The sequence below is a fragment of the Hordeum vulgare genome, chromosome 2H, assembly GCF_904849725.1.
Source record: "Hordeum vulgare subsp. vulgare chromosome 2H, MorexV3_pseudomolecules_assembly, whole genome shotgun sequence".
Classification (NCBI taxonomy): domain Eukaryota; kingdom Viridiplantae; phylum Streptophyta; class Magnoliopsida; order Poales; family Poaceae; genus Hordeum; species Hordeum vulgare.
The window spans coordinates 174622033-174694121 of record NC_058519.1 but is presented as its reverse complement, the minus strand read 5'-3'; the positions used below and the strand labels follow the sequence as shown (position 1 = coordinate 174694121).

Genomic DNA, 72089 nt, shown 5'->3' with positions numbered 1-72089 from the left:
TCAACACAAAGGATGACAATCAATAGATCAATTATGCTCCAACTTCCTAACATAGCGGTTCACATACGTGCATGCTACGGGAATCACTAACTTCAACACAAGTATTTCTAGATTCACAACACCCTACTAACATAGCTCTTAATATTACCAAATCCACATCTCAAAACTAATTGAGAGGAATCAAAACTTCTCTTTCTACTCAATGCACATGAAGATGGAGGTTTTTGCATATTCTTTGAGTACCTATCACATGTGGGACTACTTTCATAGCATAAGCCAACTACCAAGTCACGCACCGTCGTGCTCCAAAAGATATAAGTGAAGCACATAGAGCAAAAGTATCTAGCTCAAAAGATATAAGTGAAGCACTATGGGCATTCTAGCAAAATCATGATGAGTGCATGTCTCTCTCTCAAAAAGGTGTGCAGCAAGGATGATTGTGACACACACAGAAAAAGACTCCTACGATACAAGACGCTCCAAGCAAAACACATATCATGTGGTGAATAAAAATATAGCTCCAAATAATGTTACCGATGGATTGAAGATGAAAGAGGGCATGCCTTCCCGGGGCATCCCCAAGCTTAGGCTTTTTGGTGTCCTTGAATTTGGCTTGGGATGCCTTGGGAATCCCCAAGCTTGAGCTCTTTCCACTCCTTATCTCATCATCCATGAGAACATCACCCAAAACTTGAAAACTTCACAACACAAAACTTAAACAGAAACTCGTGACAACATTAGCACAAGAAAACAAACTACCACTTCTTTTGGTACTGTATCAATCTTGAATTCCATCTATATTGGTGTTGGGCTACTGTATTATCACTTTTCCATGGCTATTACATCCGATACTAACCATAGTTTCATCAAAACAAGCAACCAACTCAACAAAAATAGAATATGTCAAAAACCGACCAGTCTGTAGCAATCTGTATACTTCGTATACTTCCGGTACCTCAAAAAATCTGAACAATTATGACTGCCTGGGCAAAAGTCATATAAACCAACAGCAAAAAGAATCAACTCAAAAGCTCTTTCTGAAAAAAATGAAAAATCATGTCGTGGGTGTAAAGTTTCTGTCTTTTTCCAGCAGGATCAAACAACCATTACCAAGACTAGTCATAAAGGTTTTGCTTGGCTCAAACACAAAAATAAACACAAAAAACACAATCACAACAGAATTTTGATGGTGTGGACGCAAAAAACAGAAAGAGAAGGATAAATTCATTGGGTTGCCTCCCAACAAGCGCTATTGTTTAACGCCCTTAGCTAGGCATAAGAGCGATAAAATCACGTATCGTCGTCTTTGGTGCTCAAACCATAAGTGGCCCTCATCATGGATTCATAAGGAAATCTTATTTTCCTTCTAGGAAAGTGTTCCATGCCCTTCCTTAAAGGAAATTGAAATCTAATATTCCCTTCCTTCATATCGATTTCGCAACGAGATAGGAAAAAGCTTCAATTTAATCACGTCATTATCCACATCTTTCTTATTTTGCATATCGCAAAGCTCAATGAAGGTATTGAGATGGTATGCGGCATCTTCACTAGGAAGGCCAGAGAATTGCTATTTCATAACAAGATTCAGCAAAGCGGCATTGATTTCGTATGACTCTGCACTAGTGGCGGGAGCAATCGGAGTACTAATAAAATCATTATTATTAGTATTCGAGAAGTCACAAAGTTTGGTGTTTTCATTCATGGTGACTTCAACAAGCTAGCAAGCACACAAGCAAACAAAGAGCAAGCGAGAAAAGGCGAACGAAAAGGCAAACGGAAAAAGGCAAACGAAAAAGGCAAATTGGTGAAGTGGGGGAGAGGAAAACGAGAGGCAACTGGCAAACAAAGTAAATGCAAGAGATGAGTTTGTGACACCTACTTGGATGAGTTCTTGACTTGATCTTCCTCCTCGGCAACGGCACCAAAATTCTTCTGCTACGGCAACAAAAGTCCTTCCCAAGCAATGCCAGGAATTCTTCTTGCTACTTCTCTTGTTTGCATCGGTTTTTCCCTTGAAGAGGAAAGGGTGATGCAGCACAGGAGCAGTAAGTATTTCCCTCAGTTTCCAAACCAAGGTATCGATCCAAAAGGAGGGTCTCATCATGTCTAGAGTACTTGCGCAAACACAAATGAGCTTGCACCCAACGCTTCAAAGGGGTTGTCAATCCCTTCAAGATTGTTTGCAAAGTGAGATCTGAAAGCGGAAAGTGCAACGAAGTAAAAGTTTAAGGCTGAAAATATGGTGTGGAGTAGACCCGGAGGCCATAGTGTTCACTAGAGGCTTCTCTCAAAATAGCAAATATCACGGTGGGTAAACAAATTACTGTCGAGCAATTGATAGAACCGCGCAAGGTCATGACGATATCTAAGGCAATGATCATACATATAGGCATCACGTCCGAGACAAGTAGACCGATACTTTCTGCATCTACTACTATTACTCCACACATCGACCGCTATCCAGCATGCATCTAGTGTATTGAGTTCATGACGAACAGAGTAACGCCTTAAGCAAGATGACATGATGTAGAGGGATAATCTCAAACCAATGATGAAAACCCCATCTTTTTACCCTTGATGGCAACAACATGATGCGTGCCTCGCTACCGCTTCTGTCACTGGGTGAGGTCACCGCACGGTATGAACCCAAAACCAAGCACTTCTCCCATTGTAAGAATCATAGATCTAGTTGGCCAAACAAAACCTACAACTTGAAGAGAATTACAAAGATATGAAATCATGCATAAGAGAGATCAAAAGAAACTCAAATAAGATTCTTAGATAATCTGATCATAAATCCACAATTCATTGGATCTCGACAAACACACCGCAAAAGAAGATTACATCGGATAGATCTCCATGAAGATCATGGAGAACTTTGTATTGAAGATCCAAGAGAGAGAAGAAGCCATCTAGTTACTAGCTATGGACTCGTAGGTCTATGGTGAACTACTCACGCATCATCGGAGAGGTCATGGTGTTGATGAAGAAGCCCTCCGTGTTCGAATCCCCCTTCGGCAGGGCACCAGAACGTGCCCCAGATGGGATCTTGCGGAGATAGAAGCTTGCGGCGGCGGAAAAGTACTTTCGATGATCTCCTGATTTTTTGGGATTTTTAGGGAATATATAGGCGCAACCCCTAGGGCAGAGGGCGTCCAGGGGGCCCACAAGCCTGTGGGCCGCGGCCTCCCCCCTGGTCGCGGGGTGGGAGCTTGTGGGGCCCTTGGGGCCCCCCTACCTTGGCTCTCAAGCTTCCCGATCTTCTTCCGTTACGGAAAAAATCTTTTCGGGGATTTTCTTCCGTTTGGACTCTGTTTCAAAATCTCCTCTGAAAGGGGTCAAAAACATGGAAAAAACAGGAACTGGCACTTGGCACTGAGTTAATAAGTTAGTCCCAAAAAATATATAAAAGGCATGCATAACATCCAAAGTTTGACATGATAATAGCATGAAACCATAAAAAATTATAGATACGTTGGAGACATATCACTTCTCTACGGCGCCAGGCCAGATCAGGGTTGGGACGTGCTTGCTGAACTCGGCCGTGGTCCATGGAAGCACGGGGACGAGATCCAGGGCGCACTCCAGGAGCGGAGAAGCCGGGGCCAAACCATGCCCCTCTGGCTTTTGCTTGCCGGTGGGCGCCATTGCTGAACTGGCAAGGAACGATGCGGCGCTGGATCTGGGGGACGCCGGTTGGAGTCAGATACCAAAGAGAAAGGGCAAGTGGGGAAGAAGGAAAGCAATAAGGCACCAAAGCTACAAGCAGGGCACCTAATAATGGGGGCAGAGATAGAGGACAAGGAGGACCCGACACCAGCCGCGTGACGCGTGTCGGCCTGGACCACACGCATTTGAGGGCCCACGACGCCTCATGCTGCCCCCCGAGGCTCCGCCCCGAAGCCAACCCAACCATTCCGCAGGCCTGGGGGCTACTATCGGTGTTCTGGGAATGGGGCTGCCCAGACCTGCGTGCATGTGGCCCAGGGCAGGCTCGCCTCACCGAAATAAACCGACGGCCCCGACACCATTCAAAGTAAGGCCCTGATACGTCCATTTTGCATCATGTTTTCATGTTGATATTTATCGCTTCTTTGGCTGTTATTTCACTTCACGGTACAATTCTTATGCCTTTTCTCTCTTATTTTGCAAGGTTTACATGAAGAGGGAGAATGCCGACAACTGGAATTCTGGCCTGAAAGTGGAGAAAAGTTGAGATACCTATTCTGCGCAACTCCAAACGCCGTAAAAATCAACGAGGATTTTTTTTCGCGATTTATCAAAAATACTAGGCCAAAGAAGTGCCAGAGGGGCGCCAGGGGGTGGCCACAAGCCTGCACGGCGCGGCCACCCCCCCCCCCCCCAGGCCGCGCCATGGGGGCTTGTGGGCACCCTGCTAGCCCACTTGCCCCCCTCTTTTGCTATGTGGAGGGTTTCGTCCAAGAAAAATCAGGGAGGAGCTTTTTCGTGGATTCGCTGCCGCCACAAGGCGGAACTTGAGCAGAACCAATCTAGAGCTCCAACTAGACGATCCTGCCGGGGAAACTTTCCTCCCGGAGGGGGAAATCGTCGCCATCGTCATCACTAACACTCCTCTCATCGGAGGGGACTCGTCACCATCAACATCTTCATCAGCACCATCTCATCTCCAAACCCTAGTTCATCACTTGTAACCAATCTCCGTCTCTCGACTCCGATTGGTACTTGTAAGGTTGCTAGTAGTGTTGATTAATCTTTGTAGTTGATGCTAGTTGGATTATTTGGTGGAAGAGTTTATGGTCAGATCCTTCATGCTACTCATTACCTCTCTGGTCATGAATATGATTATGCTTTGTGAGTAGTTACTTTTGTTCCTGACGACATGGCATAACTCATGCTAATAGTAGTCATGTGAATTTGGTATTCGTTCGGTAATTTGATATGTTGTATGTTGTGTTTCCTCTAGTGGTGTTATGTGAACGTCGACTACATAACACTTCACCATTATTTGGGCCTAGAGGAAGGCATTGGGAAGTAGTAAGGGGATGATGGGTTGCTAGAGTGACAGAAGCTTAAACCCTAGTTTATGTGTTGCTTCGTAAGGGGCTGATTTGGATCCACTAGTTTAATGTTATGGTTAGACTTTGTCTTAATTCTTCTTTCGTAGTTGCGGATTCTTGCGAGAGGGGTTAATCATAAGTGGGATGCTTGTCCAAGTAAGGGCAGTACCCAAGTTCCGGTCCACCCACATATCAAACTATCAAAGTAACGAACGTGAATCATATGAACTTGATGAAACTAGCATGACAGAAATTCCCGTGTGTCCCCGGGAGCGTTTTTCCTCCTATAAGACTTTGTCTAGGATTGTCCCTTGCTACAAAAGGGATTGGGACACTTTGCTGCATTGTTGCTACTTTTGTTACTTGTTGCTTGCTACAAATCATCCCACTACACAATCACTTGTTATCGACAATTTCAGTGCGTGCAGATTTTACCTTGCTGAAAACCACTTGTCAGATCCTTCTGCTCCTCATTGGGTTTGACACTCTTACTTATCGAAAGGACTACAATTGATCCCCTATACTTGTGGGTCATCAAGACTCTTTTCTGGCGCCGTTGCCAGGGAGTGAAGCGCCTTTGGTAAGTGGAACTTGGTAAGGAAACATTCATATAGTGTGCTGAAATTTATTGTCACTTGTCACTATGGATACTAATCCTTTGAGGGGCTTGTTCGGGGTATCTTCACCTCGAACGGAAGCACAAGAGTTTCTCCTCAACCTTCCCTACCTACTGAAAATATCTTCTATGAAATTCCTTCGGGTATGCTTGAGAAACTCCTGGCTAATCCTTTTACAGGAGATGGAACATCACATCCAGACTTGCATCTAATCTATGTAGATGAAGTTTGTGGTTTATTTAAGCTTGCAAGTGTGCCCGAGGATGAGGTCAAGAAGAATGTATTTCCTTTATCTTTGAAGGATAAGGCGTTGACATGGTATAGGCTATGTGATGATACTCGATCATGGGACTACAATCGGTTGAAATTGGAATTTCATCAAAAGTTTTATCTTATGCATTTAGTACATCGTGATCGGAATTATATTTACAATTTTTGGCCTTGTGACAAAGAAAGCATTGCTCAAGCTTGGGGGAGGCTTAAATCAATGCTATATTCATGCCCTAATCATGAGCTCTCGAGAGCAATTATCATTCAGAACTTCTATGCTCGGCTTTCTCATGATGATCGCGCCATGCTTGACACTTATTGCACCGATTCTTTTATGAAGAGAGATATTGACTTATGGGATTTATTGGAGATAATTAAACGCAACTCTGAAGATTGGGAGCTTGAAGAAGGTAAGGAGTCAGGTATGAATTTCACTTTTGATTGTGTTAAATCCTTTGTTGAGACAAATATTTTTGTGACTTTAGCGCTAAGTATGGACTTGACTCTAAGATAGTAGCTTTACTTTGTGAATCCTTTGCTGCTCATATTGATGTCCCCAAAGAGAAGTGGTTTAAATATCATCCTCCTTTAGAAGTCAATGTAGTTAAACCCACTCCAGTTGAAGAGAAAATCATTGCCTATAATGATCCTGTGGTTCCGAGTGCTTACATTGAGAAACCAACTTTCCCTGTTAGGATAAAGGATCATTCTAAAGCTTCAACTGTGACACGTAGAGGCTATATTAGAACACCTACACCCCCTGAGCAAATTAGAGTTGAACCTAGCATTGCTATTATCAAAGATCTTCTGTCTGAAGAAGTTGAGGGACATAATATTCACTTCTGTGAAGATGTTGCTAGAATTGCTAAACCTCACGTTAGAGACAAACATAGGCTTGTTGTTGGCATGCATGTGGTTTCTGTTAAGATAGGAGGTCATTGTTACCATGGTTTATGTGACGTGGGTGCTAGTGTTAGTGCAATACCTCAATCCTTATACGATGAAATCAAAGACGAGATTCACCTGTTGAGATAGAACCTATTGATGTCACTATTCAGCTTGCCAATAGAGATATTATCTGCCCTGTGGGAATTGTTAGGGATGTTGAAGTCTTGTGTGGTAAAACGAAGTATCCTGCTGATTTCCTCGTTCTTGCTACCGCTCAAGATAGCTTTTGTCCCATCATATTTGGCAGACCCTTCCTCAATACCGTCAATGCTCATATTGATTGTGAGAAGCATACTGTCACTGTTGGCTTTGAAGGTGTGTCACATGAGTTCAATTTCTCCAAGTTTGGTAGACAACCTCATGAAAAAGAGCTGCCTAGTAAGGATGAAACTATTGCCTTAGCTTCTATTTTCGTGCCTCCTACTGATCCCTTAGAGCAATACTTGCTTGAGCATGAAAATGATATGCATATGGATGAAAGGGATGAGATAGATAGAGTTGTCTTAGAGCAATATCCTATCCTTAAGAATAATCTGCGTGTTGAACTGCTTGGGGATCCACCCCCACCAAAGGGTGATCCTGTGTTCGAGCTTAAACAGTTGCCTGATACTCTTAAGCATGCCTATCTTGATGAAAAAGAGATATATCCTGTCATTATTAGTGCTAGCCTCTCAGAGCATGAAGAAAAGAAGTTACTAAAAACTCTGAGGAAGCACCTTGCTGCTATTGGATATACTCTTGATGATCTTAAGGGCATTCGTCCCACTCTATGCCAGCACAACATCAAAACTGATCCTGATTTCAAACCAGTTGCTGATCATCAAAGGAGATTGAATCCTAAGATGAAAGAAGTAGTGAGAAAAGAAGTACTAAAGCTCCTGGAAGCAGGTATCATCTATCATGTTCCTCATAGTGATTGGGTGAGTCCGGTGCACTTCATCCCTAAGAAGGGAGGCATTATCATTGTCCCTAATGATAAGGATGAATTGATCCCATAGAGGATTATTACTGGCTATAGGATGGTGATTGATTTTAGGAAATGAATAAAGCCACTAGGAAAGATCATTACCCTCTGCCTTTTATCGACCAAATGCTAGAAAGGTTGTCCAAACACACACACTTCTGCTTTCTAGACGGTTATTCTGGTTTCTCCCAAATACCAGTTGCACAATCTGATCACGAGAAAACCACTTTCACCTGCCCTTTCGGTACCTTTGCTTATAGACGTATGCCTTTTGGCTTATGTAATGCACCTGCCACCTTTCAAAGATGTATGATGGCTATATTCTCTGACTTTTGTGAAAAGATTGTTGAGGTTTTCATGGATGACTTCTCTGTTTATGGGTCTTCTTTTGATGACTGCCTCAGCAACCTCGATCGAGTCTTGCAGAGATGTAAAGACACCAATCTTGTCTTGAATTGGGAGAAGTGCCACTTTATGGTTAATGAAGGCGATATAAAATTTCTGAAAGAGGTATTGAAGTCGATAAGGCTAAGGTTGATGCAATCGAGAAAATGCCATACCCCACAGATATCAAAGGTATAAGAAGTTTCCTTGGTCATGCTGGTTTCTATAGAAGGTTCATTAAAGACTTCTCTAAGATTTCTAGGCCTCTTACCAATCTCTTGCAAAAAGATATCCCTTTTGTTTTTGACGATGATTGTGAGGAAGCCTTCGAAATACTTAAGAGGGCTTTGATAACTGCACCTATTGTTCAACCACCTGATTGGAACATGCCTTTTGAAATCATGTGTGACGCTAGTGATTATGTTGTTGGTGTTGTTCTAGGGCAAAGAGTCGATAAGAAGTTGAATGATATTCACTATGCTAGTAAAACTCTAGACACTGCCCAAAGAAACTATGCTACTACAGAGAAGGAGTTTTTAGCAGTTGTGTTTGCATGTGAAAAGTTCAAGTCTTACATAGTTGATTCCAAAGTCACTATTCACACTGATCATGCTGCTATTAAGTACCTCATGGAGAAGAAAGACGCTAAACCTAGACTTATCAGATGGGTTCTCTTGCTACAAGAATTTGATTTGCACGTTGTCGACAGAAAGGGTGCTGATAACCCCGTAGCAGATAACTTGTCTAGGTTGGAGAACGTTCTTGATGACCCACAACTTATTGATGATAGCTTTCCCGATGAGCAACTGGATTTCATCAAAGCTTCATGTAGTGCACCGTGGTATGCTGATTATGCAAACTATATTGTTGCCAAATATATACCACCTAGTTTCACGTACCAGCAAAAGAAGAAATTCTTCTTTGACTTGAGACACTACTTTTGGGATGATCCTCACCTTTATAAGGAAGGATTAGATGGTGTTATTAGACGTTGTGTACCTGAACATGAATAGGGACAGATCCTACAGAAGTGTCACTCCGAGGCCTACGGAGGACACCATGCGGGATATAGAACTGCACACAAGGTATTGCAATCAGGTTTCTATTGGCCCACTCTCTTCAAGGATGCCCGTAAGTTTGTCTTGTCTTGTGACGAATGTCAAAGAATAGGTAATATTAGCAAAAGTCAGGAAATGTCCATGAACTATTCGCTTGTCATTGAACCATTTGATGTCTGGGGCTTTGATTATATGGGACCTTTTCCAAAATCCAACGGGTATACTCATATCCTAGTTGCTGTTGATTACGTCACTAAGTGGGTAGAAGCTATCCCCACTAGTAGTGTCGATCACAACACTTCTATCAGGATGCTTAAAGAGGTTATCTTCCCTAGATTTGGAGTCCCTAGATATCTAATGATCGACGGTGGTTCACATTTCATTCATGGTGATTTCCGTAAAACGCTTTCTAAGTACGATGTCAACCATAGAATTGCGTCTCCCTATCACCCTCGGTCCAGTGGTCAAGTAGAGATAAGTAATAGAGAGACTAAACTGATTCTGCAAAAGACTGTCAACAGGTCTAGAAAGAATTGGTCTAAGAAGCTCGATGATGCACTGTGGGCTTATAGAACTGCCTATAAGAATCCCATGGGCATGTCTCCGTACAAAATGGTGTACGGTAAAGCATGTCATTTACCTCTTGAGCTAGAGCATAAAGCTTATTGGGCAATCAAAGAGCTCAACTTTGATTTCAAACTTGCTGGTGAGAAGAGGTTATTTGATATTAGCTCGCTTGATGAGTGGAGAACTCAAGCATATGAGAATGCCAAGGTGTTCAAAGAGAAGGTTAAGAGGTGGCATGATAAGAGGATACAAAAGCGTGAGTTCAATGTAAGTGATTATGTCTTGCTATATAACTCTCGTTTAAGAATCTTTGCAGGCAAGCTTCTCTCTAAATGGGAAGGTCCCTATGTTGTTGAGGAAGTATATCGTTCAGGTGCTATCAAGATCAACAACATGGAAGGTAATTTTCCGATAGTTGTATATGGGCAGAGAATCAAGCATTATATCTCAGGTACTCCCATAAATGTTGAAAGCAATATCATCAATACCATAACTCCGGAGGAATACCTAAGGGTTGTTTATCAGCCTGTTCCAGACTCCAAAACGAAGAGGTATGTGATTCCGTAAGAAAATAGAGTCCAAAACTTTTCCAGTAGGAAATTTTCTCCGTTTTGGAATATTTGAAAAAATACAAAAATTGGAAGTAGTCCGAAAAGTGCGCGAGGAGGCGACAAGCCTGCACGGCGCGGGCCCACCCCCTGGTCGCGCTGTGAGGGCTTGTGGACGCCTCGTGCGCCTCCCGGGCTCCGTTTTCGTGGAGGGTACTCCTTCTGGTATGGAAAAAATCATTATATATACTTCCGTTTGGTCTGACCCCTGCATCACGTAGATTTCCTCTGTTTTTCGTTTTGAGCTTGTTTCTGTTGCAGATCTAGATCGCTATGACTTCCCCAAAAGCTCCGAAGGACAAGATTTTCGAGAAAGTCATCAATCCCTACCTCACGGAAGTGCTGCAACACCCTCAATCTATCGAGATGCGCGAGGGGATGTTGCACATCCGTGATGTTGAGGGGCCTGAGAAGACCGGAAGCATGGAGACGAGGCTCGAAGCAATGGAGCAACAAGTCTTCAAGTGCCAAGGGATGGTGGAGTGTGGACTCAACGCCAACCACATGATGATCACGGAGTTCACCAACAAGCACATGATTGATCCCAATGACATTGGGAAGCACCTTTCCAGGCTCTATGACAAGATTGATCAACTCCAGGGCCAGATCTATGACCTGCAGAGCCAAAACTGTGAGTATGAGTATAGATTTAAACCAATACGGTTGGCTGCAGACTTGAGGATTCCGGAGACTCGTTCATCTTTCCATGATGGAGCACCTATGCCTTGGAATACGGAGGATCAAACTCATGTTGCAACAACCCCACCATCACCACCAAAGGAAGACAACTGGGCATTGGTATGGGAAATCCCCTGGGCTTGTGCCAAGCTTGGGGGAGTTGCCCCGGTATCGTATCACCATCACATCTTTTGCCTTTACCTTTGTTTCAGTTTTCCTTTTCAGTTTTCTTTTTCTCTAGTAGTTTAAAAGTCTTAGTGTTTTAGTCCTGAGTTTAGCTTTGTGTCACCGCCAATGTATTCTTGCTCGTGAGCCTTATAACAAAGAGTGTCTTAGTTGAAGGGCTTTGCCTTTTGCCATGATCAAAAGAGTGAGAATAGAAAAAAAAGCATGAAAGATCATGTAATGATCTTATGGGAAGTGATGGATTCAGATATAAAAAGAATGAGGATTGAAACTTGTTGAGGGTAGGAAAACGTAGACCTTGGTCACTGTTGGAATTAATAGGAAGTGATAAAGAAGGAGAGATTCACATATAAATATATCATCTCTGACACCATCTATGATTGTGAACACTCACTAAACTATTGCATGCCTAGAAGTAGATGTTGGACAAGGAAAACAGCATAATGAATTGTGTTTGCTTGGCTTCGAACAATGTTATATGATTAGAGATCCCTTAGCATGTGACGATTGCTTCCACCTCATATTAGCCAAAACCTCCCGCACCAAGTAGAGATATTACTTGTGCATCCATAAACCTTCAACCCAGTTTTGCCATGAGTGTCCACCATACCTATGGATTGAATAAGATCCCTCAAGTAAGTTGTCATCGGTGCAAGCAATAAAAATTGCTCTCTAATATGTATGATCTATTAGTGTGTGGAAAATAAGCTTTATACGAACCTGTGATGAGGAAGACATAAAAGCGACACACTGCATAATAAAGTTCTTTATCACAGGAGGCAATATAAAGTGACGTTCCTCCGCACTAAGAGGACACGCATCCAAACCTTAAAAGTGCATGACAGCCTCTGCTTCCCTCTGCGAAGGGCCTATCTTGTACCTTTACTTTTTTCCCTTGAAAGAGTCATGGTGATCTTCACCAATTCCTTATCTCGCCTTTATCTTGGCTACCGTCATATGCTTGGGAAAGATCTATATTCATATGTCAACTCGGAAGTAAGTATTCATGAATTATTATTGTTGACATTACCCTTGAGGTAAGCAGTTGGGAGGCAAAACTGTAAGCCCCTATCTTTCTCTGTGTCCAGCTGAAACTTTGATCTCATGAGTACCACGTGAGTTGTAGCAATTGTAGAGAACGAAAGAATGATTGAGTATGTGGATTTGCTTTACAAGCTCTTATTTGACTCTTTCTGATGTTGTGATAAATTGCAATTGCTTCAATGACTAAAGGCTATCGGTTGTTACTTCTCGGTAAGGTTCTTGATCCATGCTTTACTTTGTGAAGGAATTATCACTTTAGCATGAGAGATTATATGTTGGTATTGCTGTTTTGATCATGATCATGATGCATGCATGTTCGTATCTTGTTTTGTCGACACCTCTCTCCCTAAACATGTGGACATATTTATTGAGCTAGGCTTTCGCTTGAGGACAAGTGAGGTCTAAGCTTGGGGGAGTTGATACGTCCATTTTGCATCATGTTTTCATGTTTATATTTATCGCTTCTTTGGTTGTTATTTCACTTCACGGTACAATTCTTATGCCTTTTCTCTCTTATTTTGCAAGGTTTACATGAAGAGGGAGAATGCAGCAACTGGAATTCTGGCCTGAAAGTGGAGCAAAGTTGAGATACCTATTCTGCGCAACTCCAAACGCCGTGAAAATCAACGACGATTTTTTCCCGATTTATCAAAAATACTGGGCCGAAGAAGTGCCAGAGGGGCGCCAGGGGGTGGCCACAAGCCTACACGGCGTGGCCACCCCCCCCCCCAGGTCGCGCCATGGGGGCTTGTGGGCACCCTACTGGCCCACTTGCCCCCCTCTTTTTCTATATGGAGGGTTTCGTCCAGGAAAAAATCAGGGAGGAGCTTTTTCGTGGTTTCGCCGCCGCCATGAGGCGGAACTTGAGCAAAACCAATGTAGAGCTCCGACACGACGATCCTGCCGGGGAAACTTCCCTCCCGGAGGGGGAAATCGCCGACATCGTCATCACCAACACTCCTCTCATCGGAGGGGACTCGTCACCATCAACATCTTCATCAGAACCATCTCATCTCCAAACCCTAGTTCATCACTTGTAACCAATCTCCATCTCGCGACTCCGATTGGTACTTGTAAGGTTGCTAGTAGTGTTGATTACTCTTTGTAGTTGATGCTAGTTGGATTATTTGGTGGAAGAGCTTATGTTCAGATCCTTGATGCTACTCATTACCTCTCTGGTCATGAATATGATTATGCTTTGTGGGTAGTTACTTTTGTTCCCGAGGACATGGGATAAGTCATGCTAATAGTAGTCATGTGAATTTGGTATTCGTTCGGTAATTTGATATGTTGTATGTTGTTTTTCCTGTAGTGGTGTTATGTGAACGTCGACTACATAACACTTCACCATTATTTGGGACTAGAGGAAGGCATTGGGAAGTAGTAAGTAGATGATGGGTTGCTAGAGTGACAGAAGCTTAAACCCTAGTTTATGCGTTGCTTCGTAAGGGGCTGATTTGGATCCACTAGTTTAATGCTATGGTTAGACCTTGTCTTAATTCCTCTTTCGTAGTTGCGGATGCTTGCGAGATGGGTTAATCATAAGTGGGATGCTTGTCCAAGTAAGGGAAGTACCCAAGCGCCGGTCCACCCACATATCAAACTATCAAAGTAACGAACGCGAATCATATGAACTTGATGAAACTAGTATGACAGAAATACCCGTGTGTCCTCGGGAGCGTTTTTCCTCCTGTAAGACTTTGTCCAGGCTTGTCCCTTGCTACAAAAGGTATTGGGCCACTTTGCTGCACCGTTTCTACTTTTGTTACTTGTTGCTTGCTACGAATCATCTCACTACACAATCACTTGTTACCGACAATTTCAGTGCGTGCAGATTTTACCTTGTTGAAAACCACTTGTCAGATCCTTCTGCTCCTCGTTTGGTTTGACACTCTTACTTATTGAAAGGACTATGATTGATCCCCTATACTTGTGGGTCATCAGGCCCTTGTGAAGGACCAAGCCTCACAAGGAAGAGCAGTGTCAAGACCCGCAGGGGGCCTCCTCAGGTTCACTCTAGAGCGGCGGATGTTCCGAGGCAAGGCCAGGCCTCATGAGTCAAGGGTGACGCCAGGAAAGGACAGGCGAGCAACAGATGGCAGGACGGGGCCGTTTCCCCTTTGGTGCAAAGGAGGCGGAAGCGTACAGGGGTTCCAAAGGCATCTTCCAAAGGTTTCCCTTGTGGCGCAACGAAGCCGCCATCGCCCGCGAGTAGGTCAAACGTCAACCTCGGGCCCGTCCCTGCAGCGAGGGCAGTTACTTTGCAGGCCAAGACCACCTTTGTGCAGGAGAGCACGTTCCCCTGTTCCCCTTCAAAATTGGCCATTGTGGGTTCCCTTCCCGCCGAAGCTATGAGGCAAGAGGACCCGGGCCTCCGCTATAAATAGAAAGGGTAGAACACGTGGTAGGGGGAATGGTTCATTCTGACCCTAGAGCAACACACCAAGCCACTTGGCCTCCGGAGGCTCGAGAGCATTGTACTAGTTCATCCACCAACCTCCGCGAGAGGCAATCCACCAAAGCAGGAGTAGGGTTTTACGCTTCGCAGCGGCCCGAACCTGGGTAAACTGTTGTGTTCTGTGCTACCCTCACCATCGAGTGAATCCTTCGTCGTTTCCATCGAGTAGCGGGCTAGGTGAGGCTGAGCTTGGAAAGATCGTCGTACACGCCCCTGTGTTCGAATCCTTAGGGTTTTGTGGAGCCCGAAATCCGACAAATGCCTCTAGCATGATGAACATGGAACTTTTCCCTTCGATTCATGTGTTTGATAATTTCCTAAGACCCGGGAAATATCCACATGTATTTCCCTTCTTCGCCTGTAACGTGTAGCACTGCGTTAGGTCACCCCTAGCACTGCATATTGCCATGTCATGCACCATTTGCATTTGTTTGCTTTATATTTGTTGTTTATCCCCCTCTTCTCTCCAGTAGACACTGAGACTGACGTTGTTGTCGTGTATGACTATGCCTCTGACGTCCAGCCACTTGTCACAGAGTATCCACGCAAGCAAAAATCCCTTGATCATTCCTATATCACCCATTCTATCTATCTCATGCTTGCATTAGATTTTGCTACTGTATTTGATTGCTCCTATTCTGATGCATAGCCTGATTTAGTAACATGCTATTGTTACCTTACCTGTTATCATATATGCTTAGTATAGGTTGGTTAGTGATCCACCAGTGACCCCTCACCTTGTCCATGTTGCCCCTGCTTCATCATCGATGACTCGATCAACATGATCAACGTCCTGAGCCCGGCACATCACCTCACACCCCTTAGTTGTACGACTTTGGAGAGCTACTATCGAGTACCGAGGGTGATACCTCATAACACACTCCTGGCGATAATTCTGTAGTGAAGCTAGTCGGTCGTGGATTACGGAGGGTGATTCCTCCTTCGCCACTCCCGATAACAACTCTATCTTGCAACACCTCAATCGTGAATCATCGAGGGTGATTCCTCCCTGTTCACCTTGACAATTACATTGAGTGGAATCCATCGATGGTGATTCCTCGGATCCCCCTTGATGTTATGGACACACATATACCTTGACATTACTTCAGAATAATGTTGAGTCGCGTCGAACTCGGGAGTACCCGTGAAATAATGAGGAGGCACGATCGGGCATTCTCGGCCCTTGCCACATGTCGTCGAGACGGGGCGACAGGACCACAAATCATGGAACATTGATCGTATCCCCACAGTAATAAGACATTAACGGGTTTGGATGTGTGATTTGAGTAGGCCTCTGGCCTTTTTTGCACTAACCAGCATGCGGGAATCAGTATGGCACTCTACGTCGTACATTCGCCTGAAAGCTCTTCAGACGTTACAGTTGAGTGGCATGCGCCTGGTGGCCCTTGTAAGCATGTGATGTGTATAAAGAGGTGCCAGGACTGACACCGGCCGTTCTCACAACGCGTAGGATTGAAAAGGGCGATTGGCCCATGAACCGTTCGCATTTAGGATGTAGACCGACGTGTGGCCTCTCTACTGAGCGTAGGTAGGACTACAGCGTGTCGATCAGCCGAGGCTGAGCATGACACAAAAAAGTGTGTTTGACGAGAGTTAATCGAGTGTGTTGGGCAAGTTGGTGTACCTCTGCAGGGAAGTATATCTATTTGAATAGTCGTGTCCACGTAATCGACACTCAGAGTTGTATCCCGATCTATACAGCTAGAACTAGATACTTGTGACATTGGAATGGAAATGATGGCTTTGAGATTGATTTCTTGCAGGGAGTCGAGGAAGGATCTTTGGGCGTTACTAAATAAACTTGCTACTTATAATGTGCTAATTTGCACTCTTCTAATGTTTCAAGACACTAAAGATGCTAGTCTTCGATAGGCTAGGTCCTTCCCTTCTCTTCTGGCATTTCTGCAGTTCAGTCCAAAGATATAGCCCCATTCCTTTGATACTGATGCATACTTAGCATAGATCTGATGTAAGTCTTGCGAGTACTTTGGATGAATACTTACGGTTGCTTTGCTCCCCTTTCCCGTTCATATGATTATTGCGATCAGATGGCGGAACCCATGAGCCAGTTGATCCCGCCAACGACTACTACTACCCCGACGGAGCTTTCTACCACGTGGAGGCTGATGAGTAGTTAGGAGGCTCCCAGACATGATGCCTTGCTTTTTCGATCCATGTGATGTTTGTGTTGGGAATGTAGTAATTTGAAATATTTCCCACGTCATACAAGGATCTATCTATGGAGAAACCAGCAATGAGAGAGGTTTTAGAGCATCTTCATACCTTTGAAGATCGCTAAACGGAAGCGTTGCTAGAATGTGGTCGATGGAGTCATACTCGCAGCGATTCAGATCATGGTGGATTCCGATCTATGCACCGAACATCGGTGCCTCCATGTTCAACACACGTGCAGTCAAGTGATGTCTCCAATGCCTTGATCCAGCAAGGAGGGAAGAGAGGTTGAGGGAGAGCTCCAGTAACACGATGACGTGGTGACGGTGGAGCTGTGTGGTAACTCCGACAGGGCTTCGCCAAGCACTACGGAGGACGAGTAGGGCTGCGCCGAGAGAGAGGCAATTGTTGTTTTTAAATCTGCCCAAAAGTCCTCAATATATATAGGAGGAGAGGGAGGAGGTGCCCACCCTTTAGGGTTTCCCACCATAAAGGGTGCGGTAGCCCTAGAGGACAAGGAGGGCGGTGACCAAGGGTGGAGGGCCCTAGGGTGGGCCTTTGAGGCCCAAGGTGGCCTCCCACGCCTAGGGTTTCCCCTCTCTCCACCCCTTGTACGCCTTCGGCTGGTTGTGGAGGCGTACCAACCCACATATGGGCTGGTTCCCACCCACTCTTAACCCATGTAGCAACTTGGGGCTAGTGTCCCTTGCCGGTGGACCCCCGGAACCCTTCCAGTGGTCCCGGTACATTACCGGTGTTGCCCGAAACACTTCCGGTGACCAAATCATCACTTCCTATATATCAATCTTTACCTCTGGACCATCATGAAACTCCTCGTGACGTCCGGGATCTCATCCAGGACTCCGAACATCCTTCGGTAACCACGTACACTATTTCCCTATAACCCTAGCGTCATCGAACCTTATGTGTGTAGACCCTACGGGTTTGGGAAGCATGCAGACATGACCGAGGCACCTCTCCGGTCAATAACCAACAGCGGGGTCTGGATATCCATGTTGGTTCCCACATGTTCCACGATTATCTCATTGGATGAATGATGATGAGTTGATGAATATACTTCTCACTCCTTATTGGTTACCCCAAGTGGAAGGTGGAGATGTAGTCAGCAGCAAGTTTTCCCTTACGCGGAGACTGTAAGGTTATCGAACCAGGAGGACTCCAAGGATCAACAATTAGGTGTCTCTGCCCTGACGCAAGCAGAATACATGGACCTGCACACACACAAATAACTTTGCTGCCAACGAGTACACAGAGGTTGTCAATCTCTCCGTCCTTCTAGTTTGCAAAGGATCAAAACACAAGCGGGAATAGTGATAATGATTGCAACGGAAAAGTAAATGAAAGCAGGAAATGATGGAGGTGTAAGCAATGGTGGTGATATGGACCAGAGTCACATGACGTTCACTAGTGGTGTCTCTCTCCCAAAAGACGATAAACAACTATGCTTGGGTAAACAAATTACAGCTCAGTAATTGACAGAATTATAAACGCACCGCAATGCTAATTATGCAACTTCAAAGTTAGAGGCTCAATAGTAATGGGCAATACGCCAAGACAAGTAGATCGTTTATTCATCAGCATCTACTTACTAATCATCCACCTTGAGATATCTGTCCAGAACATCTCGCTAGTATTAAGTTGCGAGTCCCACCCAAAGTGTAAACTCAAAGCAATGGACAACTGTATTAACGAACTATGCGTAAGGTAAACAATCCTTGCAACCGTGGTCACAAGCACCGTTGTTTTCTCCCTGGTGGCAACAGCACATCCCCTAGTCTCATGTTTCTGTCACTCAAGCTAGACATCAGGGGGCATGAACCCACAATCATGCGTAATGCTCCCTCCTGGAGTTACAATCTACTACTCAGCCAAAGCAATAAAGAGCAACGGAGAACATGCATGAATCACTAAAGAACATAATATAAAAGGATAATCAAATATATAACTCATAACAATCTGAAAATAATCTCATAATCCATCGGATCCCAACAAACCGAGCATAGCAATAGCAGGAAAATTACATAGATGCCTTGATCATGTAGGGCAGCTCACAAGGGCTAATCATGGAAGCACAAGATTGGAGAGAAGACATCACATAGCTACTTTTCATGGACTCATGGTCCAAGGAGGACTACTCACGGCACGTCCGGGAAGCGTCCATGGTGGTGGAGAAGCTCCCAGAGGTCAATCCTCCCTCCGGGAGGGTACCGGGAAGAGGTCTCCTGATGCTCCCGATCTCGTAAGCACTGCGGCGACGGAACGATGGAGAAATTCGCGATTCGGGATGTTCTGGAAGGGTTTCCTATCGGAGGAGTAAATATAGGCCAAAGGAGGGCGTTAGAAGAGGTGGGGGCCACCCAGGCGGCATGTGGGCATGGCCAGGGGCCAGGACGCACCGGGAGGTCGCCTCGGCAGCCCCTGGCCCCCCTCTGGGCCATCTTCGGTGATCTGGAAGCTTGTGTTATACTGATTTTTATATATTTTTCTCGGGATTTTTGGGGCTCCGGAAAATTGGGTAAAAGCCCCTGCAAAAAAACATCAGCAGACAGAAACTGGCACTGGGTGCACTGAGTTAGTAGGTTAGTCCAAATATGTGTAAAAAGATATAAAAGTGTAGCAAAACATATAACAATGTCACCCAAAAGATCATGGAACAAGCAGAAATTATAGATACGTTTGGGACGTATCAACATCCCCAAGCTTAATTCCTGCTCGTCCTCAAGTAGGTAAATGATAACACAAATAATTTTTGTGGTGACATGCTAACACACATATAAGAACTTCAAAGTAAAGCAGGTAAGATATGTGATTCAAGTCAAGACAATAACAAGCAAGAGTCTATATTTAGTATTGAGTTTAGCAAAGTAAGAACTTAAAGGTGCAAGAGCTCTCGCTGTCCGTGACTTGAATGTCTCCAAATGGTGTTTGTGTGCAAGAAGTGGGAGATGGGTTTAGGGAATACAATATATTTTTAATTGATAACTCAATCTACTAAACCTCACACTTGGTCTCCTTCGGAATCTTATTTTGACTCATCCCCAGACCACTTGTCAGGCACAAGTCAAAATGATCCTCTCCCTTTCGACTTTGAGCACTCATGCAATGGATGAGCGCAAGAAAGATATGTTGTCACTTAGGATGGCAAATAGAATAATGATGGGGAAGGAAGACAAAAAGGGTGTGAAAGGCTCACATCAATGAGGACAACCATAGGCGAGAGAAAGCCAAATGATAGATATGATGTGAGGAGTAGGGATTGCCATGTAACGGATGCACATATGAGCTAAGGTAAGCTCTCCAATGGAACTAGTGGGGGTGCATCCAACTTGCTTGCTCATGAGGACCCAGAGGTCATTTGAGGAGGCTCATCATTGGAATATGCAAACTAAGTTCTATAGTGTAAGGGTCCCCACATAGTTAGGCATGGATGATAATCTCTATGTAGTACAAATATAGCAATGGAGTACGAGTGTGGATCTTTCAAAAGGAATAGTAGTGTTTCCCCCTTCTCTCTCTTTTTGAGTGGCCTCTTTGGCTCTTTCTTTTTTATCTCTCATTTGTCTTCTTTGGGATCTTTTCATTTGTCCTCTTTGGGATCTTTTCCCCACTTAAGGGAAACACTCTATGTTTTACAAGAATAAAAAGAAGATCATCACACTTTATCAGAAGTACTCAACATAAAGACAAGTGAAAACTATCATGATGTATGCAAATGTATGCCTTGTCAGTGTAGTAGGATATGCAATGATACTAGCGCGTCATGTAGCAATAATAAGGGCAAGTCCCAACTAGCATGCGGCTCCTCGATCAAGCAAAAGCATGTATGGCATGAAGATCAAGTCATGAGATGGTGGATGTTGCATGGCAATGTATCTCGGAAAGTCTATGGAAATGCCTTAATAGGTAGGTATGGTGGCTGTTTTGAGGAAAGATATAATGAGGCTTATGATGACAGAGCGTATCATGCCAAGGGTTTGGATGCACCGGCGAAGTTTGCACCAACTCTCAAGATGAGAAAGGGCAATGCACGGTACCGAAGAGGCTAGCAAAATATGGATGGTGGAAGTGCCAACAATCGAATACTCACATTAGTACGAAGAACTCATACACTTATTATCGGTAACTATCTATCTAGTTAGGAGATTCACAAAGAGACAAGTACCCCGAGGAGGAGTGTTTGGGGGTTTGGTTATCCTTGCACATCCTCGACCCATGGTAACGTGAGGGTACTCTATATATTCGAACCCCTCCAGAGGTTAGCGATCAATCTAGTAGCTAGAGTTCTCAACTAATTTTTAGTTTTTGAAAACACATGGATTTCCCAAAATACAACACCTGTCACTAATATGCTCAAGCTCTTGGCACCAACAATCCAAACATTACTCAAATCAATACCTCAAAACTATTGCAAGTTACTACTATACTTAAATAGCATCCTCAATTACCTACTCTTGCAAGACACACAACTCAGTGCAACGAGACGACTCTCTAAACAAGATAAGCATGAAAACTCAAGACAGTTCCAAAAGCAACCTAAATTATAGCTCTTAAAAAGATATAGCATGCAAAATAAGAGCTAAGCATGACAGTAGCTATGTAAAGATAAAGAACACACAAAAAAGATAAGCATGAAAACCTATGTTGTGTTCTAGAGTCGAATGGAGCGTGTTTCTATCCCAACAAGGAAGGCTAGGTTACGACTTGTTATGAACAGCAAGCAAAACTAAAACAAACTAAAAAGTAAAGAGCGGGACGCTCCAAGCATAGCACATAACATATGAAGTGATAAAAATATAGCATGGAGATGGACGAACTGATGATTGTTGATAGAGAAGGGGATGCACGGGGGCATCCCCAAGCTTAGACGCTTGAGTCTCCTTGAATATTTCTTGTGCGTGCATGGGGGCATACCCAAGCTTGAGCACTTCACACTCCTGGATCTTCTTTCATCATCTTCCATCGCATACTTGAAAACTCCCTTCATACGAAACTCATCATAAGCTTATTAGAGTGGTTAGTACCCATGATAAAATAATTCATTACCTACTGGAAATAAATATTTTCATGAAAAGCTATTGTTTATCATGATTCTGAAAAGGTATTTGCAAAGTAAAAGCAAGCTTAAGATTTGCAAAATGATGAAAATGCAAAACGTGGCAGAATCTATGAAAAACAGAATAGCAGGTAGTAAATAATTTTTTGGGACACTTCTGCAACTCAAATCAAACAAATAAGAACACATGCCAGAAATCCAATTACATAGAGCATGCTGTCAAAAAAATTGAGATCAAAAAGTTGATCTAGTGATGTTTGGCGAATTTTTACGTCAAGCAAACAGAATATGTTTCTGGACAGCATGTCACAACTTTTGAGCTTTCTTGAAATCGGAGGCTAAAACTTGGCACAAAGCTTGAAAATAAAGATACAATGATGTTGCTACAGTAGTGACAAGCATCAAGACCACTAAAACTAAAAGTAAAAAAACAAATTGGGTTGCCTCCCAACAAGCACTTTCTTTTTATGCCTTTGAGCTAGGCCTGACGCAAAAATATCAAGTATTATCAACTCCATAAGAATAACTTTCCCGAATGACGGACTCATAAGGTAAATTAATCTTATTTTGAGGGAAGTGTTCCATTCCATTTTTAAGGGGAAATTGGAATCTAATGGTACCTTCTTTCATGTCAATTATAGCACCAACGATGCGGAGAAAAGGACATCCCAAAATAGTTGGACATGAAGGATCACACTCAGTGTCCATAATAAGAAAATCAATGGGCACATAATTATCATCGACAACAATAAGAACATCATCAATTCTCCCTAAAGGTTTCTTTATGAAAGAATCAACAAGACGAACACCAAAATAACATGGATCAAAAGGTTTCAACTCAAGCATATCATACATTCTTTTGGGCATAACGGAGGTACTAGCTCGAACATCACATAAAGCAAAGCAAGAGATATTATTCAATTTAATCTTGACCATAGGATCCCAACCATCTTTTAGTTTTCTAGGAATATAAGTCTCTAGCTTGAGATTCTCCTCCCTAGCTTTGATAAGAGCATTCGTAATATGCTCGGTGAAGGCAATATTGAGTGTAATAGTGTGGGGGTCTTTAGCCATTCTTTGCAAAAAAGTGATAACTTCAGAAAGACTACAATTGTCAAAATCAAGATTACTACCATTAATTAAAGTGGTGGTAATGTCATCTAAGCTCATTCTTTTGGTAGTCTCTAAATTCAAAGGACCTTCTTGTTTCTTGTCCTATAGTTGAGGTATTAGCATCACCATTAATAGGTCCATTGTGACTAGGGGTGTGATGGGTGCTAAAAGTTTTGAGATCCTCAACAACTTGTATAGTAGCAATGGTAGTGTGTGTAGGAAGGCTCTTAATCCTATCTTCCTCTTATTTTTTCTCTAGCCCATCTATCCTTAAGTTTGGCTAGCATTCTTATGTTCTCATTAATTTGGACTTGGATAGCATTCATGGGTGTGGTGTTCCTTTCCTCAAGGGGGGAGTTCTAATTTTAAGCATCTCTACATCATGAGCTATGTTGTCCGCTTTCAAAGAGAGACTATCTATTTTTTCTAATTTCTCTTCTACACTCTTGTTGAAGGCTTTTTGAGAAGTGATAAAGTCTTTAAGCATGCTCTCTAATTCAGAAGTCGAGTCCTTGGTGCTAGGATAATTCTTGTTGTTCCCATAGTTGTTGGATGGGAACGGTCTATGATTGCTACCAAAATTACTCCTATAGGCATTATTATTGAAGTTGTTCCTAGAGATAAAATTAACATCAACTTGATCTCTTTCTTGAGCAACCAAAGAATTTAAAGGAACATCATGAGGATCAATAGGAGCTTGCTTAGTAAGTAAAGTCATGATCATGTCAACCTTATCATTAAGGGAGGAGATCTCCTCAACAGAGTTTACCTTCCTACCTGTTGGAGCTCTCTTGGTGTGCCATTGAGAATAATTTGTCACCATCTCATCCAATAGCTTTGTGGCAGCACCAAGTGTAGTTGACATAAAGGTTCGTCACATGGCCGAGTCTAACAGATTCCGCGAGGTAAATTTCAATGCTGCATAGAAAGTTTGGATAACCATCTGAGTAGTCAAACCATGTGTAGGGAAATTCTTAACAAGAGATTTCATACGTTCCCAAGCTTGAGCAATGTGTTCATTATCCAGTTGCCTAAAATTCATAATGTTACTTCTTAACTGGATAATCTTAGCAGGCGGGTAATACTTCCCAATAAAAGCATCTTTGCACTTATCCTAAGAATCTATGCTATTCCTAGGCAAAGATTGAAGCCACACTTTAGCTCCTCCTCTCAAGGAGAAAGGAAAAAAGCTTAAGTTTAACAATATCACCATCTACTACTTTATATTTTTGCATATCACAAAGCTCAACAAAATAATTCAAGTGCAAAGCAGCAGCATCTCCAGCACTCGAGAATTGATCTTTCATAACAAGGTTCAGTAAAGTAGGTTTAATTTCATAGGACGTAGCCTCAGTGGCGGGAGCAGCAATAGGAGTGCAAATAAAGTCATTGTTGTTGTGACTAGTGAAATCACACAACTTGGTGTTCCCAGTGGAACCCATAGCAGCAGGAGCAAGCAAGAACAAAGCAACTATTTTTTTGTGGTTTTTGGTATCAGACTCTAAAGCAAAAAACTAGAAAGCAAACTAACAAGACTAGAAAGCAAAGGTAAAAGATAGCGTGCAACTCCCCTATCTTGAAGACTGGAATCTCCGGCAACAGCGCCAGAAAACTTGCTTGATGACGAGTTGATGAATATACTTCTCGCTCCTTGTTGGTTATCCGAAGTGGAAGGTGGAGCTGTAGTCAGCAACAAGTTTTCCCTTACACAAAGATTGTAAGGTTATCGAACCAGGAGGACTCCAAGGATCAAAGAGTAGGTGTCCCCTGCCCTGACGCAAGTAGAAGACGTGGATCTACACACACACAGATAACTTTTCTCCCAACGAGTACACAGAGGTTGTCAATCTCTCCGGCCTTGTAGTTTGCAAAGGATCAAAACACAAGCAGGAATAGTGATAGTGATTGCAAGGGAAACGTAAATGAAAGCAGTAAATGATGGAGGTGTAAGCAATGGTGGTGATATGGACGGGAGTCACATGATGTTCACTAGTGATGTCTCTCTCCCAAAAGTCGATAAACAACTATACTTGGGTAAACAAATTACAGTTGGGCAATTGACGGAATTATAAACGCACCGCAATGCTAATTATGCTACTTGAAAGTTAGAGTCTCAATAGTAATGGGAAATACGCCAAGACAAGTAGACAGTTTATTCATCAGCATCTACTTACTAATCATCCACCTTGAGATATCTGTCCAGAACATCTCGCACGTATTAAGTTGCGAGTCCCACCCAAAGTGTAAACTCAAAGCAACGGACAACTGCATTAATGAACTATGTGTAAGGTAAACAATCCTTGCAACCGTGGTCACAAGCACCGTTGTTTTCTCCCTCATGGCAACAACACATCCCCTGGTCTCATGTTTCTGTCACTCAAGATAGACATCAGGGGGCATGAACCCACAATCATGCATAACACTCCCTCTTGGAGTTACAATCTACTACTCGGCCAAAGCAATAAAGAGCAACGGAGAACATGCATGAATAACTAAAGAACAGAATATAAAAAGATAATCAAATATATAACTCATAAGAATCTGAAAATAATCTCATAATCCATCGGATCCCAACAAACCGAGCATAGCAATAGCAGGAAAATTACATAGATGCCTTGATCATGTAGGGCAGCTCACAAGGGCTAATCATGGAAGCACAAGATTGGAGAGAAGACATCACATAGCTACTGGTCATGGACTCATGGTCCAAGGAGGACTACTCACGACACGTCCGGGAAGCGTCCATGGTGGTGGAGAAGCTCTCGGAGGTCAATCCTCCCTCCGGGAGGGTGCCGGGAAGAGGTCTCGTGACGCTCCCGATCTCGGAAGCGCTGCACCGGTGGAACGATGGAGAAAATCATGATTTTGGATGTTGTGGAAGGGTTTCCTCTCGGAGGAGTAAATATAGGCCAAAGGAGGGTGTTAGAAGAAGTGGGCCCACCCACGCGGCATGTGGGCGCGGCTAGGGGCCAGGTCGCGCCTCGAGGTCGTCTGGACAGCACCTGGCCCCCCTCTAGCACATCTTTGGTGATTTGGAAGCTTCCGTTACGCTGATTTTTATATATTTTTCTCGGGATTTTTGGGGCTCCGAAAAATTGGGTAAAAGCCCGTGCAAAAAAACATCATCAGACAGAAACTTGCACTGGGTGCACTAAGTTAGTAGGTTAGTCCAAACAAGTGTAAAAAGATATAGAAGTGTAGCAAAACATATAACAATGTCACCCAAAAGATCATGGAACAAGCAAAAATTATAAATACGTTTGGAACGTATCAATGAACCACAATTTCGGGGATTCGATCAATCCCGTATGCAATTCCCTTTGTCTATCGGTATGATACTTGCCCGAAATTCGATCATCGGTATCCCTATACCTTGTTCAATCTCGTTACCGCCAACTCTCTTTACTCGTTTCGTAACACATCATCTCATGGCTAACTCCTTAGTCACACTGAGCTCAATATGATGATGGATTACAGAGTGGGCCCAGAGATACCTCTCCGTCACACGGAGTGACAAATCTAGGGCTCGATTCGTACAACTCAACAGACACTTTTAGAGATACCCGTAGTACACCTTTATAGTCACCCAGTTACGTTGTGACGTTTGGTACACCCAAAGCACTCCTACAGTATCCGGGAGTTGCACAATCTCACGGTCTAAGGAAATGATACTTGACATTAGAAAAGCTCTAGCACACGAACAACACGATCTAGTGCTATGCTTAGGATTGGGTCTTGTCCATCACATAATTCCCCAATGATGTGATCCCGTTATCAATGACATCCAATGTCCATGATCAGGAAACCATGATGATCTATTGATCAACGAGCTAGCCAACTAGAGGCTCACTAGGGACACATTGTGATCTATATATTCACAAATGTATTACGGTTTCCGGTTAATACAATTATAGCATGAATAATAGACAATTATCATGAACTAGTAAATATAATAATAACCACTTTATTATTGCCTCTAGGGCATATTTCCAACGGTCTCCCACTTGCACTAGAGTCAATAATCTAGTTACATTGTGATGAATCGAACACCCATAGAGTTCTGGTGCTCATCATGTTTTGCCTATGGAAGAGGTTTAGTCAGTGGGTCTGCGACATTCAAATCCGTATGAACTTTACAAATATCTATATCTCCATCCTGGATATATCCACGAATGGAGTTGAAGCGATGCTTGATGTGCTTGGTCTTCTTGTGAAACGTGGGCTGTTTTGCAATAGCAATAGCTCCACTGTTGTCATAGAACAGAGTCATCGAGCCCGATGCACTGGGAATCACTCCTAGGTTGGCGATGAACTCCTTCATCCAGACTCCTTCCTGTGCTACTTTCGAAACAGCTATGTACTCCGCTTCACATGTAGATGCCGCCACGACGCTTTGCTTGCAACTGCATAAGCTAACTGCCCCATTATTCAAAATATACGCGTATCCGGTTTGTGACTTGGAGTCATCCAGATCTGTGTCGAAGCTAGCATCGACGTAACCTTTTACGACGAGCTCTTCGGCACCTCCATATATGAGAAACATATCTTTAGTCCTTTTCAGGTACTTTAGGATATTCTTGACCTCTGTCCAGTGATCCACTCCTAGATCACTTTGGTACCTCCCTACCAAACTTATGGCAAGGTTCACATTAGGTCTGGTACACAGTAGGGCATACATGATAGAGCCTATGGCTGAAGCATAGGGGACGGTACTCATCTTTTCTCTATCTTCCATCGTGGTCGGGCATTGAGTCGTACTCAACCTCACACCTTGTAATACAGGCAATAACCCCTTCTTAGCCTTATCCATATTGAACTTCTTCAATATCTTGTCAAGGTATGTGCTTTGTGAAAGACCTATGAGGCATCTCGATCTATCTCTATAGATCTTGATGCCTAATGTGTAAGCAGCTTCTCCAAGGCCCTTCATTGAAAAACTCGTATTCAAATAGGCCTTGATGCTTTCCAATAGTTCTATATCATTTCCCATCAACAATATGTCATCCACATATAATATGAGAAATGCTATAGATCTCCCACTCACTTTATTGTAAATACAGGCTTCTCCATAAGGTTGTACAAACCCAAATGCCTTGATCACCTCATCAAAGCGAATGTTCCAACTCTGAGATGCTTGCACCAACACATAGATGGAGCGCTGGAGCTTGCATACCTTGTCAACATTGCTAGGATCGAAAAACCTTCCGGCTGTATCATATACAATTCTTCCTTAAGAAAGTCGTTCATGAATGCCGTTTTGGCGTCCATTTGCCAGATTTCATAATCACAAAATGCGGCAATTGCTAACATGATTCGGACCGACTTCAGCATCGCTACGGGTGAGAAAGTCTCATCACAGTCAATCCCTTGAACTTGTCGATAACCCTTAGCGACAAGTTGAGCCTTATAGATGGTCACATTACCATCTGCATTAGTACTCTTCTTAAAAATCCATTTATTTTCTATGGCTCACCGATCATCGGGCAAGTCCACCAAAGTCCATACTTTGTTCTCATACATGGATTCTATCTCGGATTTCATGGCCTCAAGCCATTTGTTGGAATCCGGGCCCGCCATCGCTTCTTCATAGTTCGAAGGTTCACTGTTGTCCAACAACATGATTTCCATGACATGGTTGTCGTACCATTCTCGTGCGGAACGTACCCTCGTCGACCTTCGAGGTTCAATAGCAACTTCATCCAAGTTTCATGATCATCATCATTAACTTCATCTCTAGCTAGTGCAGGCGCCCCAGAAACATTTTCTTGCGTTGTGCTATGCTACGGCAACAAAAGACCTTCCCTAGCAACGGCACCAGGAATCCTTCTGCTACGGGCTACGCCTATAGGGACTTCCTTGGCAAATATGCAAAGGATTCCCCCGCGGCCTTGGAGCCTTGCGTTGGTGTTCCCTTGAAGAGGGAAGGATGATGTAGCACAACGGCGGTAAGTATTTCCCTTAGTTAGAGAACCAAGGTATCAATCCAGTAGGAGGATCGCGTCAAGTCACAAGTACCTGCACAAACACAAAGAGCTTGCACCCAACGCTATGAAGGGGTTGTCAATCCCTTATAGATTGTTTGCAAAGTGAGAACTGAAAGCAAAAAAGTAAACAAAGCAAAGTAAAAGTGAAAGTGGAGACGATAGTTGTGAATAGACCCGGGGGGCGTAGTGTTCACTAGTGGCTTCTCTCATGAAAGCAAGTAGACGGTGGGTGAACGAATTACTGTCGAGCAATTGATAGAACCGCACAAAGTCATGACGTTATCTATGGCAATGATCATATCTATAGGCACCACGTCCAAAACAAGTAGACCGATACTTTCTGCATCTACTACTATTACTCCACACGTCGACCGCTATCCAGCATGCATCTAGTGTATTAAGTTCATAAGAACAGAGTAACGCCTTAACCAAGATGACATGATGTAGATGGACAATCTCAAATCTATGATGAAAGTCCATCTTGTTACCCTTGATGGCAACAACATGATGCGTGCCTTGCTGCCCCTTCTGTCACTGGGAAAGGTCACCGCACTGTATGAACCCAAAACCAAGCACTTCTCCCATTGCAAGAATCGTAGATCTAGTTGGCCAAACAAAACCCAAGACTCGGAGAGACTTACAAGGATATCAAATCATGCATATAAGAAATCAGCAAAGACTCAATATAATTCATAGATAATCTGATCACAAATCCACAATTCATCGTATCTCGACAAACACACCGCCAAAGAGGATTACATCGGATAGATCTCCATGAAGATCATGGAGAACTTTGTTTTGAAGATCCAAGAGAGAGAAGAATCCATCTAGCTACTAACTACGGACCCGTAGGTCTGAATTGGACTACTCACGAGTCATTGGAGAGGCGATGATGTTGATGTAGAAGCCCTCCAACTCCAAAGTCCCCTCTGGCACGGCACCGGGAAGGGTCTCCATATGAGATCTCGGGGAAACAGAAGCTTGCGGCGGCGGAAAAGTGGTTTCGTGGACGTCCTGATTTTTTCTGGGATTTTAGGGAGTATATAGGCTAAAGAGCTAGGGCAGGGGAGCGCCAGGGAGGCCACAAGCCTAGTCGCCCCCCCCCTCCCGTGGTCGCGACGTCAGGGCTTCTGGGCTCCCCGTGGGCCTCCTGCCTTGGCCCTCAAGTCCCCCGATCTTCTTCTATTCTGGAAAAATTTATTTCGGGGATTTTATTCCGTTTGGACTCCGTTCCAAAATCAGATCTGAAAAGAGTCAAAAACACAGAAAAAACAGGAACTGGCACTTGGCACTGAATTAATAAGTTAGTCCCAAAAAAGATATAAAAGGTATATAAAACATCCAAAGTTGACAAGATAACAGCATGAAACCGTCAAAAATTATAGATATGTTTGAGACGTATCGAGCATCCCCAAGCTTAACTCCTGCTCGTACTCGAGTAGGGAAGTGATAAAGAATGAATTTTTTGATGCTTTCATGCTACCTAGCATAGATGTCCTTTGTAACTCCTCTTATGTGATGTAAATGTTCAGATCCATTAGATTCAAAACAATAGTTTGCTATTGACGTGGAGACATAATACTTCAAGCAAACTAGCAAGGTAATCATGAACTTTCAAAATAACAAGGCCAAAAGAAAGTTATCCCTACAAAATCATATAGTCTGGCTATGCTCTATCATCCTTGCACAACGAATTTAAATCATGCACAACCTCGGTATTGTCCAAGTAATTGTTTTCACACCTTTACTTTCTCAAACTTTTTCAACTCTCACGCAATACATGAGCGTGAGCCATGGTTTTAGCATTATAAGTGGAATGGAGTGCGGTGGAGGTTGCAAGGCAAACAAGGAGAAGATGGTCACATTGACTAGGCATATCAATGAGCTATGGAGATGCTCATCAATAGATATCAACGTGAATGAGTAGGGATTGCCATACAAATGATGCACTAGAGCTAAGAGTATGTGAAAACTCTTAAAGAAAACTAGTGGGTGTGCATCGAACTTGCTTGCTCACGAAGACCTAAGGCAATTTTGAGGAAGCCTATCATTGGAATATACAAGCCAAGTTATATAATGAAAATTCCCCCACTAGCTATATGGTGGTGACAAAACGAGAGACTCTCAATCATGAAGGTCATGGTGCTTAATATGAAGCACAAGTGTGGAAAGGAGATAGTAGCACTGTCCCTTCTCTCTTTTTCTCTCATTTTTTTGGTGGGCTCTTTGGCCTCTTTTTTTTGGTGGGCATCTTTGGCCTCTTTTTGTAAATGGGCTTCGCTGGCCTCTTTTAGTTCCTCACATGGGACACTGCTCCATCAATGCTGATCATCACACTTACAACTCAAAACTTAGAGAAATGATGACTCTATAAGGAATGCCTTCGGTAGTGTGCCGTGACAATGATCTAGCATGGCATAGACATCAATGGAAACATCATGCTAGCTATCTTATGATCATGCAATTGCAATGTAGAAGTGGTGGCAATGTCATGGTGGTATTTGCATGGCAATATATCTCAGAATGGCTTTGAAAAAAGCCATAGTAGGTAGGTATGGTGGCTGTTTTGAGGGAGGCTAAGGGTTTAATGCACCGGCGAAAATTGCACGGCACTAAAGAAGATAGTGATGGTGGAAGGTGAAAGTGCATCTGAACCATGGACTCAACATTAGTCATGAAGAACTCATATACTTGTTGCAAAAGTTTTAGTAGTAATCAAAACAAAGCATTCAACGCATACTCCTAGGAGAAGGGTTGGTAGGTATAAAACATCACGCGATCCCGACCGCCACACAAAGGATGACAATCAATAGACTAATCATGCTCAGACTTCATCACATAGCGGTTCACCATACGTGCATGCTACGGGAATCACTAACTTCAACACAAGTATTTCTAGATCCACAACACCTTACTAGTATAACTTCAATATTACCACAACCACAACTCAAAACTAATTGAGATGAATCAAACTTCTCTAACTACTCAATGCACATGAAGGTGGAAGTTTTCATATCCCTTTGGATAACTACCCCTTTTGAGACTACTTTCGTAGCATAGATCAACTACCACACCACGCGCTTCCGTGCTCTAGAAGATAGAACGGAAACACACAGAGCAAAATCAACTAGCTCGAAAGATATAAGTGAAACACATGTGAGCTGAATTGTCTAACCAAAGGATATAAGTGAAGCTTGAGAAAATCACGGTGAGTGCATGTCTCTCTCTCTCTAGGTGTGCAGCAAGAAAGATTGTGACACAACAAAAATAAAAGACTCCTACGATACAAGACGGTCCAAGCAAAACACATAACATGTGGTGAATAAAAATATAACCCCAAGTAACGTTACCGATGGATTGAAGACGAAAGAGGGGATGCCTTCCCGGGGCATCCCCAAGCTTAGGCTTTTACGGCATCCTTGAATCAACTTGGGGTGCCTTGGGCATCCCCAAGCTTGAGCTCTTGCCACTCTTTATCTCTTTGTCCATAAGAACTTCACCCAAAACTTGAAAACTTCACAACACGAAACTTAAACAGAAACTCGTGATATCATTAGTATAAGAAAGCAAATCACCACTTCCTTAGGTGTTGTAGCAAACTTAAATTCTACTTATGTTGATGTTGGGTTACTGTATTTTCAATCTTCCATGGCTAATACCCCCCGATACTATCCATAGTTCCATCAAAATAAGCAACCAACTCAACAAAAACAGAATCTGTTAACAGGAGACCAGTCTGTAGCAATTTGTATACTTCGTATACTTCAGATACTTCAAAAATTCTGAAAAATTACGACAGTCTGAAGAATTTTCGTAGCAATCAGCAGCAAAAAGAATCAACTCAAAAGCTCTTACAGAAAAAAATGAAAATTCTTTTCGTGAGCAGAAAGTTTATGTCTTTTCCAGCATGACCAAACGATCATCCCCAAGACTAATCATAACGGTTTCACTTGGCACAAACGCAAAAGAAACACAAAAAAACACAATCATAACAGAATTATGAAAGTATGGAAAACACAAAACAGAAAGAAAATGGATAGATTCGTTGGGTTGCCTCCCAACAAGCGCTATTGTTTAACGCCCTTAGTTAGGCATAAGGTGATGGAATCTAAGTCTAACATACTTCCTATGCATAGGCATTTTATAGGAAAACAAATTGGCAAGACAACCAATAGTTACCAAATGCAAGGAAGAAGAAAGAGACAATAGCAATCTCAACATAACGAGAGGTAATTTGGTAACATGAAAGTTTCTACCACAATATTTTCCTCTCTCATAGCAATTACATGTGGGATCATATTCAAATTCAACAATATAGCTATCCCATAGGATATTCTTTTCATGATCCACATGCATGCAAAGTTGACGCTCTTCAAAAATAGTGGGATTATCATCAACTAAAGTCATGACTTCTCCAAACCCACTTTCAATAATATTGCAAATATCATATTCATCATGAGGCTTACACAAATTTTCAAGATCATAAGAAAAATCATCGCCGCACTCATGATCATTGCAACAAGTAGTGGACATAAAAAAACTAGCATCCCCAAGCTTAGGGTTTTGCATATTCTTAGCATGATTGTCACTAATAGAATTTATAGTGAAACCATTGCAATCATGCTTTTCATCCACGGAGCCCTCTGAATCACTTCATAAATTTCTTCCTCACAATTTTTAGATTCACGCATCTCAAGCAAAACTCCATAAAGATAGTCAAGTGCACTCAACTTACTAGCAATTGGATCAACATAATTGGATCTCTTAAAGAGATTAGCAAGTGGATGAGGATCCATATCACTAGATTTTCAGCAAGCGAAGATGCAAGCATATTGAAGGCACATGGCACACAAGCGAACAGAAAGCAAGCGAGAGAAAAAGGGCGAACGAAAAAGGCAAACGAAAAAGACAAACGAAAAAAGGCAAAAGAAAACGGCAAATGTGAAGTGGGGGAGAGGAAAACGCGACGCAACTGGCAAAAAAGGTAAATGTAAGAGATGAGTTTGTGACACTTACTTGGATAGATCTTGACTTGATCTCTCCCCGGCAACGGCGCCAGAAATACTTCTGCTACGGCAACAAAAGACCTTCCCTGCCAACGGCGCCAGGAATCCTTCTACTACGGGCTACGCCTATAGGGACTTCCTTGGCAAATATGCAAAGGATTCCCCCGCGGCCTTGGAGCCTTGCGTTGGTGTTCCCTTGAAGAGGAAAGGGTGATGTAGCACAGCGACGGTAAGTATTTCCCTCAGTTTGAGAACCAAGGTATCAATCCAGTAGGAGGATCGCGTCAAGTCACAAGTACCTACACAAACACAAAGATCTTGCACCCAACGCTATGAAGGGGTTGTCAATCCCTTATAGATTGTTTGCAAAGTGAGAACTGAAAGCAAAAAAGTAAACAAAGCAAAGTAAAAGTGAAAGTGGAGACGGTAGTTGTGAATAGACCCGGCGGCCGTAGTGTTCACTAGTGGCTTCTCTCATGAAAGCAAGTAGACGGTGGGTGAACGAATTACTATCGAGCAATTGATAGAACCGCGCAAAGTCATGATGTTATCTATGGCAATGATCATATCTATAGGCACCACGTCCAAAACAAGTAGACTGATACTTTCTGCATCTACTACTATTACTCCACACGTCGACCGCTATCCAGCATGCATCTAGTGTATTAAGTTCATAAGAACAGAGTAACGCCTTAAGCAAGATGACATGATGTAGATGGACAATCTCAAATTTATGATGAAAGCCCATCTTGTTACCCTTGATGGCAACAACACGATTCGTGCCTTGCTGCCCCTTCTGTCACTGGGAAAGGTCACTGCACGGTATGAACCCAAAACCAAGCACTTCTCCCATTGCAAGAATCATAAATATAGTTGGCCAAACAAAACCCAAGACTCGGAAAGACTTACAAGGATATCAAATCATGCATATAAGAAATCAGCAAAGACTCAAATATAATTCATAGATAATCTGATCACAAATCCACAATTCATTGGATCTCGACAAACACACCGCCAAAGAGGATTACATCAGATAGATCTCCATGAAGATCATGGAGAACTTTGTTTTGAAGACCCAAGAGAGAGAAGAAGCCATCTAGCTACTAACTACGGACCCGTAGGTTTGAAGTGGACTACTCATGAGTCATTGGAGAGGCGATGATGTTGATGTAGAAGCCCTACAACTCCAAAGTCCCCTCCGGCAGGGCACCGGGAAGGGTCTCCAGATGAGATCTCGCGGAAACGGAAGCTTGCGGCGGTAGAAAAGTGGTTTCGTGGACGTCTTGATTTTTTCTGGGATTTTAGGGAATATATAGTCCAAAGAGCTAGGACAGGGGAGCGCCACGGAGGCCACAAGCCTGGTCGCCGTAGGCCCCCCTGGCCACGACGTCAGGGATTGTGGGCTCCATGTGGGCCTCCTGCCTTAGCCCTCAAGTCCCCCGATCTTCTTCTATTCTGGAAAAAATTATTTCAGGGATTTTATTCCGTTTGGACTCCGTTCCAAAATCAGATCTGAAAAGAGTCAAAAACAAAGAAAAAACAGGAACTGGCACTTGGCACTGAATTAATAAGTTAGTCCCAAAAAAGATATAAAAGGTATATAAAACATCCAAAGTTGACAAGATAACAGCATGAAACCATCAAAAATTATAGATACGTTTGAGACGTATCATGCTACTCTCCGGATCGAGAGGAGCTACTATTATCTCATCAAGTTCTATTTTCCTCCCACTTACTTCTTTCGAGAGAAACTCTTTCTCTAGAAAGGATCTGTTCTTCGCTACAAAGATTTTGCCTTCGGATATAAGATAGAATGTGTACCCAATAGTTTCCTTAGGGTATTCTATGAAGATGCATTTTTCCGCTTTGGGTTCGACCTTCTCTGGTTAAAGTTTCTTCACATAAGCATCGCTGTCCCAAACTTTAAGAAACGACGCCTTAGGTTTCTTGCCAAACCAATTTCATATGGTGTCGTCTCAACGGATTTAGATGGTGCCCTATTTAAAGTGAATACGGCGGTTTCCAATGCATATCCCCAAAATTATAGCGGTAAATCGCTAAGAGACATCATAGATTGCACCATATCTAATAAAGTGCGATTAAGACGTTCAGATACACCGTTACGCTGCGGCGTGCCAGGCAGCGTGAGTTGTGAAACAATTCCACATTTCCTTAGGTGTGTGTCAAACTCGTGACTCAAATATTCTCCTCCACGATCATATCGTAGAAACTTTATTTCCTTGTCTCGTTGATTCTCCACCTCACCCTGAAATTCCTTGAACTTTTCAAAGGTTTCAGACTTGTGCTTCATTAAATAGACATACCCATATCTACTCAAATCATTAGTGAGGGTGAGAACATAATGATAGCCACTGCGGGCTTCAACGCTCATTGGACCGCATACATCGGTATGTATTATTTCCAATAAGTTGGTTGCTCGCTCCATTGTTCTGGAGAACGGAGTCTTGGCCATCTTGCCCATGAGTCATGGTTCGCATGTGTCAAATGATCCAAAATCAAGAGACTCCAAAAGTCCATCTGTATGGAGTTTCTTCATGCGCTTTACGCTGATATGACCAAGGCGGCAGTGCCACATGTATGTGGGACTATCATTATCAACCTTACATCTTTTGGTACTCACGCTATGAATATGTGTAACATCATGATCGAGATTCATCAGGAATAAACCATTGACCAGCGTGGCATGACCATAAAGCATACCACTCATATAAATAGAACAACCATTATTCTCAGATTTAAATGAGTAGCCATCTTGCATCAAGCGAGACCCCGATACAATGTTCATGCTCAAAGCTGGTACTAAATAACAATTATTAAGGTTTAAAATTAACCCCGAAGGTAGATGTAGAGGTAGCGTGCCAACGACGATCACATCGACCTTGGAACCATTCCCGACGCGCATCGTCACCTCGTCCTTAGCCAGCCTACGCTTGTTCCGCAGTTCCTGCTTAGAGTTGCAAATGTGAGCAACAACACCGGTATCAAATACCCAGGAGCTACTACGAGCGCTGGTAAGGTACACATCAATAGCAAGTATATCACATATACCTTTGATGTTGTCGGCCTTCTTGTCTGCTAAGTAATTGGGGAAATTCCGCTTCCACAGACCGGTTCCCTTGCAGTAATAGCACTCAGTCTCAGGCTTGGGTCCTTTCTTTGACTTCTTCCCGATAACTGGCTTACCCGGGCACGGCAATTACTTTGTCGTCTTTCTTGAAGCTTTTCTTACCCTTGCCCTTCTTTAAAATGGTGGTCTTATTGACCATCAACACTTGATGCTCTTTCTTGATTTCTACCTCCACAAATTTCAGCATTGAATACAACTCGGGAATAGTATTTTCCATCCCTTGCATGTTGTAATTCATCACAAAGCCTTTATAGTTAGGTGGAAGCGACTGGAGGATTCTGTCAATGACCGCATCATTCGGAAATTCAACTCACAGCTGAGTCAAGCGGTTGTGCAACCCAGACATTCTGAGTATGTGCTCATCGACAGAACTATTCTCCTCCATCTTATAGCTAAAGAACTTGTGAGAGACTTCATATCTCTCGACCCGAGCATGAGCTTGCAAAACAAGTTTCAGCTCCTCGAATATCTCATATGCTCCGTGTTGCTCAAAACGTCTTTGGAGCCCCGGCTCTAAATTGTAAAGCATGCCGCACTGAAGGAGAGAGTAGTCATCACTTCGCGACTGCCAGGCGTTCCTAGCGTCCTGGTCTGCTGCGGGAACGGGAGGATCACCTAGCGGTGCATTAAGGACATATGCCTTCTTGGAAGCCATGAGGATGAGCTTTAAGTTACGAGCCCAGTCTGCATAATTGCTCCCATCATCTTTCAGCTTGGTTTTCTCTAGGAACGCGTTGAAGTTGAATGGGACATTTGCGTTGGCCATTGGTCTACAATATTTGTAAAGAAAATTTTAGACTAAGTTCATGATAATTAAGTTCATCTTATCAAATTACTAATGAACCCCACTTAGATCGACATCCCTCTAGTCATCCAGGTGTTACATGATCCACGCCGACTAGCCCGTGTCCGATCATCACGTGAGACGAACTAGTCATCAATGGTAAGCATCTTTATGGTGATCGTATCATCCATATGACTCATGTTCGACCTTTCGGTCTCCCATATTCGAGGCCATGTCTGTACATGCTAGGCTCGTCGAGTCAACCTAAGTGTTTTGCGTGTGTAAACTGGCTTACACCCGTTGTATGCGAACGTTAGAATCTATCACACCCGATCATCACATGGTGCTTCGAGACAACGATCCTTCACAACTGTGCACACTTAGGGGAATACATATCTCGAAATTTTAATGAGGGGTCATCTTATCTTTGCTACTGCCGTTCTAAGCAATAAGATGAAAAACATGATAAACATCACATGCAATCATATAGTGACATGATATTGCCAATATCATCTCGCTCCTTTGATCTCCATCTTCGGGGCACCATGATCATCATTGCCACCAGCATGACACCATGATCTCCATCATTGTGTCTCCATGAAGTCGTCACGCCAACTATTACTTCTACTACTATAGCTAACCGTTAGCGATAAAGTAAAGTAATCAACATGGCGTTGCATCTCATACAATAAATTAATACAACTCCTATGGCTCCTGCAGGTTGTCATACTCATCGACATGCAAGTCATGAATCCTATTACAAGAACATGATCAATATCATACATCACATATGTAACATCACATACTTTTGGCCATATCACATCACATAGCATATCCTGCAAAAACAAGTTAGACGTCCTCTAATTGTTGTTGCAAGTTTTACGTGGTTGGTTAAGATTTCTAGCAAGAACGTTTCTCACCTACATGACAACCACAACGTTGATATGCCAATGATATTTACCCTTCATAAGGACCCTCTTCATCAAATTCGATCCGACTAAAGTGGGAGAGACAGACACCGCTAGCCACCTTATGCAACTAGTGCATGTCGGTCGGTGGAACCAGTCTCATGTAAGAGTGCGTGTAAAGTCGGTCCGGGCCGCTTCATCCCATGATGTCGCCGAATCAAGATAAGACTAGTAACGGCAAGAAATTGACAAAATCAGCGCCCACAACTTTTGTGTTCTACTCGTGCATAGAATCTACGCATAGAACCTTGGCTCGAATGCCACTCTTGGGGAACATAGTAATTTCAAAAATTTCCCATGTCATACAAGGATCTATCTATGGATAAGCCAACAACGAAAGAGGTTGTAGAGCATCTTCATACCTTTGAATATCGCTAAGCGGAAGCGTTGCTAGAACGCGGTTGATGGAGTCGTACTCCCAGCGATTTAGATCGCGGTGGATTCCGATCTATGCACCGAACGGCGGTGCCTCCGCGTTTAACACACGTGCAGCCCGGTGACGTCTCCAACGCCTTGATCCAGCAAGGAGGGAGGAGATGTTGAGGGAGAGCTCCGGCAGCACGATGGCGTGGTGATGGTGGAGCTATGTGGTAACTCCGACAGGGCTTCGCCAAGCACTACGGAGGACGAGGACGAGGAGGAGTAGGTCTGCGCCGAGAGAGAGGCAATTGTTGTTTTAAAATCTGCCCAAAAGTCCTCTATATATATAGGACGAGAGGGACGAGGTTCCCACCCTTTAGGGTTTCCCACTAAAGGGTGCGGCAGCCCTAGAGACCAAGGAGGGCGGCGACCAAGGGTGAAGGGCCCTAGGGTGGGCCTTTGAGGACCAAGGTGGCCTCCCACGCCTAGGGTTTCCCCTCTCTCCTCCCCTTGTGCGCCTTGGGCTGGTTGTGGAGGCGCACCAGCCCACATATGGGCTGGTTCCCACCCACTCTTAGCCCATGTAGCAACTTGGGGCTGGTGCCCCTTGTCGGTGGACCCCCGAACCATTCCCGTGGTCCCGGTACATTACCGGTGTTGCCCGAAACACTTTCGGTGACCAAATCCTCACTTCCTATATATCAATCTTTACCTCCGGACCATTTAGGAAATCCTCGTGACGTCCAGGATCTCATTCGAGACTATGAACATCCTTCGGTAACCACGTGCACTATTTCCCTATAACCCTAGCGTCGTCGAACCTTAAGTCTGTAGACCCTACGAGTTCGGGAAGCATGCAGACATGACCGAGACACCTCTCCGGTCAATAACCAACAACGGGATCTGGATATCCATGTTGCTTCCCACATGTTCCATGATGATCTCATCGGATGAACCACGATGTCGGGGATTCGATCAATCCCGTATGCAATTCGCTTTGTCTATCGGTATGATACTTGCCCGAGATTCGATCGTCGGTATCCCTATACCTTGTTCAATATCGTTACCGGCAATTCTCTTTACTTGTTCTGTAACACATCATCTTGTGGCTAACTCCTTAGTCACACTGAGCTCAATATGATGATGGTTCACCGAGTGGGCCCAGAGATACTTCTCCGTCACACGGAGTGACAAATCCTTGTCTTGATTCATGCAACCCAACAAACACTTTCCGAGATACCTGTAGTGCATCTTTATAATCACCCAGTTATGTTGTGACATTTGATACACCCAAAGCACTCCTACGGTATCCGGGAGTTGCACAATCTCATGGTCTAAGGAAACGATACTTGACATTAGAAAAGCTTTAGCACACGAACAACACGATCAAGTGTTATGCTTAGGATTGGGTCTTGTCCATCACAACATTCCCCAATGATGTGATCCCATTATCAATGACATCCAATGTCCATGATTAGGAAACCATGATCGTCTATTGATCAATGAGCTAGCCAACTAGAGGCTCACTAGGGACACAATGTGATCTATATATTCACACATATATTACGGTTTTCGGCTAATACAATTATAGCATGAATAATAGAAAATTATCATGAACTAGGAAATATAAGAATAACCACTTTATTATTTCCTCTAGGACATATTTCCAACAGTTTGTGCAAGCCTTATTAAGGCAAACTTGTTTACTTATGTATGTTCTCAGATATTGTTGCTTCCGCTGACTTATTTGTGTTGGAGCTTATGTATTTGAGCCCTCGAGGGCCCTGGCTTGTAATATAAATCTTGTATGACTTTATTTTGTGTCGAGAGTTGTGTTGTGATATGGTGCGCATTGCATGTATGATTAGCGTACGATCAAGTTGGGGGCGTCACACCCGACATCGGTCGTACTCCATCCTTCGCGAATCCATTAAGTCTCCGCAAATGGTGCATGGATCTGATGCGATGCGCATCACCGCTGCCTCGATGGAGACGATGAGGTCCATCTGGCGTCTGAATGTCATGGCGAAAGCGCAACCCCTTCATTGACGCGCCAAGTGAGATGTGCACATTCGCATCACGTTCGACACAAATATGGTGCGACCTACCCGCAGTGCGAGGTAGCAGGCGCGAGAGGTCGCGACATCCCTCGCGACAAACGTTGGTGAGGCGGAGTCGCATGCTTCAGCATCGTTACAGGTGATTGATAACCCCGGCACCGCAAGTGCATCACGGTGGACGTCATGGGCACCGACCATGACATATCCCCATCGACCTCACATCGACCATTGATGTGCAGACACGGACTCCGACGAGTAAGAGTACAACATGGGAGAAGACGACGCCTCAAGTCTCCTGAGCTGGTTCGTGTCCCATGTCCTACTCTTCCTCGTCGGCGACCACATCTTCACTTCGAGGAGCGCAACTGGACATCGACCATGGACACGACCGCAACAACTAGGATGGTCACCATCTAAAATTTAGACTAGTTTCATGTTGCATTGCATGTAATCATATGAATCTGATGATTTAATAATGGGGTATTCGGTTGTGGATTACCCGACTGACGTTCGATGGGAGACGGGTGACAATCAAACGTCATTTGATGGTAGGTTTAGTTCTTTTTTCCACCTAAATGATAACACCTACAAGTATGGCACGTGGCAACATGGTCCACATGCCTTTATAACTATCCATCTTGTCACATCATATATATGGCATCAGCGAAATCTTTTTGTTTTATCTCTTAAATAAAAAACCTAATTAAAAATTCAGTTTCATCACTAAATCTGTCTCGACGAGATCTTCAAAACTAGATCCCATATTGATATGTTTTGACGACCTTTTTTGGGGCCAAAAGTTACCACGATGTTTACACAAAAGTTGGCATAGAGTTTACAATAAAGTTGCCATGACATGTTTTATTCAGTTTTTTATTCTAGATTTAAAGGTACCACTTTATTTAAACTAATTTTCATGGCAATTTTAATTAATTGACCATGAATTTTTTGGTAATTAACCATGGCAAGATTAATTCATGGATCATGATAATTTTTAGTGTTTCATCATGACAAATTGAGTTTATAGATAAAGTATTTGACCATAGTCAAAATATTCATGGATCATAGTCAAAATATTATAGTATTTTGATACATGGAAAATATTTTTTGTACGAACCATGGGAAATTTTAGTGTATGCATCATGATAAATTTAAGTAATTCATCATGGCAATTTTAATCTATGGTATATTACAAATTTGACTCGTTGGCCATGCATTTTTAAAGTGGTCGACAACATATTTCTTCTTACTTATCAACCATGTCAAAATTATTTCATGGATCTTGGTAAATTTTAGTAATTTATCATGATAAGTTTAGTTTCTTAATTCGTTTTCTATAACATATCAAAATTTCCTTTAAACGAGGAAATTTAAGTAGTTGAAATATATCATGACAACTTTAGTGCAATCATGATGACAATTTATGCGTAATAGACATGACAACTTTAAACCACCAAAAAAGTCGTTGAAACATATCGATATGAAATCTAGTTTCAGAGATCTCGTCGGAGCGAATTTAATAGTGAAAACGGGTTTTCAATCAGATTTTTTATTTATGAGATAAAACATTTTAAAAACTGAAAAGACAAAAGAATTCTGGTAACATCATCAATTTCATCGCTTGTACATGCATGCAATGATATACTCAATTAGTGGTTATGGAACGTATGATTGGATGTTACTCTCACAACACGTGTGGTGGCTGTGTGGTGGCTATTGACGTTAGAAATTTAAAGGGCAACAATTTATAAATGAAAAATTCTTTTGTGAAGAAACTGCCATGTGGCTTTGAAAAAATATCACACCCTCATAACAAAAAATGCCACCTAAAACATTCGCGTGTGCCATCATCCGTGAAGAATGCTTGCTAGTCATGAGGGTTCATAATTTTGTGCGGACTGATCGATCATTGTTTATGAATACGTATAAGAGCATCTCTAGCAGATCTCTTAAAAACGCAAACTATAAAACTAGAATATAAATTGAAAAAAGACATTTTAAGGGTTTATTTTAGCTACGGCCAAACAAAAGTTCTAAAATAAACTGTAAAACTGGGATAAAGAGCTCCTTCCTCCGGTCCGGCGGCCGCATCCCTTCCTCCAGCTGGCCGTGCCGGCCACGCCGACCGTGTCCAACCTCGTCGGTCGCGCCCCGTCGTTCGTTGGCCATGGACCATCACCTGTCAGCCATGCCCCGTCATCCGTCGGTCTTGCCCCGTCCCCGTCGGTCGCGCCCTATCACCACGCTGGCCACGCCTTATCTCCCGCCGGCCATGTTGGAAATATGCCTTAGAGGCAATAATAAAATGGTTATTATTATATTTCCTTATTCGTGATAATTGTCTATTGTTCATGCTATAATTGTATTAACCGAAAACCGTAATACATGTGTGAATACATAGGCCACAACATGTCCCTAGTGATCCTCTAGTTGACTAGCTCGTTGATCAATAGATGGTCATGGTTTCCTCATCATGGACATTGGATGTCATTGATAATGAGATCACATCATTAGGAGAATGATGTGATAGACAAGACCCAATCCTAAGCATAGCACAAGATCGTGTAGTTCGTGTGCTAGAGCTTTTCTAATGTCAAGTATCATTTCCTTAGACCATGAGATTGTGCAACTACCGCATATCGTAGGAATGCTTTGGGTGTATCAAATGTCACAACGTAAATGAGTGATTATAAAGGTGCACTACAGGTATCTCCGAAAGTGTCTGTTGGGTTGGTACGAATCGAGACTGAGATTTGTCACTCCGTGTGACGGAGAGGTATCTGTGGGCCCACTCGGTAATACATCATCATGATGAGCTCAATGTGACTAAGAAGTTAGCCATGGGATCATGTGTTACGAATGAGTAAAGAGACTTGCCGGTAACGAGATTGAACAAGGTATATGGATACCGACGATAGAATCTTGGGTAAGTATCATACGGATAGACAAAGGGAATTACATACGGGGTTGAGTGAATCCTTGACATCGTGGTTCATCCGATGAGATCAGCGTGGAACATGTGGGAGCCGACATGGGTATCTAGATCCCGCTGTTGGTTATTGGGCGGAGAGGTGTCTCGGTCATGTCCGCATGGTTTCCGAACTATAGGGTCTACACACTTAAGGTTCGGTGACGCTAGAGTTGTAATGGGAATTGTATATGTGGTTACCGAAGGTTGTTTGGAGTCTCGGATGAGACCCCGGACGCCACGAGGAGTTCCGGAATAGTCCGGAGGTGAAGATTTATATATGGGAAGTCCAGTTTCGGTCACCGGAAAGGTTTCGGGGTTTACCGGTATTGTATCGTGACCACCGAAAGGGTACCGGGGGTTCACCGGGAGGGTCCACCTGTCCCGGAGGGCCACATGGGCAGAAAGTGGGAGGGAACCAGCCCCCTGGTGGGCTGGTGCGAGCCACCTAAAAGGTCCAAGGTGCATAGGGCAAAAACCATAGGGCGTGGGGCTGCCTCCCTCCAATTTGGGAGGCAAGCCACCCCTAGGGCCACCGCTGCCCCCCTCCTAGGGCTGCCTCCGCCCCTCCTAGGGTTTCCTAGGGTGGCCGGCCCCTCTCCCCTTCCTCCTATAAATAATGAAGGGTTTGGAGGGCTGCACACACCCTTGAACCTCTCCCCTAGGCGCAACCCTACCTCCCCACTTCTCCTCCTCCGGGACGCTTGGTGAAGCTGAAAAGGACGTGGATGTCGCCTAGAGGGGGGGTGAATAGGCGCTTTAAAATAGTTAAGGTTTAGGCTTGAACAAATGCGGAATAAAACTAACGTTTAATATGTCAAGCACAAAACCTACAAACAACTAGGCTCACCTATGTGCACCAACAACTTATGCTAAGCAAGATAAACAACTAAGTGATAGCAAGATATATTACAATAAACAATATGTCTATCACAAAGTAAAGTGCATAAGTAAAGGGTTCGGGTAAGAGATAACCGAGGCACGGGGAGACGATGATGTATCCCGAAGTTCACACCCTTGCGGATGCTAATCTCCGTTAGAGCGGTGTGGAGGCACAATGCTCCCAAGATGCCACTAAGGCCACCGTAATCTCCTCACGCCCTCGCACAATGCAAGATGCCATGATTCCACTAAGGGACCCTTGAGGGCGGTCACCGAACCCGTACAAATGGCAACCCTTGGGGGCGGTCACCGAACCCGTACACGTGGCAACCCTTGGGGGCGGTTACCGGTACCTGTACAAAATGCTCGGGGCAATCTCCACAACCTAATTGGAGACCCCGACGCTTCCCGGAGCTTCACACCACACTGATTGAGCTCCGAGACACCACCAAGCTTCTAGGACGCCAAAGCATCCACGAAGAACAATATCAAGGGTACTAAGTACCAAAGGTAGTAAGCTTCTCAACTTCTCACTTCCACATATCACCGTGGAGAACTCAAACCGATGCAAAAAGAACTCCAAGATCAAGATCCAAGGGGTTCCCCTCACATAGAGGAGAAAGTGATTGGTGGAGATGTGGATCTAGATCTCCTCTCTCTTTTCCCTCAAGAACAAGCAAGAATCATTGGAGGGATAGAGAGTAATCAAGCTCTAAGAATGTCAACAATGGAGATAGAACAAGAGCTCAACGGATAGATGAGACAAAGGGGGAAGAAGACCCCCTTTATATAGTGGGGGAAGGAATCAGACCGTTACCCCCACTTTCTGCCCGAGCTCCAGCGGTACTACCGCTGGCTGCAGCGGTACTACCGCTGGCTGCAGCGGTACTACCGCTGGCACTCCAGCGGTACTACCGCTGGGCCCATGGTAGTGCAACGGCACTACCACCGCCAAGAAAGTCTTCGCAAAAAGGTCCGTCCACGAACAACCGCTAGGCAGGCGGTACTAAGCTCCTGGAGCGGTACTACCACCAGTCAGCGGTACTACCGCTAGGGCCAGCGGTACTACCGCCAACTCCAGTGGTACTACCGCTAGGTCCAGCGGTACTACCGCTCGCCACTGAAACAGCCATAACTTTCGCATACGAGCTCCGAATCGAGCAAACCCAAGCTTGTTGGATTCAGGACGACAAGGGCTATCCAAACAGCGACTGTAAATCTTAAGACCATGCGGTTATGAATATGCCAAAGATCTAGAGATGTGAGATCTCTATGAATGAAGAACCAGCAAAAACTCCAACATCGAAAACATCATAGTAGATGCATATGGACTCCGTTTTCGATGAACTCGAGCTTGTCACGAAGATGACCATAAGCTCTAAAACTCACAAAGAGAAACACCAAACAAGAACCAAGAAGTATGATGCAAGGATGCAAATGGTTTGAGCTCTCAACGAACGATACGATCAAGCTACTCACTTGAGAGCCCCCTTGATAGAACATCAATCTATCCTAACCAAAAAACCTATCAAGGGCAAACCTATACCTTGCACCTCGTCCTCTTGAGCTAGATGATGATGATCTTGGCTTCCTCAAGATGGACCACCTTTCTTGATTGTGTTGGCTTGATGAAGACTAGTTGATTTCTCCCCCATACTCACTATGGGTGAGCCACTCTTCAGCATATCTTCACAAGTCCATTGCCACCACAATGGACGGCAAGCTTCAAGCATGCTATCTTCGTGCTGATCCACTTGAACTTGCACATCGCAATCTTGATGACGATCACAACTTGACGTCATACTCCATGGGTTGTATGAGATCTTCCCTTTGACGCAAGCCCATGGAAACACACCTAACCCCCACATAGAACTCTCACGAAGACCATGGGTTAGTACACAAACACGTAATGGACAATGCTTACCATACCATGGGATCACTTGATCCCTCTCGATACATCTTGTACGCTTTGTGTGTTGATCATCTTGATTTACTCTTTGTCTGAGATCTTGATCAACCATTGATGATGATCACAACTTGACGTCATACTCCATGGGTTGTATGAGATCTTCCCTTTGACGCAAGCCCATGTAAACACACCTAACCCCCACATAGAACTCTCACGAAGACCATGGGTTAGTACACAAACACGTAATGGACAATGCTTACCATACCATGGGATCACTTGATCCCTCTCGGTACATCTTGTACACTTTGTGTGTTGATCATCTTGATTTACTCTTTGTCTGAGATCTTGATCAACCATGTGTCTCTATGATCATTCTTTGGATAATACCTTGAATACCATCTTGGTCATCATATAAACTCCTTGAACCCAACTGATGGACTTCAAGAAGTGCCTATGGACAAATCCATACCATGGGATCACTTGATCCCTCTCGGTACATCTTGTACGCTTTCTGTGTTGATCATCTTGATTTACTCTTTGTCTGAGATCTTGATCAACCATGTGTCTCTATGACCATTCTTTGGATAATACCTTGAATACCATCTTGGTCATCATATAAACTCCTTGAACCCAACAGATGGACTTCAAGAAGTGCCTATGGACAAATCCTATAAATGTAACTTAAGGCAACCATTAGTCCATAGGAATTGTCATCAAGTACCAAAACCACATATGGAGATATATGCTCCAACATAAGCCCTGTCGGAGAACCACACGCTCCAACGCCACCACTCCGTCGTGTTGCCGGAGTTCTCTCTCAACTTCTCCTTCACCCTTGCTGGATCAAGAAGGAGACGACGTTCCTGGGCTGTACGTGTGTTGAACGTGGAGGCACCGTTCGTTCGGTGTTTGGATCGGATCGCCGCAAGTACGACTCCATCGACCGCGTTCATAGTAACGCTTTCGCTTTGCGATCTTCAACGGTATGAAGATGCTCTCCCTCTCTTTCGTTGCTAGCATCTCCTAGATTGATCTTGGTGACACGTATGAAAATTTTGAATTATTACTACGTTCCCCAACAGGCCATGCCCCCTCGCTCGCCGGCACTGTCCTGCTTCGTTGCCAGCCGTGCCTGTCAAGCTGTGTCCCTTTGCCTGTCCCGTCGGGAGGATTCTGACGGCCAGGCTGAGGCCATGGGTGGCCACGACAATGTCGAGCTCGTCCAATTCGAACCAGCGATGACCGATTGCGGCGTCTAGCGGCCTTTTTCGATGTGCGGTGATGAATTTCAGCGAGTTTAGGACGAATTTCGGCAAACTTCGCGGCGGCGTGTTTGCACCGACGAGGTTTGACGGGCATACGAGACCCCTCGGTTCGACTTTTCAACCTTTAAATATAAGTGTTTCGGGTGTGCATTTTCGATGGTCCTTGAAATTTTTACGGGTTGGACCATTTTTACGGCTTCTGTTCTAAACATTTTTTTGATCAAAATTATAAAATGCAAAATGTTTATGAGCTTTAATCATTTATACAGGGCCTGCTAAACATGCTTTAAATATGTCCGCGGGCGTGTGGAGGCCGGATTTTGCAAGGTGTAGTTCCTCTTACCTTCATTCGAACTGGACTGTGTAAATTTCGAGGAAAGAAATATCAATTTCTATTTTTGTGGGAAGAAATAATTCTACGCAACGACCACACGATTTTTCTTTCGTCGTCAACCTCATCACGGCAACGAGCCCGGCCAGCCCTCCGAACCCGCGTCCGTGCCCCTCTCGAAGCGCTGCCGTCAGCTCGGCTTCGCAGTCACGGGGAACGCGACGAGCTCCCGCGGCGGCGGCGGCCTCCGCGAGAAGGCGAGGGCCGTCGCTCGCTTCGCCGGATCCGGCGCCCGCCATCCGCATGCGGATGGTCAGTACTCCGGGGGTCCGGTCCCCGGGGTCGCGTTCAACCCCTTCGACATCGAGGCCGACCCTCCGCCGTTGGCGTTGACGCCCGAGCAGATCAAGCTATGCAAGGATGCGCTCGCGCATTTCGAGCGGAGGAGCAAGCAGCTGGATGTCTTGTCCGACGAGTTCCAACTGCTTCAGGTATGATTGTGTTTTTCGTCAGCTACCAATCCGTCTGCGTAATGATTCTCTAATGTCTGCCAAATATGGCGCACTCTTCGTCCGTAAAATATGATAATTTAGCATCTAACAGCTGGCTGAGCTACTGCTTTGGGTAGTGATCGTCCTTGTTATTTCGTGTAGTGATGGCGCACTTTCTTGGCAGACTATGCCTTGATTTTGGTCTTTGTCATAAATTGAGTAATTGGCATGGCCTTTTCGTTCCAGTAAGTGTAACTATGCAGTTAAATAACCCAATGATTATTCCTTTTCCAGTAACAGAGGTATATGTCTTACAAAATTCTAGAATTGTAATCACAGCAATGGATGCACAACTGAAAATTTCTTTGGCTCTGGGGCTCTGGGTGTGCTTTTCTTACATGGTTTGTGTATTAGTCTCACTACGATGCGCTAATCCCAGATTGCTTTTATGTGAACCATTGTGGACCTTATGCCATATATGTTGAAATGTGGTTTCCCACTTTGTTGCATTTGTGGCCATGCAAGAAAAATGTTTACGTTGCTGCATCAGTACCAGTTGACTTGAGGAGCTGTAGGTCATTACTCCTGTCAGAATTTACTTGGTTAACATCACCGTGATACAAGATTTTGAGTGGGATAAGGATGGATTAACTTGAGAAGTTGTAGATGCTCACTCCTATCAGGATTGAGTTTTATTTTTAGAAGTTAAATTCCCTAGGGTTCTATTCCCGTCTCTTGATTTTGTACTTAATCTTACCCTGTTTATATCACTGGCTCGCTGCATGGAAGTAGATCAGTTTAGCAATTTTCAGGATATCGGTAACTGGTACGATATCAGTCGGGTGCTGAGTATGGATTAATTAATTTTCAAACAGATGATAAATCAGTTAATCGGACGATAAATCAGTTAATCGGCTATTCAATGACCCACCGAGTAGCGATTAACTGACCGAGATGCCGATTAACTGGTCGATATTTGGAACAATGCTGTTTAGAGAATTTTTATTATTCTACCAATGTCTTAATTCTCCAATATAATTGTAGCATGTTACTTGGCTCTATAAACACATTTTTTTTGCATGGCATTTCATTTCTATCTAATTTATGTTTGGCTTGTTTTCAAGCAGATATCTAGTCAAATGTTTACATCTTGTATTCTTGCATTCATGGTTTGATGTTTTTTTTAACTTCTAGTTTGATTGTTTTACAGGTAGTACATGATATTTAATTACTGTAGCTACCATGAAAATAACACATTAATAGTACATCTTTTTCATATCTGCTGGCGACGTTTCAGGGCATGAGAACAATGCATCCGGAGCTGATGAAAATGTCTAGTGTAGCTTGTGATGCTGCCAATAGGGAGAAAAACCGCTATATTGATGTCTTACCATGTGAGATTTTCCTCCTGTATTTGTACATGGATTTATGGTGATTATTAGCGGCGCAAACCAAGCAAGACCTCGGATTTGACCGCTTTTGAGATTTGACTCCTTGTCTTTAGTTGATGATACCAGGGTACGGCTAAAATCATCAGCAACCAATCAAATTTCTGGCAATGATTACATCAATGCAAGCTTTGTAAAGGTTAAGTTTGTATCGTATGCATGTTCCTTTTGGCTTTCTGATTGTTGTCTGAGATGATTGGTAGGAGCTTAAGATGGGGTGTAAAACTTGCAGGCTACTGAGGACAACAGTGTTGCAAGATTTATTTCCACCCAGGGACCACTAGTCAGGACATTTGAGGATTTTTGGGAAATGATTTGTGAAAATCAGTGTCCTGTGATTGTTATGCTCACACAGTTCGACAGTGTTAAGGTGATTGCTTACATTTAAACAATCTGTTTAACATATTTGAATTGATCTGATCTTCAAATGAGACCAAGTCATGCTGGTATAATTGTATGTGTAATTTTGCTTACTTATATGAACCAGGGAGACATGACAATATGATAAGCCAAACCGAAGCATTATAAGTAACAACATTACCTGATCAACAAACTACGCCATTGTGCTATATGAGCACTTAAGCATGAAACATCCTCAGAAGATGCGTTATGTGACGGAACACATAATTTAAATTTACAGTTCTTACAGGAGAAACCAATAGATACTACACTAAAACAGTATATATTTTTACATCATTGCAAGCTTTTCAAATCTGGGAGAGTTCATATATTCATGAATGCACTAGAAAATGTGAACATAATCCTTGCAAGTTGCAACTAAAATGGCAAACCGGTTGGGTTGTAAATAGGCAGTAGTCTCTTTTGACTGAAGCATCTTCAGGGCATTTTTAAGCTCATGTAGTTCTCTTTATTTATATTTTTGTTATGCCTGATGACTGTCATATTTTGCGGCATTGATCATAGTAGCTTTTGCTTAGTGATTGCATTTTGAAACAATAGGAAATGATGACGTTCTTCCAACAACAACAACAAAGCCTTTAGTCCCAAACAAGTTGGGGGTAGGCTAGAGGTGAAACCCATAAGATCTCACGACCAACTCATGGTTCTGGCACATGGATAGCAAGCTTCCACGCACCTCTGCCCATGGCTAGTCCTTTGGTGATGCTCCAATCCTTCAGATCTCTCATTACAGACTCTTCCCATGTCAAGTTTGGTCTACCCCAGCCTCTTTTGACATTATCAGCATGCTTTAGCCATCTGCTATGCACTGGGGCTTCTGGAGGCCTGTGCTCAATATGCCCAAACCATCTCAGACGATGTTGGACAAGCTTCTCTTTAATCGGCGCTACCCCAACTCTGTCTCGTATATCATCTTTCCGGATTCGATCCTTCCTTGTGTGGCCACACATCCATCTCAACATGCGCATCTCCGCCACACCTAACTGTTGCACATGTCGCCTTTTAGTCGGCCAACACTCAGCGCCATACAACATTGCGGGTCGAACCGCCGTCCTATAGAACTTGCCTTTTAGCTTTTGTGGCAGTCTCTTGTCACAGAGAATGCCAGAACCTTAGCGCCACTTCATCCATCCGGCTTTAATTCGATGGTTAAAATCTTCATCGATATCGCCATCCTTCTGCAACATTGACCCCAAATATTGAAAGGTGTCCTTCTGAGGCACCACCTGCCCATCAAGGCTAACATCGTCCTCCCCCTCGTGCCTAGTAGTACTGAAAGTGCACCTCATGTACTCGGTTTTAGTCCTACTAAGTCTAAAACCTTTCGATTCCAAGGTTTGTCTCCATAACTCTAACTTCCTGTTGACCACCGTCCGACTATCATCGACTAGCACCACATCGTCCGCAAAGAGCATACACCATGGGATATCTCCTTGTATATCCCTTGTGACCTCATCCATCACCAAGGCAAAAAGATAAGGGCTCAAAGCTGACCCCTGATGCAATCCTATCTTAATCGGGAAGTCATCAGTGTTGGCATCACTTGTTCGAACACTTGTCACAACATTATCGTACATGTCCTTGATGAGGGTAATGCACTTTGCTGGGACTTTGTGTTTCTCCAAGGCCCACCACATAACATTCCACGGCATCTTATCATAGGCCTTCTCCAAGTCAATGAACACCATGGGCGGGTCCTTCTTTTGCTCCCTATATCTCTCCATAAGTTGTACCAAGAAAATGGCTTCCATGGTCAACCTCTGAGGCATGAAACCAAACTAATTTTTGGTCACACTTGTCATTCTTCTTAAGCGGTCCTCAATGACTCTCTCCCGTAACTTCATTGTATGGCTCATCAGTTTAATTCCACGGTAATTAGTACAAGTCTGAACACCCCCCTTGTTCTTGAACATTGATACTAATATACTCCGTCTCCATTCTTCTGGCATCTTGTTTGCCTGAAGAATGAGGTTGAAAAGCTTGGTTAGCCATACTATCGCCATGTCCCCGAGGCCTCTCCACACCTCAATGGGGATACAATCAAGGCTCATCTCCTTGCCTCTCTTCATCCTCTTTAAAGCCTCCTTGACTTCCGACTCCTGGATTCGCCGCACAAAACGCCTACTAGTATCATCAAAGGAGTCATCCAGTTCAATGGTAGAGCTCTCACTCTCCCCATTGAACAGCTTGTCAAAGTGCTCCCACCATCTATGTCTAATCTCCTCGTTCTTCACCAGGAGTTGATCTGCTCCGTCCTTGATGCACTTGATTTGGTCAACATCCCTCGTCTTCCTCTCTCGGATCTCGGCCATCTTATAGATGTCCCTTTCGCCTTCGTTCATGTCTAACCGCTGGTAGAGGTCCTCATACGCCCGACCCCTTGCTTCACTCACAGCTCGCTTTGCAACCTTCTTTGACATCTTGTACTTCTCTATGTTGTCCGCACTCCTATCCAAATATAGGCGCCTGAAACAATCTTTCTTCTCCTTAATTGCCTTCTGGACATCATCGTTCCACCACCAGGTATCTTTAGCTTCTCTTCTACTTCCCCTGGACACTCCAAACTCCTCTGAGGCAACCTTAAGAATGCAAGTCGCCATCTTCATCCACATGTTGTTTGCATCACCTCCTTCCTCCTAAGGGCCCTCCTTAATGACCCTCTCCTTGAACGCCTGAGCTATCTCCCCCTTGAGCTTCCACCACTTCGTTCTAGCGACTTTGGCATGCTTGTCCCGCTGGACATGAATCCAAAAGCCGAAGTCAACAACCACAAGCTTATACTGAGGGACAACACTTTCTCCAGGCATCACCTTACGGTCTATGCACGCACGCATGTCTTCTCTCCTCGAGAGGATGAAATCAATCTGGCTAGTGTTGACCACTACTGTAACTCACTAGATGTGATTCTCTCTTCTTAAAGAGGGTGTTAGCTACGATCATGTCGTAGGCTAGCGCAAAGCTCAACACATCTTCTCCTTGATTTCTGATGCCATAGCCAAATCCCTCATGCACCCCTTCAAAACATGTGTTAGATGTGCCCACGTGGCCATTGAGGTCTCCTCCTATGAAGACCCTTTCACCAATCGGTACACTCCTAACCATGTCCTCCAGGCCTTCCCAGAACTCCCTCTTGGTGTTCTCATTGTGGCCTACTTGCGAGGCATACGCGCTGATAATGTTGAGAACTAAGTCCCCAACTACCAACTTGACCAGGATAATCCGGTCCCCACGTCTCTTGACGTCTACCACTCCATTCTTGAGGCTCTTGCTGATCAAGATGCCTACTCCATTTCTGTTTGCAACCATCCCCGTGTACCACAGCTTGAAGCTGGTACCCTCCACCTCCTTCGCCTTCTGTCCCCTTCATTTGGTCTCTTGGACGCAAAGGATATCAACACCTCTCCTCACCGCTGTATCAACAACCTCCCGAAGCTTACCTGTCAGAGACCCTACGTTCCAGCTACCTAAGCAAATCCTCCTAGGCTCAGCTAGCTTCCTTACCCTTCGCACTCGTCGAGTCAAATGCGAAGACCCTTGCTCATTTTCCACTACACCCGGGCACCGATGTAGCGCGCCACTAAGGATGCGACGACCCGATCCTCGCTCACTTGCCACCGTATCCAGATCACGATACGACGCGCCACCTGGGGGGTGACAGCCCGGCCCCTGCCCATTTGACACCACACCCGGGTTCCAATGTGGTGCGTTGTTGAGAGGGTTACGCCCCAACAAAAATCTTTTGGGTTTAATCTCCATAAGAGTGGCTGAGTTTTGACGTTGGCTCGCCAAGCCAATCACAACCCTCCTCCTTTACCCGGGCTTGGGACCGGCTATGTTGAGACAACATAGGTGGAGTTAAATGATGACGTTCTTCCAATTATATCAATTGGTTTTCTCTATACTATAGATTAACTTTGAAGCAACCAGTATTTCCTCTGAAACTTTATTTCAAAAAAAAAATGCAGTGTGATGAGTATCTTCCGTTGCAAAACGGTCAAGGGACGTATGGGAAGTATAATGTTAAGATTATGAAGGACACAAGAGATAAGCAACAGTTATGTTTGCGTGATGTGGAGGTGCAGTGCAATGAGGTAAAAATTTAAAACATTAAGGGCATCCATGTATGCTTTGTTTCATTGTTTTTCTTTCACATTGTAAAAAAATTAGATGATTTATATTTTTCTTATTCATAGGCTTCAGTTCCTTTTTCCTGTGGGTTTAGTCCTTATGACATGGCATAAAATTTACTTAGGAACTTGATATGCCTTTTATTATTCTTTCAGACAATGATCACTTTTATTGTGTTTTATCATACATCGTAGATGACATTTGCCATGATATCTTATTAGTTATTACTGATGAATTTGCCTTCCTGTTGTGCTGCCAGGATCTAAATGATTAAACTTAGCTGGTAGTAAAAAGCTCTATCGACACAGACCTCAGTTAGGTCAGGTGTCATAAATAGTAATGCTATCATCATGAGGATGAAACAAGGCAGCCATTTAACGTTGTTGTGTTATATTTTTTTTATATAAACTTATGTTTGATTTCTTTTCACAATATTGCTTGTATATTCCTCATATACTACTGCCTTTGAATCTATTATCTATATCGGACCATGCTAAGTGCAAGGCATATGGTGCGGCAAAATCATATACTCCCTCCGATCCATAAGTTGTACTAAAGCTGCGACAATTAATGTGGATCGGAGAGAGTATATCTTATTCTAGGAAAGTGATGTGCATATGTCTACAATGTGATGTACATCTTTAATGTCTCTGGTGGATATTGTTAGGAAGTAGCTTTCCTAACAGATATATCTGTAAAAACTATATTACTAAATGTTTCTAAGCAGTATCAAGTATAAAACCATGGTGTGGTAAACATAATCTATTTATGATATATATACAGGTATGGATAATACGTCCCCCCCCCCCCCCCCCCCCCCCCCCCCCCCCCGCGGGCTATACCACCATCTCATCCACTGTTGGTTCAAACCTTGAGATTCACAGATGCTGCATTCTTTCTCGGGGTCATAATTTTTTTTTTTGTTGAGAAAACGCAAAAAGCCTTTGCGTTTCTTTGCATTGAAAAGGAGTTCGGGTACAATCATCCTAGGACAAGAATTACATTACGATCAGTGGACATCCCAGGTTTGTGGAATCACAAGGCGGAGGCCAGGTGCCTCGGGGTCATAGTTGAATCAATAAGATGTGAAGACATCATTTAGAGTCCAGTTATCTGTAACATTAGTCATTAAGGACATAAAACTGTGTATATACTGTTGTCAGAATGGTTACACATTTTTAGTCAGCAATATAAAAAGTCGCCAGCACTTGAGCAATGAAGATTATACAAGCAAAGCTGACACAAGGACTTACCAGCAATAAAGGAAGAACTGATAAAAGCATCACAAGCAAAACTGACACGAGGACATACCAGCAATGTAGGAAGAATTGATAAAAGCATATAATCTATTATTTCTATAAACCTGAGCCAGGCACTTATTTTCTCTAAATCTAACAGAACACATGTTTACTCAGTACCCATTCTGGGAAAGCTGCATGTTTACAGGTGATCAGTGATCAAGCGGCATCATTAAATGCTTACCTGTCACCCAGCTCATTACCGGGGCACAGTTGATTCCTGCCTACTAACCAGTCACCAACAAACTAACCTGACCATTTGACTCTCTGTGTTCTGTGTTTTTGTGTTGATTAGCAACAATAATAGTAAGTACTTCCGGCAACCTGATGCGATATGGTAATATAGTTGTGGAACAGATTTCGATTCTCGAGGCAGGAATCATATGGTTATCCATGGGGTGGCATAGACAGCCACCAGGGGCAAATAACCGTACTTATTTAGCATGTTTTGAAACTTCATCATTCCTCCATATGTTTGTTCTTATTCGGGTTTCTTACCCTTTAAGGTTGTTTTGGTGAGTTGTTCGTTAGCAATATATAGCACATAAGCATGTTCAGCTCATATTTATTATCCCATTTATTTTAGCATAGTGATCATGTCATCATGACGTGCCACTTCATAATTTCCTGTATAGTCTGTACCCATCAACTTTTACAGTTTTGTGCTTTTTAATTGTTTAATGGAGTTATAGAAAAAAACTCATGTGACGTTCTAGATCATTATGCCATGCTGCACTACATAACTGATCTCATGATTTGACTACATATGCTCAGGCTTCCGTTATTTTTTTTATAAAGGATGGCGCTGTAGTGATCTTCAGTTCTGCTGTGTACAGATTTAAGATAGTACTCCCTCCGTCCGGAATTAAGTGTTGAGTTAAAACAGCATCACTTATTTCCGGACGGAGGGAGTAATAGAATTGCTTATTTGTTACCACTTACCGGTATTTCTAGAAAAAAACTGTGGTTACGTAACTTCTGATTGTTTATTTTCATGATGTAGTCAGGCAAGGCTCATTCTGTACTCCATATAGAGTATCCTGATTGGCCCGACCATGGCGTACCAACAAACACTGATGCTGTGCGACATATTCAAAAACGGTTACATCACATTCCAAGGGAACATCCTATAGTCGCACATTGCAGGTTTGCTTCAGCTTAATGCTATGTTACCCTTTGCTCATTTTTTCATTCCCTTAACAATATTTTGGTCTCTTTCTTCAGTGCAGGAATTGGGAGAACCGGTGCTTACATCACCATCCATAGTTCAATTGAGAGGATTCTCCTTGGAGACATAAACTCTTATGATCTTGTTGAAACTGTAAAAAAATTTAGGTCCCAGCGAACTGGAATGGTTCAAACTGAGGTGCATTCTTGTTCATTCTTACTCCTATAATCTTCATCTAAAAAGAATATAGCCAGTGCCAGCATAATCTGAGCACATCAGACTTGAGTCTTGCTAACAGATGTTCTCTCATGTTGGAGTAAATAGCAAAAAACTACCACATTACAGGCTAGGGTAACAAAAAACAACCTGTTTTCTTAATTTCCTAAAAAGCTACCACAAAATTGGTGGGCTGTTCCAAAAAACCCTAGTTGCTGAAGCGTTAAGTATTAACCGCGTTTATGACAGATTGGGTCCACTCATCAGGTCACCGTTATATTGGACTGTTAGTTGACCGTTATGACATTGGGAGCCCACATGTCGGTCCCTAAGAAAAAAAGCAATCGGGTCCCTATTAGTTTTGGAAAAAAGCAATCGGGTCCCTCTGTTGCTGCTCCCCGCCGCCTCTGCTGCTGCAGGCCGTTGCTCCCCACCGCAGCCGCCGCTGCTGCGCGCCGACGGCCCTTGCCTACGTCGCCGTGGTGGGGCTGCCCCGGCCATGGCGCGGTGCTGGACAGCCGTGGAGCGAGATGGAGGCGACGGCTTCGTGAGCATGTGGAGTTTTAGTGACACTGACATCTGGGCCCTATGTATCAATTAACATTCAGACAAGCAGTCAAACAAACGGTTCACTTATGGATTGGGACCCAGCAGTCATAAGCATGATTAAAATTTAATCACATGGAAATTTTGGTTTTTTGGAACAGCCCACCAATTTTGTGGTAGCTTTTTAGGAAATTAAGAAAACAGGTAGTTTTTTGTTACCCTAGCCTATGTGGTAGTTTTTTTTTGCTATTTACTCATGTTGCAAAATAGTTGATGAAATAGCAGAAACCTACTTCCTTTGTTACAATGCAAGCAATTATCTACAATTTCAAGGCAAACCACTGCCTGCTGTTTAATCCTAACTTGCTCTCATCGTCATCTTGCACATAGAGTTTGTAGGTTAAGGTACAGTACAGGGTAAATAAAATTTTCTTTTGCCATTCCCCCATCCTTGAATTTGATAATGCAGCACCTGCTATAGCATGGAGTGTAGTGTTAGTTTTGCTGAGCTTATTCAAAGTGTACTTTCTTGGTGTAGAAGTGTTTAACTGAAGGAAGCTGGTTTAGTATTTTACTACTGGTCACACATACCCTGCGCAGCTTGGTAACACATGTATAGAATGAGTTGTGGGTAGTAATTCCAATAAACATTTCCAGTCGACCACTGCATCTAATACTGCTGAATGTGGTAATAGTATTTATGCTTATTGCATGAACAGTTTAGTGCCTTTATGTGTATTTAGATGTTCCATTGGCATATATTTGCTTTTCAGCAACAATACATGTTCTGCTACCGTGCAATTGCGGATGAGCTGAAAGATCTGCTGAGGTCATCAGGCGTTTGAGGTATTTCCCAAGGTAGGGTGCAAGATGCGCATGCAGTGTCGCTGCAAAGACATATACTTGTATGATGTATAACCAAACTGTAATTATTATCCTCACTGTATGCCGCTTCTTTGTAGGAAGAACCGGAGTGCTACCGTATTGTTGCCCTTCTGTTTCCATCATAAACCGAAGCATTTTGTCGCTCGTCACTTTTGTTGAACTGTTCCTCGACCAATAGTAGCAGAATCAGTAGAGTTTACAGCATCTGGTGGACCAAAGCATGTAAGCAGCCCTCCGTGAACTGTTCCTCGACCAATAGTAGCAGAATCATGGGTCCATTTCCCTTGTGGACGATTTATATTGTTTCCCAAGACATCAAGAAGATTAATGCCAGGCGTATATATCTGGATGAGACCAATGCCTCGTTGGTTCTATCAAAACTGATAACTGGGCATTTAGGATGATTATTTGATTATTTATCGTGTCTGTGTGGAAGCCTTTCTCAGAGTTGTTGAAAATGTATCAACTACATTTTTCAAGTCTTCTATCTATACTAGCAAAACCTCGTGCAGCAGCATGCTATGCACGTCAGGGAGCGGGAGAATATGAGGTGATACCATCACTCAAGCACTCCCGTGATACCATTTTAAATAATCCAATTCTAGACGTGTCATTTTTATTTTATCTTTTTTGTGAATGTTCACCACAAATGTGTCTACGACCCCTAAAAGTGCCTGATCAAAATCTGGAATTCAGGATGTAAATAGACATATTGCTGGGCATTGTGGGACTTCCCCGCACCAGCCATTGTGGCGTCCACATATAACCAGTTACCTGCGGCCATGATGTAGCCCTTCCTTCCGGTCCAGGCTCTTGCCAGCGTGCGGAGAATGCAGCATATCGTCATGAGCATGATGACGTTGGGTTGACGAAGATGAACGGGTGGTGGACGTTGGCAATGGTGATGACAAGCGTGAAGGCTAGCTGCAAGGAGTTGCAGGTGAACAATAGCTTGTTGATGCCCATGAGGTTGGGTTGACAAAGATGAGCGGGTGGTGGACGTTGGCAATGGTGATGACAAGCGTGAAGGCTAGCTGCAAGGAGTTGCAGGTGAACAACAGCTTGTTGATGTCCATGAGGTTGGGTTGACAAAGATGAGCGGGTGGTGGACGTTGGCAATGGTGATGACAAGCGTGAAGGCTAGCTGCATGGACAGCAACAGCGACGAGGTGGTCACCGGAAGCAGCAAGGAGTTGCAGGTGAACAACAGCTTGTTGATGCCCACCGGAAGCAGCAAGGAGTTGCAGGTGAACAACAGCTTGTTGATGCCCATGAGGGCGTCGCGTAGTTCGCCATCAGGAACACCGGCAACCTGCAGGGGCGGCATGGCGCCTCCACTAGCTGTGTATTGTAAGGCCTAGAGCATGGATGTGTCATGGTACTTTGAGAAGCCACATTTTCATATGAATTAAGTGGTCATCCACATCCGCCATTTAGACTATTTTTAGTGGATGCCGTATATGGGACAAGTGGTTTCCACCGCCACTTACATTGGAATACACAAAGAGAAACAAGAAAGACAAATCCAAATGTGGATAGTGTATTTTTTGACACTATTCATGCTTTTGTCATTATTGAAAGGGCAACGCTACACGTCCACCGGTGGATTATTTCCAATGATCCGTCACCTTCAGAGCCGTTTGATTTGGTGCATCCATCCGATCCGCATGTGGGGCTTTGGCCTAATTCCCGAAACGATGCTCGAGTTTCTGAAACAATCGCTTTGTTGCATTTTTTTTTCTTCGCGCGCGCTTCGGCTGGGTACCCGGTAATTCCTGAAATAACGCTCGAGTTTCTGAAAGAATCGCTTTGTTGCAGTTTTTTTCTTCGCGCGCGCTTCGGCTAGGCACCCGGTAATTTCTGAAACAACGCTCGAGTTTCTGAAATAATCGCTTTGTTGCAGTTTTTTTCTTTGCGCATGTTTCGGCGTTTTCTTCATTTTTATGTTTTGCAAAGTGTTTATTGTTGCGGAGGAAATTTTTGCAACACAGGTAAAGTTACATGAAAAGGAACACGCGTCGTATAGAGGAGCCGGCGGATCGCTCACGTGCGATCCGTCGGCTGAACGTAAACTTTTCCCTTATTAAAACTATTCATGTTGTATTTATCTTTTTTGTTTCATTTGGTGTATTTCATATTCTGTTCTGAATTTTATAGGGACTGTAAACATATGTGTTGTGAGCACTCACAAATATGTTTTTTTGACACATTTAAAATTGATACCATGGGAGCACTTGAGTGATGGTATCACCTGATATTCTTTCATCAAGAAGCACACGATGCACCGACCTTTGATGGAAGACACCTACTTTCTTTGTCCCATAATATAAAACGGTTTTTAACACTGTACACTGCAAAGTGCTTGTGAAAAGGAACCGCTTTTTTCTTAATCACCAATGCTTATTGGTAAAGCACCTCCTCCCCAAGCCTAGGCAGAATATCATTAGGGAAGATGATGCCACTCATAAACTTTGAGATGTAGATTGATCAATAGGGGCATGTTTGGTTGTCATCTCCCAAAGTGCATGTATTGCATACTTGTCTCACTTCAGTCTGGCTGAATGAAAATAGGCAAACAACCAACATGTGCATGTTATTTGTGCGCCTGCATTGCATCACTAGCCATTTTAGGACCGACAGTTTGGTTGCACACATATGTGTTTAAGGGGTGATCATATGCAAACCATAACTGTTTGGCTGCATGCACGTTTGTGTTCTGCTTATTTCATTCAAATGTGGTGACCTTACCATCACATTAGCAGCACAACAACAGGCATAACTGACAACAGAACGATGATAACGAGCAACGAACATCAAGGTAAACAACAGATTAATAGGCAAACTAATATAACTACGACCATAAGTTAAAGACATCAGGGGCATCCCATGCCCCCTCTTCACATCAGGGTGCTGATCCCGGTCAAAATATTAACAAGTTCACAACACTAGTTCAAACCATCACCATAAACTGCTAGCAGGTTCATACTTAATCGTACTAACATCTAGAGCGTGAGAGAAATCTCATCGATGCAGCTATGCCTGGTGCAAACACCCTACACATGATCGAGTTGTCGTGGTTGTAGATCTACACCTTCAGGCCAAGGCCGGAGATCCGTAGGACAAGGAGGTCGCTGGGGACGATCCTATGGTGACGACAGAAGTACTGCCAGCCTTGGTCAAGGACCATCTGCCCGTGGAAGTTCTGGACCTGAACTGAGAACTCACACCACTTGTTGGCCGATAACCCGAGGACGCATGGGAGCTTGAACAACATCCACTCATCACCTCCGCGAACTTGGGAGGGATGACGAGCATGACGAGATCCTTCATGTCCTTGAGCTGGATGTAGAAATGCAACTGCTCTCGGGACCCCTCTTCGTGGCCGGTCGTCGGGGATCGTCCCCTTGAACGTGGTTGGCTCATGAAGGTGACACTACGAGGCAGGTTCATCGTCTTGAGCTAGCGGTTCATGGGGACTAGGACCTTGGCGCCCTCGGCGCCAACCATGACATGTGCTCCTCCACCCTCTACGTCCCACTCCGTCTTCATGATCTTATTAGGTAAGATGACACATGTTAATAACAGAGCATTATGAACTGACACTGATCAATGGCAGTTACCCAAGACCAGGTGTCAGTGGTGAGTGTAGTTGTACTTGGGCAACTGCCACTGATCAGTGCAGTTGCCAAAACATCAATGCTATATATGATCTAAAGATAGCACTGCTAGTTGTGCCCACTTCCACATTTGGCAGCATGCTAGATTGATACTAGTACCTAAACGAGCAAACACATTGGTCCTACAACATCACATTCGTCCTACATAACAAGTTCACCATGCACATACTGAAATCATGCACACACCCTAACTAATATCATGAACATCATTGATCAGTACCACCGTGCAACATGAACAATACTGCATTGTCATGAGCAACAAGCATATGCCAACACCAATCTACCATGAACATCAAGCAATGCCTACCCAAGGCTATCTAAAATGTCACTACCTATCTTGCAAGCACCAATCTTCCATTTGGGAAGCAATAACAATACCTAGTTTGCATGACTCGAGGCAGTGCACAAAGCAACAACAACAAACAAGAAGCTATCGATTGGATTCGATTTGATTCAATTGGAATTGAATCGAATCCAAGGCACGCCTAGCGCAGAAAACCCTAATCTACATCTACGAGCAAAAGGGAAAATTGCAACTTACCAGAGTGGGTGCCATTGGAGCGTACGACGACCATGGGGAAACCCCCGACAGGAAGGAGATGCGAGCCGAAGAGGACGAGCCGACAATGCCGAGGGCCGTCGACAATGAACTAGTGCTCCTTGTCATGCGGGAGGTCGACGAAGAGGCTGCCGTCGTCCATGTCCCTGCGACGCTGCCCGGAGAAAACCCTCGAACGGGGGTAAAAAAACCCTCCACCTATGGGGGTTCTGAACAACGGTGCTGTAACGCCCAAGATGCAATCCTATCCTTATTTTGGCACTAGGGCCTTGACAGGGATAGAAGCACATCTCGTCATTTCGCAAGAATGGATATCACTACAAGTACATGTGCCGAAGAGAGGAGTATATGGAATTAGCTTACACTCGCCACAATCTACATCAAGATCACATCAATACAACAACATATTGATACGTCTCCAACGTATCTATAAATTTTTATTGTTCCATGCTATTATATTATCTGTTTTGGATGTTTTATATGCATTATTATGCTATTTTAAATTATTTTTGGGACTAATCTATTAATCTAGAGCCTAGTGCCAGTTTTTATTTTTTCCTTGTTTTTGAGTATTGCAGATAAGGAATATTAAACGGAGTTCAAATGGAATAAAATCTACGGAATGATTTTTCTTGGACCAGAAGACACCTGCCAGGCTTGGAGAAGGGGGCAGGACACCTGCCGGGAGGCCACAAGCCTGCAGGGCGCGCCCCCTGGCTTGTGGGTCCCGTGTAGGCCTCCTAACCCTAATCCTTGGCCTATAAATTTCCAAATATTCTCCCAATACCAAAAAGAGAAACTAAAATACTTTTCTGCCGCCGGGAGCCTCTGTTCCCGAGAGATCAAATCTGCGAGCCTTTTCCGGTAATCTGTCGGAGAGGGAATTGATCACGGAGGGCATCTACATCAACTCCATTGCCCCTCCGATGATGTGTGAGTAGTTCACCACAGGCCTACGGATCCATAGCTAGTATCTAGATGGCTTCTTCTCTCTCTCTCTTTGTTCTTCAATACCATGTTCTTCATGATCTTCATGGAGATCTATCCGATGTAATACTCTTTTGTGGTGTGTTTGTCAAGATCAGATGAATTGTGGGTTTATGTTCAGATTATCTATGAATATTATTTGAATATTCTCTGAATTCTTATATTCATGATTTCATATTTTTGCAAGTCTCTTCGAGTTATTGGTTTGGTTTGGCTAACTAGATTGGTAATTCTTGCAACGGGAGAAGTGCTTAGTTTTGGGTTCAATCTTGCGGTGTCCTCACCTAGTGACAAAGTAGGGGTAGCGAGGCACATATTGCATTGTTTCCATCGAGGATAAAAGATGGGTTTTCATCATATTGCTTGAGTTTATCCCTCTACATCATGTCATCTTACCAAATGCGTCACTCTGTTCTTCATGAACTTAATACTCTACATGCACGCAGGGCTCAGTCGATGTGTGGAGTAATAGTAGTAGATGCAGAATCGTTTCGGTCTACTTGACATGAACGTGATGATTATATGCATAATCATTGCCTTAGATATCTTCATAATTATTCGCTTTTCTATCAATTGCTTGATAGTAATTTGTTCACCCACCGTAATATTTTCCTTCATGAGAGAAGCCTCTAGTGAAACCTATGGCCCGCGGGTCTATTTTCCATATTATATTTTTAGATCTATAAACCAAAAAATACCAAAAATATATTCCTGCAATTTATTTACTTTTGTTTTACTTTTAGCAATCTTTTATCTATCTCTATCAGATCTCATCCTTGCAAATAACCGTGAAGGGATTGACAACCCCTTTGTTGCGTTGGGTGCAAGTGTTTGATTGTTCGTGTAGGTACTAATATTGGAGCCTTGCTTGTCCCTCATACTGGATTGATACCTTGGTTCTCAACAAACCGAGGAAAATACTTATCTACTTTGCTGCACCACCCTTTCCTCTTCAAGGGAAAACCAACGCAAGCTCAAGAAGTAGCACATATTCAATCACCTAGTAAAAGAGCAGGGTCGCTACAGATGAAAACAAACGACAAAAGAACGACATCCATCCTTGCCATCCCAGGCTGCCGGCCTGGAACCCATCCTAGATCGAAGAAGAAGAAGAAGAAGAAACTCCAAATAGAACAATCACTGCGCTCATGTCAAAGTATTGCTTTACCTGTACCTGCAACCGGTGTTGTAGTAATTTGTGAGCCACAGGGACTCAACAATCTCATTTCCAAAGGTATAAAGACTAGCAAAGCTTAATGGGTAAGGTATGGTTAAGTGGTGAGGCTGCAGCAAGTGACTAAGCATTTACTTGAGGTGGCTATCTTACGAGTACAAGAATAAAAGAGGGGGGATGATCTATGCATGGCAGACGTGAACTAATGATGATCAAATGAATGATCCTGAACACCTACTTATGCCAGACATAATCCCACCGTGTCTTCGGTAGGAGAAGGAGCTCACAAAAGAGACAGTAACGGTTACGCACATTGTCAACAAATTTCTATTAAGCTTACTTCAAGTAATATAGAACCGAATGTTAAACAAAGTTTCCAAGTTTGCCACATAACCGCGGGCATGTCTTTCCGAAAGATTAACCCTACAGGGATGCTCCAACTAGTCCATCACAAATTACCACAAGCTGCATAGAAAGCCTCGATCACGAAACTCGTGATCCCCTCGGATTCCTTAGTGGAAATCCTCAACTCTGAGATAGCCCAAAGCATCACGAAATCCCGATGCACAAGATATTTCATCGAAGGTAAAACCAATCCAGTAAGGCCGCCCGACGTGTCGACGATCCCAGCAGGAGCCGCATATCTCGTTCTCAGGACACGATGGATTGTCCAAACTTCCGGTAGTCCAATCACAGATTTGCCCCTGGTAGCCACCAGCGGTTGACAGGTTGGACCAACACTCATGCGGAGCACTCGCTCGGGGGTTGATTAATTATCCACGGGGTCCAGAAAGTCCCTATGCAATTTTATTAGGTTATTAGGCAAATGTAGTACCAATGTTGGGCCTTGCCAGACCAGTTTTAAACCAAAACGAATTATCAGGGGGGTCCCCATAACAATAGGAGCTCTCAGTTATGGAACATAACACCGGCAGCCGAAAGTAAGGCGGCAAAGATGGAACAATACACTAGGCTAGAAGGCAAGGCCTTCTACCTTTTACCAACTATGTAGGTGCATTAAATTAAGTAGCAATTATATGGTGATATAACAAGGAACCCATGCTTTCACATGGAAGCAACTGCACATGCAACTAGCAACGCTATTAGAAGGCTGAGCAAGCGGTAACATAGCCAAACAATGGTTTGCTGGGTTGTGGAAATATTAGAGGTTTTCATGGAAATATTGGGAGGCTGACATTTAACATGTGGTAGGCAGCGAGACATAGCGATAGAAACGAAACAACTAGCATGGCAATGATAGTAATGGTATCTAGGGAAATGGTCATCTTGCCTGAGATCTCGCTTGGAAGAAGAACGAACCCGTGAAGCAAACGAACCGATGTAATCGAACGGATCTTCACATTCTGACACGCTTGCAAAACTCTATCGAGAAGAAGCAAATCGGAAACAAGAATCAACACACGATATTCACCACGACATATGCACGATATGATGCACAACCTAATATGATGCATGTCCATTTCAATTATGCAAGGCATGGCTTGGCAATTCACAACAATCAAACACTACACATTAAGTGAAGCTTAATATGCAACGAGTTGCATATTGACGAAACTCCACATACGAATTATTTAGTTTACTATCGTTTAGGGACACGAAAATATTAAATGCTGTTAGACATGGCAAGAGGTGAAGCACAAATAAACTACCTATCTAGGAAATTTAAATGAGGTCGGAAATGACATATAGCATTTCCAAAACGACCCCACACATTAACTTCGAAATCTGTCCAGATATGACCTAAACATATTTTATGTTTGTTAAACGGCAAAATAAAGTGGTTCATGTGAAACTACACGTCATTCTAGTCAGTTTACATATATAGCTCATCTCCAACGAAGCTACAGTTAACTAGCTATGAATTAAACCGATTTAGCATGGCATCACGCAAAACGAGGAAAACAACAAGGTTAATAGTTTTAAATATGCATGAAAGTTGGAAAATGTTAATCTACATAAAAGTCTACACATCTTAGGTATATAACTTATTTCGATTCGATGCACGGTTTAAAAGTTATGGGCGTTTTAAAATATGCCTTTAATCTCTAATTTGGAAAAATCCGTGCGAAATTAGCTAAATTCGTTGGACAGAAAAAAACTAGGCATCGGGCCAAATATGGATCTGATCCACTAACACAAGCGAGCGTCGGCTAACTGAACATCGCACATGGGCAAGGGATAGGCGAGGGGAGGCCTCACCTTGTGGCTTGGCCCATTCGGCGGGGAGTAGGCTGGAAGGGGCGCTGGGGAAGCCGGCTAGCTGTTGGGCCGTGTGGGTTGGGCCGACGTGAGCACCAGAAGCCGGTGGCCCATGCGGTTGCTGCGTGTGGGCGAGCAATCTCGTCCTCCCGTGCTCCCGAGGAGCCTCACGCCATGGCGGGGCGGCTGGATGAGGCGACGCGCACGATGCCAGCGAGCTTGAGGCGTGGGGCGACGTGGGGCAGCATGGATCCGGCTGCTCCGGACTCATTTTGGCCGGATCTGGCTCAAGACGAGGTGGGGACGACCGGCGAGCTCCCTAGATGGATTTGCGAGGGGACATGGAAGGGAGATAAAGCTCGTTGAGAGAGGGGAAGAGGAGAGGAGGGAGGAGAGAGAGGAGGCGGTCCGACGGGGGGTGGACCTGGCCAGCTCCGGCGATCGACGGCGCAGAGGAGCACGAGCTCCTCCTTGATCCAGATCAGGAGGCATAGTGGGGCGGCTCTCTGAGTGTGGCGGGCAAGCGGGGGGTTCAGGCCCGGGCGGGCCGGTTGCGGGCCAGAGCGGGTCGCGGTGGCGGGGACACTCGGGAGGCGACGTCGTGACTCCCGGTTGGCTGCGGGCGACGGCTGCGGCGGGTGGGTGACGTGCCAAGTGGCGGAAGGGGAGCGGGGCGGCGCTGAAATCGTGGTGGGAGGTTAGGGAAGGTTCAGAATAGGCACGCGGGTCTATTTATAGGTAGGGGGCTAGGGTTAGGTTTTTTGCCCCGATTCGAGCCGTCGGATCTCGATCGAACGGTTCAAAACAGAGAGGTAGGCCAGGTGGGCTAGGTAGGCTGTGTAGAATAGGTTGGGTTGAGAAGAGAGGGAGATTTGCGGCCCGGCAATGAGATCTTAAACACCGAAAAATGTCCGACGATAAACCGATGACGGTGCCGCTATGGTCGACCGTTCGGGTACCGAACAGACTCTGACGGTGACGAAATTTGGCAAGCGATCTACCTACATTAAAATAAGACCGTACGCCAAGTTTCAACCCAATCCAAGAATATTTTATAGACACTTATAAAACAATATTTTACCAATGCCGTGGGCGCGTGCGTGTGTGGTTGGTCTCAAAACGGTCAACGACAAAAACGGAGAGAACCGACAACTTTGAAAAGAGATGACAACAAAGTGCCGATGTAATGCGGATGATGCGAATGATGCCATGATGAATGCGACAACCAAATAATCACACGGGGCAACGGTATAAAAGGGGAATCTTCTAGAGCGTCGGTCTCGGGCTGTTACAACTCTCCTACACTAACAAGAGATCTCGACCCGAGATCTAAGAATGAAAAGGGGAAGAGGAAGAGAAAAGGAAGAGTTAAAACTCAGTTGCTTCTTGACAAACGAGTGAAACCAACGATCCTTGAAGGATATAAGAAGGGGTTGAAGAATGACACGAATCACAAGCAAGAATTCAAACAAAATTTTGGCAGCACTTCGGTAGAAAATTGAGGAAAAATTGATAAGAAGGAAAGTACTTGACAAGATTCACAACAAACCAACTAAATTGATAAGCAAGGAAAGAGCATGAAAGAAGACGCAACACTCCAGTTAAATGAATAAGAGAGGAAAGAACACGATCTTGACAAAACTAGATAATGGATCAAAGAAAGCAACATCACAACAACTCCGGAACAAGAGAATATAAACTAGATCATTGGGAAGAAAGAATGGAGAAAAAATGACAACTACTACGACAATTGAATTGAGAAGCATCTACAAGAAGAATTGAACGGAGTTGTTGGAAAACCAACAACTAAAAGAACAAGCTTGTTGTGGGCTTATGGAAACCATTTCAAAATAATGAGGTGATGATGACCCACAAGTATAGGGGATCAATCGTAGTACTTTCGATAAGTAAGAGTGTCAAACCCAACGAGGAGCAGAAGGCTCTGATAAACAGTTTTCAGCAAGGTAATAACTGCAAACACTGAAAGTAGCGGTAACAAGTGATGGTGTAGTGAGGTGAAACGTAGCAAGTGAAAAGTAACAAGTAACAAATAGTAGCAACGGTGCAGCAAAGTGGACCAATCCCTTTTGTAGCAAGGGACAAGCCCGGACAAAGTCTTATAGGAGGAAAAACGCTCCCGAGGACACACAGGAATTCCTGTCATGCTAGTTTCATCATGTTCATATGATTCGCGTTCGTTACTTTGATAGTTTGATATGTGGGTGGACCGGTGCTTGGGTACTGCCCTTACTTGGACAAGCATCCCACTTATGATTAACCCCTCTCGCAAGCATCTGCAACTACGAAAGAAGAATTAAGACAACGTCTAACCATAGCATTAAACTAGTGGATCCAAATCAGCCCCTTACGAAGCAATGCATAGACTGGGGTTTAAGCTTCTGTCACTCTAGCAACCCATCATCTACTTACTACTCCCCAATGCCTTCCTCTAGGCCCAAAGATGGTGAAGTGTTATGTAGTCGACGTTCACATAACACCACTAGAGGAAAAGACAACATACATCATATCAAAATACCGAACGAATACCAAATTCACATGACTATTATCAGCATGACTTATCCCATGTCCTCAGGAACAAAAGTAACTACTCACAAAGCATAATCATAATCATGATCAGAGGTGTAATGAGTAGCATCAAGCATCTGAACATAAACTCTTCTACCAAGTAATCCAACTAGCATCAACTACAAAGAGTAATCAACACTACTAGCAACCTTACAAGTACCAATCGGAGTCACGAGACGGAGATTGGTTACAAGAGATGAACTAGGGTTTGGAGAGGAGATGGTGCTGATGAAGATGTTGATGGAGATGACTCCCCTCCGACGAGAGGAGTGTTGGTGATGACGATGGCGATGATTTCCCCCTCCGGAAGGGAAGTTTCCCCGGCAGGATCGTCCTGCCGGAGCTCTAGATTGGTTCTGCTCAAGTTCCGCCTCGTGGCGGCGGAGAATGCACGAAAAAGCTCCACCCTGATTTTTTCCTGGACGAAACCCTTCATATAGAAAAAGAGGGGGGCCAGTGGGCCGCCAGGGTGCCCACAAGCCCTGTAGCCGCCGCTAGGGGGATAGGTGGCAGCTACCAGGCTTGTGGGCCCCTGGTAGCTCCCGTGTGGCACTTCTTTCGCCCAGTATTTTTTATATATTCCCAAAAAATTCCACGTTGATTTTCAGGGCATTTGGAGTTGCACAGAATAAAGGACTCAGACTTGCTCCTTTTCCAGTCCAGAATTCCAGCTGCCGGTATTCTCCCTCTTCAAATAAACCTTGCAAAATAAGAGAGGAAAGGGATAAGTATGGTACCACAAAGTAATATAACAGTCCATAAAGCGATAAATATCAACATGAAAGCATGATGCAAAATGGACGTATCAACTCCCCCAAGCTTAGACCTCGCTTGTCCTCAAGCGAAAACCAAAATCCATAAACATGTCCACATGTTTAGGGATGAAGGTGTCGATAAAACATAATACGGACATGAGGGCATCATGATCACACATAGAACAACAGTACATCATAAAGATTCTTATGGGAAAGTAACAATTCCTTCACAAAGCAAAGTATGAAGCAAAAACCTTACCGAGAAGTAGCCAACAACAGTCCATAGTCATTGAAGCAGTTGCAATTTATCATAACATCAGAAAGAGTCAAATAAGAGCTTGTAAAGCAAACCCACATACTCAATCATCTCTTTTGTTTTCCACAATTGTTACAACTCACGTGGTACTCATGGTATCAAAGTTTCAGCTGGACACAGAGAAAGATAGGGGCTTGTAGTTTTGCCTCCCAACCATTTACCTCAAGGGTAAAGTCAACAATAATGAAGCATAAGTACTCATCTCCAAGTTGATATATGAATATAGATCTTTCCCTAGCTTGTGACGGTAGCCAAGACAAAGGCAAAATAGGAAATTGGTGAAGATCACCATGACTCTTTCAAGGGCAAAAAGTAAAGGTACAAGATAGGCCCTTCGCAGAGGGAAGCA

General features: G+C 43.7%; 1 protein-coding gene across 2 annotated transcripts; it reads left to right on the top strand.

Annotated features, from left to right (window-relative positions):
* The first annotated feature begins 48950 nt into the window (after nucleotides 1–48950).
* On the top strand, nucleotides 48951–60065 carry LOC123425726 (protein-tyrosine-phosphatase PTP1). 2 transcript variants are annotated; one of them, XM_045109436.1, is made up of 9 exons: nucleotides 48951–49357; nucleotides 50655–50751; nucleotides 50862–50944; nucleotides 51038–51175; nucleotides 55191–55316; nucleotides 57655–57797; nucleotides 57876–58017; nucleotides 59355–59439; nucleotides 59548–60065. In XM_045109436.1, exons 2-8 carry the CDS (start codon nucleotides 50658–50660, stop codon nucleotides 59424–59426), a joined length of 798 nt encoding a protein of 265 aa, XP_044965371.1. In that variant the 5' UTR covers nucleotides 48951–49357; nucleotides 50655–50657; the 3' UTR covers nucleotides 59427–59439; nucleotides 59548–60065. The 2 variants fall into 2 exon arrangements, with proteins under 2 accessions (XP_044965371.1, XP_044965370.1); XM_045109435.1 differs by having other exon boundaries at nucleotides 59544–60065.
* Nucleotides 60066–72089: the final 12024 nt, after the last annotated feature.

Excerpts from the sequence above, each read along its gene's own strand:
- LOC123425726 (XM_045109436.1), top strand. The coding sequence starts at position 50,658 with ATGAGAACAATGCATCCGGAGCTGATGAAAATGTCTAGTGTAGCTTGT. Across the intron at positions 50,945-51,037 it reads TCAATGCAAGCTTTGTAAAG|GCTACTGAGGACAACAGTGT; the intron begins GTTAAGTTTGTA and ends TAAAACTTGCAG. Across the intron at positions 55,317-57,654 it reads TGGAGGTGCAGTGCAATGAG|TCAGGCAAGGCTCATTCTGT; the intron begins GTAAAAATTTAA and ends TTCATGATGTAG.